This window comes from Perca fluviatilis, chromosome 1 (assembly GCF_010015445.1).
Source record: "Perca fluviatilis chromosome 1, GENO_Pfluv_1.0, whole genome shotgun sequence".
Taxonomy (NCBI): Eukaryota; Metazoa; Chordata; class Actinopteri; order Perciformes; family Percidae; genus Perca; species Perca fluviatilis.
In genome coordinates, this window is record NC_053112.1 from 39,176,692 (window position 1) to 39,248,780 (window position 72,089).

Sequence of the window (72,089 nt, forward strand, 5' to 3'; positions counted from 1 at the left end):
GACTAGGCTACCATGTGAGGCTTCAGTGCGTTCAGCCACTGTCATCACAACACAGTCACTTCATTTTACTCTACCTCTTTCTTATGTGCTCACTTTTTCTCCTCCGTCACAATCTTTCTGTCCTATTTCTACTCTCCTCAAGTGTTGCCTTGGACCTGTGCGTCCTGCTTTCTCACTCTCATTCTCTTTCCTTTACCCCAAATGTTCAGATGTGTGTGTACGACCAGGAGAACTTCCAGGGCCGCTGCATTGAGATCAACAGCGAGTGTATGAATGTGTGTGACATGGGAATGGACAAGGTGCGCTCCCTGCGCGTCACCTGCGGACCGTAAGTAGCCTGCGTGTGCACATACATACCGCTGCACGCGCACGTACACACCCACCTGCATGTAATCATACTGTACCCAACACCCACACTCCTCTGAGCACATCGCTGGTGATGTCGAAATTGTACCTCACCATTATGTGACATTATACACTTCACATTTTTAGGCATGTAGCGGAAGCTTTTATCCCTGAGTGATTTGCAGAGAGTGCAGCAGTTGGATGAACTTCAATACCTAAACTAATGACATGACAAAGCAACATACAGCGACGACTGAGAGGAAAGTAGTGCAGCGATCAGTCAATCAAGTATCAGTGTGACCAATAAATAATGAAATGACAATTAAGGAGATTAGGGCCGCAACTAACAATTGTTTTCATAATTCGATTCATCTGTTGATTATTTTCTCGATTAGTTGTTTGGTCCATAAAACTCAAAGAGATTCAGTTTACTGTCATAGAGGAGTGACGAAACTCGAAAATATTCACATTTAAGAAGCTAGAATCAGAGAATTTTGACCGCTTTATTTTCATAAAAAAAAAGACTCAAACCGATTAATCGATTATCAAAACAGTTGGTGATTCGTTTAATAGCTGACAACTAACCGATTAATCGATTAATCATTGCCGCTCTTAAGGAGATGAGTTTTTTCAGAGCAAATAAGCAAGTAGAAAGAAGACAGGACAAAAGGGACAACATAGTCCTCAAAGCATGAAGGGAACATCCAGAGTGAGATTATCAGGGTTATTTTGTCATTCTTTGGAAAACTCCTACAACTGAGCACTCCACTGAAATCAGTGGAGTGCTCCTTTTAAAGGCCACACAGTGATTGTCCATCATACTTGGAGCTCATCACCTTACTCCCCTCTTGTCCTTGTGACCTTTCCTCCCCTCCTCAGCTTCGTGGGCTACGAGCAGATGAACTTCTGTGGGGAGATGTTCATCCTGGAGAAGGGCGAGTACCCCCGCTGGGACTCCTGGAGCAACTGCCAGAAGAACGACTACCTGCTGTCCTTTAGGCCCGTCCGCATGGTAAACCCCCTGCTGTTTAGGAAACCAGTGGTCTGACTTCATCTTCTATCTCTGCTCATTTCAACTGCTTCCCCTTCTTTTTCTCCCCCACCATCTTCTAGGACCCCGAGAAGCACAAGATCTGCCTGTATGAGGTCGGAGAGTTCAAGGGCCGTAAGATGGAGATCATGGACGATGATGTCCCCAGCCTGTTTTCTTACGGTTTCACCGACAGAGTGGGCAGCATCATGGTCAGCTGTGGAACGTGAGTAGCGTGGCAACGTGTTACGGGCATTTTCTTGCCTTTTTTAAAAGGATAGTTTGCCTTTTTGCTTACTTGCTTCTCTGCCGAGACTTGGAAAAGAAGATCGATACTGCTGTAGCTTAGCTTAGCATTAAGACTGGAAACAGATAGCCTGGCTCTGTACAGAGTAAACCAACCAGAATTGAGCTTTAGAGGGGCTGGTAGGCAGAGTTTGCCAAACTGACAAATCCTGGTTTGTTGTTTCCAGTCTGCTAAGCTAAGCTTCATATTTAGCGTGCAGACCAAGCAGCAACCCCCATGGCTAACAAATGAAGCCAACGCGGAAGTGCCAAAACTGTAGTTGGTCGAATGGCCACTTGAGGCTGGCTCCAAAAGGGAGTCAATCTCCATAGACCCCCATGTCCCGTGTTAAAATGCCCAACTTTACAGCAGAAATAAACATGTTTACATCCTGGTACAAAAAAAAGTTTTATATAACTCACCCTTTCAAATTATATTCAGGCTTACAGATCTGCATAGTTAAGGGCGTGCTGCTTTGAGCGAGAGGGGGGAGCAATCACAGGGGGCGAGCATAGACTGTAGGATTCATTGAGCCCACCTCAGCTCCACCGTGCTCCACATAAACTCTTTGCCCATTTTTGGATCAGCCGGGAGTTAGGCGACGTCAGGCACTGCCAAGATGGCGACAGCCGGAGCCACTCACTTTGAGCTTCATTTTGGCTCTTCAGAAACCTATGGGTGACGTGACGGAGACTACGTCAGGGCTAGTCAAGACCAACTAAATAGAATCCAAGTCAAGTCGATTCCAAGTCTAGACCAAGACCAGAGCAAATCGAGTTTTGTTAAAGACTATAATAAGCAATAGTGCCTTTCCAATGCTAACATGGTGACTAAGTAGTTAAGATGGATCTATAAACAAGAAAGAGATCTGCTAACATCAAACTACTCAGTGCATAGAATTTATGCACTGTTCTGTACAACTGATCCCAATTCAGGAGCCAGGAACAACTTGACCAGTTCCCAGTTGCCGTGTCCAAGACAATTTTAGATCCAACAAGGCACGAGACCAAGACAATTGCAATACTTAACAAAAAGTGGACTCAAGACCGAGACCAGACTCGAGTACTACAGCCTTGGACTACGTCCACATTTTATACAGCCTATGGTACAGACTTGAGAATCTAACTCTCTATTGAGTTGTAGCTCAGCTATCTCAAATCCTTTCTCTATTTGTGGCTCCCAATTGTCAAATCATAATTTTTTTAATAATGCCCGCTACAAACATTGCGCCATGCTTTTGCAACAGCTGCATCAAAAAGTCAAGCTCCGTGTACTGCTGCATGTGTCAGGCAGTTTCCACAGTGTCGTCATTCTCAAACTAGCAGAAACTGCAGCGCATCATCAACTATCTGAGAGCTCTGGGAGGAAGTTCAGGAATAGAGGCTTTTTTTTTTCTTCCATCAGCACCTCACTGAGGGTGTCGTGGACGTCAGCAGCTCAGCGTTTCTGTGCTCTGAGAGGTGTGGCAGACAGCAGACACTGTTTCTTAAATGTTGTGATTACTTCACGTCTGAAACATCTGTGGCTCGGCATCTGACAGCATGACAAACAGATCGATGTCTTCATTTGTTTTGATGTTTATCCTCCCTCTACATCTGTGCTTCACATGTAACATATTTCTCTCCCTTTTCACTTGACCGGTTTACTCATCTTTCAACCATGTGTTTTCTTTTCTTGAATACATTTTCTCCTAATGTTCTCCTAAACACTTTTCCTCATCACTTTCCAGATTGTCATTTCTCCTTTTCCTCTGTCTCTCCCCAGCTGGGTGGGTTACCAGTTCCCCGGCTACCGTGGCAGCCAGTACCTGCTGGAGAAGGGCGAATTCAGGCATTTCAACGAGTACGGCGCCCGCTACCCCCAGATGCAGTCCATTAGGCGCATCCGCGACATGCAGTGGCACCCACACGGCTGCTACACCATGTCCACCAAGTGAAACCCAGCGAGGGCGAGAAAGAGAGGGATCGGAGGAGAGATGGAGGCTGAGGGCGGGCACAGAGATGGAGTGGGAGGCGGGGGAGGGAGGGCGAAGAAGGAGAGGAGGAGAGAGCGGGTGTAATATTTTCTCCTCTGTCCCAAAATCCCTTGGCGGATTGAATGCAGGATGGAGGTTATGCAGTAGGTTGTTATTTTTAGTTGTCGGAACATTGTAATCTAGCGAGCAATGAAAAGTTATTCAAAGTGAAGGAGCGGAGGAGATAATTACATGGACCGCCGAGACTAGATCTGATAATGAACGCTCTCTGCATTTCAGTTTCCCTCTCTGTTTGTCAGCTCCCTTCTCCCCACTTTCCTCTTTCTCCTCCCCTCCCTCCCTCTCTCCCCCTCATACACTTATCTTCCACACCTTACCAACGTCAGCCCTCAGTCAGCCTATTACAGCTTCACTGGGTGTGTGTGTGTGTGTGTGTGTGTGTGTGTGGGGGGGGGGGTGGGTGATATGTGTGTTTCTGTGGTGGGTGATCTGAAACAGAAAATAAACTGTTGCTTCATCAACCTTAAACCCCAATAAAGCATCTCACACCCTATTCCATTTGAAATGACATCTTATTTAACAGATATGGTTGTGATGTCCCAAAAGCATCAAGATATGATATTTCCCTCAGGAGTTGGAGGACTCACATTCATCAGGTGAACAGAAACAGTCTCGCTTTGCCAAACCATCCACATGCTGCGGAGTGAAGGAGGGTCTGGCTAGTCCACACAGCATTCCTGGATGGGAGAAAAACGTGCTCTGGCTTATTGCCATTTCTTTAAAACGATCACAATCGTCACGGGCGGCGCTAAGCCCCGCACGGAAAAACCACCCTTGCAACTTTTGGCCGGCGAGCCAGGAAGTATTGCATGATATCAGGTAACGAATTGCGTAATGGCACTGCACACATACAGGAACCGGCTAGCTATAACAACAAGGTAGCAATGGAGTTTTTCACACTATCGTCATGGGTGAGCGGGCAAAAAAGAAGTAGAGCGCTAGGAAAGCATTGTCAGAGGAACAGAGAAAGAGGAAACGGCAGACTGACCGAGCAAGTTTTTACACAGTGTTGCCAAATATCTATTCCGAAGCTGTAGGGGGAGCTCTATAGAGAAACCTGTAGGGGGAGCTCTATAGAGAAACCTGTAGGGGGAGCTCTATAGAGAAACCTGTAGGGGGGGCTCTATAGAGAAACCTGTAGGGGAGCTCTATAGAGAAACCTGTAGGGGAGCTCTATAGAGAAACCTGGGGGGGCTCTTCCAGAGAAACCTGTAGGGGGAGCTCTATAGAGAAACCTGTGGGGGAGCTCTATAGAGAAACCTGTAGGGGGAGCTCTATAGAGAAACCTGTAGGGGGCTCTATAGAGAAACCTGTAGGGGGAGCTCTATAGAGAAACCTGTAGGGGAGCTCTATAGAGAAACCTGTAGGGGGCTCTATAGAGAAACCTGTAGGGGGGCTCTATAGAGAAACCTGTAGGGGGAGCTCTATAGAGAAACCTGTAGGGGGCTCTATAGAGAAACCTGTAGGGGGAGCTCTATAGAGAAACCTGTAGGGGGGGCTCTATAGAGAAACCTGTAGGGGGAGCTCTATAGAGAAACCTGTAGGGGGGGCTCTATAGAGAAACCTGTAGGGGGGGCTCTATAGAGAAACCTGCGAGCAAAAAGCGAAAGCAAAACAGTGAAGAAATTGCCAAAACTGCATAGCGCCCCTTTAAAGCAGATAATTTGTCAAAGTAGCGTTTATGGCTTGTGTATGCTGCCCCCAAGTGGCCAAAAAAGGTGTTAATGGATAACGCTACCAATTTTACACAAACCAAGTGTTGGGGAGTACTTCTGCATATACAGAAAAGACTGATAAAATAATGTATTATCAAGCTGAAAACTACAAGTGTAAAAAACTTCAAAGCGGTGGAGTTAGAAGTGAGCTTACCAGACCTCTGTAGCCCACTTCTCATCGCTGCTTGAGGCTACATCCACGCTACTAGCAAAACACACCGGAATCTCAGACTGAACCTGCAGATGCTAGAATGTAGTTACCGAACGTAACTGGCATACTTTGAAAGCGTTAACACACAGGCGGTTATTTGAACCCTGACTGCAACAACACGATGTTGTAGTGAATATATAGGCCAACGCAGCAATAATCTACTTTATAATTCATTACACATGAAAACGTGACTCGCCTTCGTAGTAACAAGATGTAACCCTAACCATAACCTTTTTAACCCTTCATAGCTAGCTAGCTGCTAACTTAAGTGTTGATGCTTGCGCAGTGTGCCAGTTACGTTCGATTACGTGCGATTTCTGCTCATGTTCAAAACATTCTGCACATTCAAAACATATCCAGGATATCTGTGTTCTATTTTTCAGAACATTTTAAAAAATGCACCTGTATTGACTTAGCTACAGTACTTCAAACACACTTCACATGACTTGAAGAATCAATCAGCTCACTGGATTTGGTATTGTTGGAGCCCATCTAGAGATAATTTGAGATTTCTATCCCCAGTCCATGCACTCAACAAAATGCTTTCTGCAGAGACACAGATTTCATTTCTACTGAAGAAACAATTTGGACCAACATCGTTAATGTGTGAAAGAAGTAAGCACTCCATGTCCTCTACCATAGCACATTATGTTTTAAAGCTTTCTGTGATTTCATGCATTATTAATCTTTCTCAGCAAAGAGAATAGTGATGGTCTGCAAACGTCAGCACCAAAATGGACTTGACCACATTTTAGCACTCGCACTTTCTTTTTATAAAATGAGTTCAATCATGCAGTGCTTACTTCTTCCTCTAAGGCTGATCAAATATTCAAAAACACCAAACTACATCATTCAGAGTGTCATCTGCACATTCCCTCTGTGCCATGTGGTTGACAGCAGCAATGATTAGCCTTTTATATTTATAGAAAGTCTGAAAGATCTGAAAGCCCTTCAGATTGCTGAGAGTGCTTCAGATACAATGAGGCAAGTTTCAGTAAACTGCATCAGAGTATAATTCAGTTATTGTTGTCTCAGAAATGATGCGTACAGTACATCAATATGATTCACGATGTTCTTTCATTGCTTGTTTTCCTCCTTAGCTATCCTGCTGACCAATCCCCAAACGTTCTATTTAAATACAACAACACATGTCTAATGAGACCATAACATGTTTCTTCCCACTGTTTTAAATGTGTATCAGCGTGGCCGGGTTGGCTCATTCGTGGGTAGAGCAGGTGCACATATACTGAGAGGTTTATGCTTCGACGCAGAGGTCCAGGGTTCGAGACCGACCTGTGATGACTTCTTGCATGTCTTCCCCCTGTCTCTCTCCCTTACTGGATAGCTGTCCTATCGATTAAAAGGCGGAAAAGCCCAAAAAATTATCTTAAAAAAAACAAAACGTGTAGCTCTAAAAAGTGGGTTAAAGTTCCTTCATCGGGTCATTTTTCAGCACATCAAATATCCAGTGCTAATGCAGAAAGCAGTTTGATTCAGTTTATTTATCACAGTGATTTCTCAATAACTTAAGATACTAAAAGAGAAACGGCCTGATATCAAGTTTGGCAGTCTGGCAAAATACTATGTAAAGTCCTAAAATTATACAAAATACACTTTCATACAACACCGATGCAACCCAACACAAATCCTCTGCAAATATTTCCTTCCTGGTTGATTCTTCGTCTGACAGATGTTGCCAAATGCCAACCCGTTCTCACTCTGAACTCGTAAAATTCGGACGCTTGGACAGTGGCTGTCAGCGTCTGAAGCGACGAAAAAAGCGTGTTTGTATATATAACGTACCGGAGAGAGCAGCAGCTACACTGGACTTTCACTCAGGAGACGGAGGTTCGTCTCCCGGCCGGCACGTTTCCTAAAGTTGGTTTCTTTTTTAACCGTCCTGTTATTCCCGCGTGTCACGGAAACGTAAACCCACCCACAACCTTTTCCTTAACATAACTGCGTCAAAAGGGACGCCAATAGTCCCGACCAAATGCGTTTAGTTAAAGCGTGTTATATGACGCTAAAGGAGACTTTTAGCGTCAATAGCAACGACAAAGGCACCTGACCAAGCGTCCGTATTTCACAAGATGGGTGTGAGAATCTGTTGCAAATGTGCTTATGTCCCAAACTTGGCAGCATTGGCCAATTTGTTGTCTAAGATCAAGGTATCAAGGTGGGAAGATATTTTGGGCGTCAAGGATTCTGGAAGCAAACCTGTTTATTCATTTCTGCACAGACAGTGTTGGAGTTAGAGCAGTTGGAGCATTTCGAAGACTTGGATAAACGTAAGGGTTTCTTAGCTGAATCATCAGTATGGAATCTGAGCTATCGTGGAAAAACAAATCAGACTCATTGATTTAAGGTCAAAGTTAGAAGCGTAAGTCATGCAAACTGTAGGAGAGACAATTCCTAAGGAGCATTGCAGTGAAAAACATTCAATCAGCTTAAAATTCTGCTGCCTGCGCCTCTAATATCAGGTTGAAGCTTGTGTTGTCTTGTCTTGTGTGTTGTTTTGTAGTAATAATTCATAGATTATGATTCTGGGTCAGTGTTGGAAGGATCTTGAAGTGTTTCGTCCTAGTTGCAAAGGCTTATCCTACATAGCAATAGCCGCTGAGGCTTATGGTTAAAGTGCAATTTAAAGTAATTAGCCATACCAAACTGAAAAGAAGATGATATATAGCATCATCATAGCATTATCATATTAATACTTGCTGCAATGAGGATTCAAATGTGGCTCCACCCCGTCTGCTACCCTCCTGAGGCAGTTAATTGACTGACAGGCGTGGGTCATTCAATTACGAGAACCAAATGAAACTCTCAGTTATTATTACATGAATGAATATTGCATAACAAAAGGAGACCTCCCAGATATCTCCCATTCCAGTAGATGCAACTGAAGCATGCAGGCGTCACCACACTAAGGAGGAGAGAGAAACAGAAATAGAAAAAAACAATAAGGGGAGGTCTTCCAGCTGAGAAACATGTTAAACATGATGTATAGCCTCATTGCCTTCACCTGATGTTTCTATTTGTGTTACTTTTTTGTGCTCTTAAATTCCATTTACACCGGATATATCTCTTCATGACGTCATGTGAAAAAAATGTGGACCCAAATCCAAGCTACTTTAGCACTAGTTATTTTTGTAACCAGGGGAAAAGGCTGGAGTGGTTCATTTTAATATGTGATGATGCTCCATTTCGGCACTTTTCTCATCATTTTTGCATGCCTCCTTACTGAAATATTTCTGTATCTGGCTCTGAAGCTACGGTAAAAACCCTATCAGAACAGATTCCAGTGCAGTTCCACTGCAGAAATAAACTCGTTTTTTTAGTCACTTCACCTGTCACACTGGCACCCAGTTTAGTTAAGTCTATAAATACATTCAGATAAGACACCTACAAGGTGCTGAGCCTTCATAGCTATGCAGTTAAATATGGATCGGAGGAGTATTGACGTCAGACTGACACACACACACACGCACACATGCATATGCACGTAACATACACTACACACACACACACACACATATAAACTTTCATACCCGAGCTCAAGCTGGCACACATACACACACGCAAACAACGCAAACAACACACACACACACACACACACACACACACACACACACACACACACACACACACACACACACACACACACACACACACACACACACACACACACACACACACACACACAGGCATGCCTTATTTCCAGCCCTCTGATGTCATTCTGTGAATTGGGACTGTTTCAGCAGCAGGGCATTATGGGATAGCTTATAAGAGCTTAATGGCTCCTTAAGGTACAATGCTGCTAAATAATGGGTAGAGGGAGAGAGAGAGAGGGAAGGGGGGGGGGGATACACACATACACACACACACACACACACACACACATATCTGCCCAATCTGCACCTTCTCACTTCCAATTCCAGCGCTACACTTCTCACTCCATCTGGTGATTTAGCAGCTCTGCCCGCCTGATTGGCTCATCTCATGGTTGGTCATTCACCACCGGTGCTAAAGACATATCCCATTAATTAGAAGCTGTTGAAGACAACTGAGTGAGTGCTCGCACCTTCTTTAACTCATGTTTCCCATCACATTTCTTCTCCCAGAGGGTTAGGATCACTCAGAAACTGAATGGATTTTATGCAGGCTAACAACAACACTTTGATTTTCAATTTGCGTAGAAGAGAGGTTTTACAACAGCTCATTCACTGTGGAAGCCTGTTGGGACGGTAGTTTCATTAGAAAAACTTTAGCAGGATGTCTTCAATCTATCGGCTTGTAAAGTGGAATTTAATAAGATGATCAGCGAGGTACAGACCCATCTCATTCTCCTGAGAGCTGCTTTATGGAGGACCAAACCTGACTATTTAATAAATTAATATCATGAATATATAATAAATAAAGATTTAATATATATATATATAAGTAAAAGTATAGTTAATTTGATAAAAGGGAATGAAAAAAGCGATAAATAAACTATAAATACACTTTATATTTAGTGTACATTTCATTGTCATCTAAAGAGCACTTTGCTTCAACAATATTTTAACACTCCCATATTGGAAAGACATTTTTAAATCTAATATTCACTTTTATTGTCATCTCAATTATCTTCAACACAATTTTTACACCCTGTTAAATTACATATTGAAAGAAAAATTAAATTAATCATAAAAAAAAATCCCAGCACCTAGACTTCTAGAATTCTTTTTTTTTAGTCACTAAAATCACTCTAAACGACGAGTTTAGCTGATGGCTAAATTTAATAAAAATGTGGTTACTGTAATAAAAAAAAAATGCTAATAATAAAATTGTTACAACATTTGTAATAAATAGTTGTTTTGTGAATTCTTTGAGTGTTGTGTGGGTTTATTTATTCATTCATTGGTCTATTTTATATTATATATTTAAAAAATATTTGTCAAGTTTATTTTCATTCATTTTTTTTTACAATTTGTTGATGTATTATTATTATTTTGTATGTGTCATTTTATTTTTATATGCATTTATTTGTTTCTTTATTTTCATTTATTTGTTTGTCCGTTTATTTGGCCATTTTGTGTATTTATCATTTCATTAATTTCTTCCTTCATTAATAAGGCATGTTTGGTCCTCCGTACCTACTGTGGGCTGATGTCATTATCTTCCTTCCCACCAACAGCACTGTAACTGTTTCTCAGCAAGCTTAATGAGTTTAGTCAGAGTTACAGGCAGATCAAATGAAATCACTGAGCAGAGGATTCTCTGTGTTGTTCATTGCTGTCAAAGTCACTGATTTTTGTCGGCAATTGAATGTGTCATCAGTACTAATTTTAATGTGAAATTTGAATAACAGTCCTACGTGAAGGCCTATTAATCATTACAGTAATTTGGATGCTGCCATTGTTATGTGTAGGTATTGTGATGTATACGTTTGGAAACAGATTGCACACGTATGTTGGGTAGGAGTGGACTGACAATTTTAGTCTCATTGTCCAATTGTGAGTAATGTTAACTCATTATTGTAAGTTGGAGGGAAAAAGGGGAAGGTGTCAGACCATATGGAGAAAGAACTTTCTTTCTTTCCTCTGTAGTTCTGCTCCGCAGCCACACAAATAAACTATTCCCAAATTAATTTGCATATATTTGCACTTTCTTTTCACACACACCAGTGGTGGAATGTAACTAAGTACATTTACTCAAGTACTGTACTTAAGTTCAAATTTGAGGTACTTGTACTTTACTTGAGTCTTTTCTTTTCCTTCCACTTTCTACTTCTACTTCGCTACATTTCAGAAGGAAATATTGTACTTTTTACTCCACTACATTCATCTGACATCTTTTGCTACTAGTAACTTTACAAATTAAGATTTTCCACACAAAACACATATAGTTTATAACATACAATGTTTATTATAAATTAAACTACCCAACAATATACAGGCCTACAAGTTCAGCTGAAATGATTATACCATTAAACACTTAGTTGGTGGTCCTGCTCCGCGCCCTGCTATGCCCTGTTACACCCCGCCATGCTCTGCAGTGCCCTGCTACGTCCTGCTATGTCCTGTTACACCCTGCCATGCTCTGCTGTGCCCTGCTATGTCCTGTAACGCCCTGCAGTGCCCTGCTATGCCATGAACTGCTACAACTACTACTGGTCATTGTTCCATTATCTTTATTGTGACTATTATTGCCACTGTTCATCACACCCCCAACAGGCACCGTCAGACACCGTCTACCAAGAGCCTGGGTCTGGCCGAGGTTTCTTCCTAAAAGGAGTTTTTCCTTGCTACTGTGGCACTGAATGCTTGCTCTTGGGGGAATTACTGGAATTGTTGGGTCTTTGTAAATTATAGTGTGGTCTAGACCTACTCTATCTGTAAAGTGTCCTGAGATACAGTAACTCTTGTTATGATTTGATACTATAAATAAAATTGAATTGAATTGAATTAGTTGATTAGCAGAACTGTTTGTATCGTCTCCAGTTTCTAAAATGTGAGGACTTTTCGGCATTGAGTACTTTTACTTTTAATACTTTAATTACATTTTTATGATGATATTCACATACTTTTACTTAAGTAACATTTTCAATGCAGGACTTTCACTTGTAACAGAGTATTTTTACAGTGTGGTATTAGTACTTTTACTTTTTAAAGGATACTTCTCCCACCACTAACATATATGCAAACACACATGAGCGCATGAATACTTCAACCTGACAGTTGGTGTGCGTCATGCAGTGTTGATGCTCATTCAGTGCCTCTATGAAAAGTCTCAGGCTGACTGGTGAGTGATGTAAGATTGATATGCAACTCCTCTTCATTCTGCTCAGACAAACCAGTGGGTGTGTTGAGCTTTCAGTAAGATGGATGGGGTAGAGAGGGAGAGGGAAGAAGTGGGAATAATACAATGCTGATTATGATTTTAGGTTTTTTGACACGTTTAACACCACGGCAGGGGATTCAAAACGTTGCTGGCAGGTATTTCAGTGGCGTTTGACAGGTGACAAGTTTTAGGAAGGTTACTTTTTTTTTAACTCCAAGGCATGTGTAAAATCAGGAATGATAACATCACCACATATCCCTTGTCCTCAGCCTTTAACTCAGTCTTTCTCCCTAATTTTGTCCCTAACAAGCCCCCCCATGTCTGCCTATTTTCCTCTCTCATATCCGTCACTGTCTCTCTCTCTGTCTGCAGCCCAGGCCTTTTCACACTTTAGTTTGCTGTGTCTGCGTTGCGTGCCCATTTGCGTCAGGCATGAGGCATGCCTGAGGGTTAAAAATAAAAGATGAAAGGAAAACAGACGGATTCAAGGAGAGAGACACTGATGACTGGAGGTGAGGATATGGAGGGGAGAGGTGGGAGCACTGGCCTGCAGAAGAAAAGTAACAAATCCATCCATTAGCAGTTGTTTGTTCATGTATTTATTCTCCAGTCCATCACCTTTAAATGTGGTGCCACTGAATGCTTTTTGTCAGGCTGTGTCTGTGGCTGACATAATGAAAGTGTCTGAGTCCTGAGTGATGGGAGATAATGGGCAGCATCCACAATAACCATAAATGTCATGTTTTTCTATCTTTACCAGGGCCGAATGACGACATAGAACCTCCAAAACTAAAAACGTGTATCTCTCAAACTCACTTTTTCATTCTTCACACAATTTCTGTTGTGTGAAGACCTGGAGGGACTTCTAGAAGATTCTGTCTGAACATGTGTTGATTGATTACACTCTACAACACCCTACAGTAACTTTGGTTGTTTGGAGCATACACACACACTCTTCCCTTTGGACGTTATCAAAAAACACTTCATACACACATGGTAGGCTAAACCTGCGAGGGGCCCCCTGGTTAAAATAAATAAACTGCTTGGCCTTTACTGAAACAACTTTTTAACTGACCCCAGATTTGCTGTGGGTGTTTGGTAAAACACACATTAAATTATGAATATGCACAAGAACAAATCTGAAATAATGATGACTTGATGACTGCTTCTCACTATTTATCAAGCTATTTGATAATAGAATGTCTTAAAAATCTGTACATTTGGGAAAACATGATAGTTGCCAAGGAAAAAAGCATCCTGTATGTCAAAAAACGTCATAGTTTAGTATGTCGAAAAAAGTCATAGTATGGTATGAAGAAAAAGTCATAAAAAATGCATTGTATGGTATGTCAAAAACAGTATATATGTCAGTATGGATGTCAGAAAATGTGATAAAAAAAGCCATAGCATAGTATGTTGAAAAAAGTCATCGTATAGTGTGTCGAAAAAACTGACAAACAAGCCATAGTATAGTATGTTGAAAAAAGAGAAAAAAAGGCATAGTATAGTATGTCGAAAAAAGTGATGAAAAAGCCATAGTATAGTATGTCAAAAAGGTAATAAAAAAAAACATAATATAATATGTTGAAAAAAGAGAAAAAAGCCATAGTATAGTATGATGAAAAAAGTCATTGTATAGTGTGTTGAAAAAAGTGATAAAAAAGCCATGGTATAATATGTCAAAAAACTTATAAAAAATGTCATAATACAGTATGTCGAAAATAGTGATAAAAAAGTCATAGAATAGTATGTCGAAAAAAATGATAAAAAATGCCATAGTATAGTATGTAGAAAAAAGTCATAGTATAGTGTTAAAAAAAGTGAAAGAAAGTCATAGTATAGTATGTCGGAAAAGTGATTAAAAAAACCATAGTATAGTATGTCAGAAAAAATGAAAAAAATGCCATAATATGGTATGTCGAAAAAAGTGATGAAAAAGCCATAGTGTTGTATGTCGAAAAGGTAATAAAAAAAGCAATAGTATAGAATGTTAAAAAAAGAGAAAAAAAAGCCATAGTACAGTATGTTGAAAAAAGAGACAAAAAGCCATAGTATGATAAGTCAAAAAAATTGATGAAAAAGCCATAGTATAGTATGATAAAAAGGTAATAAAAAAGTCATAGTATAGTATGTCAAAAAAGTGAAAAAAGCCATAGTATAGCATGTCAAAAAAGTGAAAATAAACATAGTATAGTATGTCAAAAAGGTAATAAGAAAAGCCATAGTATAGTGTGTCAAAAAAAGAGATAAAAAGCGATAGTATGGTATGTCGAAAAAAGAGAAAAAAATCCATAGTATGTCGAAAAAGTGATTAGAAAAAGCCATAGCATGTCGAAAAAAAAGCCATAGTATAGTATGTCGAAAAAAGAGAACAAAAATAGTATAGTATGTCGAAAAAAGCCATAGTATAGGATGTCAAAAAAGTGAAAAAAGCCATAGTATAGTATGTCAAAAAGGTAATAAGAAAAGCCATAGTATAGTACGTCGAAAAAAGAGAAAAAAGCCATAGTATGGTATGTCGAAAAAAGTTATGAAAAAGCCATAGTATAGTATGTCAAAAAGGTAATTAAAAATGCCGTAGTACAGTATGTCGAAAAAAGAGAAAAAAGCCATAGCATAGTATGATGAAAAAAGTCATAGTATAGTACGTCAAAAAAGTTATAAAAAATGCCATATTTAGAAAAAAGAGAAAAAAGCAATAGTATGTCGAAAATAGTGATTAAAAAGCCATAGTATAGTATGTCGAAAGAAGCCACAGTATAGTATGTAGAAAAAAGTGAAAAAAGACATAGTATAGTATGTAGAAAAAAGTGAAAAAAGCCAAAGTAAGGTATGTCGAAAAAAGTGCTGAAAAAGCCATAGTATAGTATGTCAAAAAGGTAATAAAAAAAGCCATAGTATAATAAAAAAAAAAAGCCATAGTATAGTATGTCAAAAAGATGGTACTAAAAATGGGCTGTAGTACAGTATGTCGAAAAAAGAGAAAAAAGCCATAGCATAGTATGATGAAAAAAGTCATAGTATAGTACGTCAGAAAAGTTATAAAAAATGCCATATGTAGAAAAAAGAGAAAAATAGTATGATAAAAAAGTGAAAAAAGCAATAGTATGTTGAAAATAGTGATTAAAAAGCCAAAGTAAGGTATGTCAAAAAGGTAATAAAAAAAGCCATAGTATAGTATGTCAAAAAAGTTATAAAAAAAAGCCATAGTATAGTATGTCGAAAAAAGTCATAGTAATTATGTCAAAAAACTAATAAAAAAGTAGTATAGTAGTATATAATAGTATGTCGAAAAAAGAGAAAAATAGTTGTCATGTCTCGTTCCTGTGTCAAGTTTCTGTTTTTAGTTTGTTTCCTGTTTTCTGTTAGTTTTTTCCATTTCCTGTTTTACTTTGTAGATTCTCTGTTCTCCCCATGTGTTGTCTTGATTTACTTCCTGTCTTCTACTCTCCCGCATGTGTGATTACATGACCCCGGCCTAATGTGTTGCACCTGTGTCTCATTGTCTCCACTGGTTTGTGTATTTCAGTCCTGTCTTCCCCTTACCCCAGTGCGAGATCGCCTATGTCAATAAAGTGATAAAAAAGCCATAGTATAGTATGTCGAAAAAAGCCATTATAGTATGTTGGAAAAAGTCATAGTATAATATGTCAAAAAACTCATAAAAAATGCCATAGTATGTTGAAAAAAGAAAAAGAAAATACCATAGTATAGTATGCTGAAAAAACAGAAAAAAAGCCATAGTATAGTATGTCGAAAAAAGTAATAGTATAATATGTAAATAAACTTTAAAAAAATGCCATAGTATAGTATGTCGAAAAAAGAGAAAAAAAGCCATAGTATATTGTGTTGAAAAAACTGATTATCAAGATATAGTATAGTATGACGAAAAAAGTGAAAGAAAGTCATAGCATAGTATGTCGAAAAAAGAGAAAAAAGCCATAGTATAGTATGTCGAAAAAAGCCATAGTTTAGTATCTCAAAAAAGTTATTAATAATGGCATAGTATAGTATGTCGAAAAAAGAGAAAAAAAGCCATAGTGTGGTATGATGAAAACAGTCATGTATAAAAAAGTCATAGTATAGTATGTCAATAAAGTGATAAAAAAAGCCACAGTATAGTATGTCGAAATAAGTGATAGTATAGTGTGTTGAAAAAAACCTGATAAACAAGATATAGTATAGTGTGTCAAAAAAAGTGAAAGAAAGCCATAGTATAGTATGTCAAAAAAGTCATAGTATAGTATGTCGAAAAAAGTGATGAAAAAGCCATAGTATGGTATGTTGAAAAAAGTGATAAAAAAAGCCATAGTATGTCAAAAAGGTTATAATATAAGCCATAGTATAGTATGTTGAAAAAAGAGAAAAAAGCCATAGCATAGTATGATGAAAAAAGTCATCGTATTGTGTGTTGAAAAAAGGGATACAAAAGCCATGATATAATATGTCAAAAAAGTCATAGTATAGTATGTTGAAAAAAGTGATAAAAAAAGCAATAGTATAGTATGTCGGAAAATTCATTAAAAAGTCTTAGTATAGTATGTCAAAAACAGTCATAAAAAAATCATGGTATAGTATGTTGAAAAACTGATAAAAAGTCATAGGATGGTATGTTGAAAAAAGTCAAACTATAGCTTGTCGAAAACATTAATAAAAAGGTCATAGTAAAGTATGTTGTAAAAAGTTATAAAAAGACATTTTATAGTTTGTTGAAACAGTCATAAAAACTCATAGTATAGTAGGGCTGTGTATTGGCAAGAATCTGGCGATAACGATACGTATCACGATACATGGGTCATGATTCAATATATTGCAATATATTTTGATACTGTGTGTAAAGCGATATATTGTTTTTTTTTTAAAGCATAATTTTAGAAAAACTAATATTTAAAAAAAGACATGATGCGCATAAAAGTCAAAGAAGTTTACTTTAGGTAAACAATTCAGTACACAGAAAACCAAACCAGCCAGTTTGGGATTGTGGTTCACAGGTTCTTAGTGAGCTAAGTTTGATATGCTAAAGTAGGCCAAAGTTCAGCCATAGCTACCTACCTGTTAGCTTCTAGCAAAAAGTCAGGCACTGCTAGGCACTGTTAGGCAGAGACACTGGTGGTGCGTTTCAGCATAGCCACCTAGTGGTAGGGGGTTTAAACACAACATAAACGTGAACCTTATATATTAGATATGTTTTTTATTGCATACTGTATATTCAGTTTATAGCAATTATGACCTATTTTATACCAAAACATTGCAGTAGTATGTTTACATGAATATTTTTGAACGTAAACTTAAAAAAAAATTGTAAAAAATAAAATAATAATAATAATTAAATAAAGAAAATCGATATTGTGTTTTTGAAAATCGATACAGTATTGCAAAATAAAATATTGCGATACTTTTTCTTACACCCCTATGGTATAGTATGTCGAAAAAAGCCATAGAAAAATCATATAGTATGTTAAAAAAGTCATACTAAAGCTTGTCGAAACACTCGTAGTACTGTATGTCGAAAAAGTCATTAAAAAGTCATAGTACAGTATGTCATAAAAAGTCATAAAAAGTCATAGTATAGCATGTCGAAATAAGTAATAGAAAAGTCATCTGGTATGTTAAGAAAATCATACTATAATAGTATTGTTTTGTATGTAAAAACTGCTATAGTATGTCAACAAAAGTCATAGTATAGTAGGTCAAAAAAGTTATAGTATGTCGAAAACATCATAATATTGTATGTTGAAAAAGTCAAGAAAAAATTATAGTATAGTATGTTGTAAAAAGTCATGGTATAGTATGTTGAAAAAGTCATAAAAAAGTCATAGTATAGTATGTCAAAAAAGCAAACAAAAAGTCACATTATAGTATGTCATCAAAATGTCACAGTATAGTATGTCGAAAAAGCCATAAAAAAGTTATAGTATAGTATGTCATAAAAAGTCATAGTATAATATGTCAAAAAAGTCATAAAAAAGTCATAGTATATGTTGAAAAAAGTCAGAATAAGTAGTCGCTTACGGTCTCAAGGCAGGAAGACTACCTTTAGACTACCAGTCCCATGCATGCTTTCAGCTTTTCTCTTTGTCTATTTTAATTCTTCATTCCTGGAAAGTAGGTCTAAAAAGTCATTGTACCCATAAGTTTCGAACACACCAATCTTCTGTTTTCCAATGATGCTCTTTTCACCCTAAGCTATCTGACTGACAAAGGCTATTTTTCTTGGCATGTTTGTCTTTTTGACTTGATATATTGGACTTCAAAAGAGTTTGCATAACATAACACACATCCTTTCAAATAATTCACCTATTATTACGTTACATATCATTTAGCTGATGCTTTTTCTCCAAAGCGACTTAAAATAGCTGGAGCAACTATGTGTGTCTTGCTCAGGGACACATTGGTTGATGTATCAAAGTGGAAATTGAACCCAGATCTCTCACACCAAAGACATGTGTCATACCCACTGCGCCATCACCACCTGACTCTCAGTCTAAGCTATCTGATCTGACACACACTCCTTCAGCATCCTTGCACATTTTACGTAACACTGACTGATGACTGTGTCCAAAAAAAAGTCATAGAATATTATGTTGAAAAATTCGTACTATGGTAAGTTGAAAAATTCATAAAAAAGTCATACTATAGTATGTAGAAAAAGTTATAGTATAGCATGTTGAAAAAAGTCTCAGTATTTTATGTCAAAAAAGTCATAAAAAGTAAGTCAACTAAACGTATAGTATAGTATGTTGAAAACAGTCATAAAAAAGTCATAAAAAAATCGAGAATGTTAAAAACATGAAAAAGTCATACAGTATTTTTAAATAAATTAGTATGTCGATAAAAGTCATAAGAGCCATAAAGAAGTCATAATATCTGACAAAACAAGTCAATATAGGTCGTAATTGCTGCTTGAGCAAACAACCTCTTGGAGCTTTTCTCTGGGGATGACAGTCTCTTTAACATTAATCATAATGGTAGTTTAATGAATAATACATTCACAATTTGAATTCTGAAGTTGCAATCAATGTTGAATATTTGTAAGTTGAAATTGTCTCATGCTAATGAAATTGAAATGACCCCTCTCAGAAGAAACTTCACCTTCATCAACCTGCAGAGAAACGAGAAAGTTTTTCTTTTCCTTCTGTTGCCCCTTAAAACCTCTTAAATGTGCAGATAATCCATTAAAAACCCTTAAACACTTGCCAAGACATAAGTGATAATCAATCAAAACCCTTTAATATATTGTAATACATTTATCTATCCATTACATAACCTGAAACCTGCTTCACAGATGTGAAGAGACAACGTGAAGTTGAACCTTCATTGAAAAATTTAGATGACTTTCCAGAGCCCTGAGAGCCCAGCTGTAGAGAAACTGTGCCACAGTCTGAAAGGATGTGAGTTCAAATCCCTATTCTGTTTCATTTACATCATAAGTTATCTAAGAATCTCTTTTATATCCAAGAAAAATTGGCATTGTAACTGAAATTTCCCTGACGTACTTGATATAGAATAGATTGGAAATGTAATTGAATTGGGGGGCCTTGTGAAATCATTGGTGAAACCCAGCCCTATTGAAATGTTTTTACCTTGTCAATATTGCAATAATATCCTTTTATATATAGAGTGCATGTAACTGTCTGAATTAGTTTTCTCAATATTTGATTGATGTGATGTCCTGTTTTTTTTTTTTTTTTTTTAGTATTTTAAAGGAATATTTCACCGCTGGAAAGCTGAATATATCTTTAAATTGGGTCACTTATGTAGTAGAAATGTGAAAAAAAAAATTGAAATTGGTGCCTTCTAGGCCGAGAAAAGCCAGAAAATGTGTTTTGGTCTTATATGGATGAAAAACACCAAATCCCAGAATGCACCTGCTTCGTTACTTTGAGTCCACTCCCAAGCCCTACCCGCTTGACAGACCGACAGAGGCATTCAACTCAACTCAAAGCGTGTTTTATTGTCATTTCAACCATATACCAAAAAACAACATACGAAACAGGCTACATTTAGTACACACACTTTATAGGCTCAGTAAAGTTCAGCTAACATACTAGCATTAGCGCTTGGTGGGCTGTAAACACCGAGCATAAACACAGCCGTGAAGATAGTGTGTAATGTAGAATGGTCGGCATTTAACAGTCACAGACTCCACCAGCAGTTAGCAGTTAAATGGATACAAATCACCACATTTCTGCGCCACATTCGGTGTTAACACCGCCCACCTCTTTTACCTGGCGACAGAGCATCTCTAGCTTCGGAGGGCTAGCAGGCCTGGTAGCTGGACAGTCCGGTCACTATTCAGGCAGGTTTCCACAACAACAAAAACACGGCAGTCTCTGAACTCACGTTGGGGGAGTGTCGTTGAAGTTGGATGTAGTCCAGTTTGTGGTCTAAATGAGCGGACACTTGCAAGCAGGATCCGTAAAGTTCAGCTACACATACTAGCATTGGTGTAGCTAAACACAGAGTATAAACACAGCCGTGAATTAGCGTGGAATGTCGAATGGTCGGCATTTAACAGTCACAAGCTCCACCAGCAGTTAGCAGTAGCTAGTTGGATTTTATTTCTACACCAGTCCGTTAACACAGCCCACCTCCACGGGCCGGGCGAGCAGCCTGGTAGCTGGATAGTCCCGGTTCCGGTACACTGTTGTTCAGGCATGTTTCCACAACAACAAAAAGACAGCAGTCACTGAACTCACGTTGGGATTTTCGTTGAAGGAGGATGTAGTCCAGCTTGTTGTTTAATGAGCAGACACTTGCAAGCAGGATGGCTGGGACAGGTGGACAGCTAGCGTTAGCTTTCCACCTAGCCGATGAGGATGTCCCCTAGCCGGCTAGCGGCATTGAGCCACACCGCTGGTCTCCGTGCAGGCGAAGCTCACGTAGTGTGCCGAGTATTGTGTCTGTAATAACGTTTCCTCCATATTCTCCGATCTGTACCGATGTATCCCGGTGGTACACACGTCCGGTAGTTTGAATGCAGATAATTGTTGTAAATGTTTTCTGCTGAAAACTGAAAGCCTGTTTAGCGAAGATTCAAGATGGCTGACAGTCGTTTTCATTCGGAATACCTCGGCCAGACTCGGCAGTCCAACCCCCTGTGGGCGTGTTGAAAACATACGGAAGTAGATCCTACTACTGGCTGTAGTCCTTTGCCTCTGGCCCAAAAATCTTCCAATGACGCAAAAATCGTCATTTTACGTCATCGGAAGATTTTTTCCAGGCCCCAAATGCAGAAATCTCTCGTCTCAGGGGGACATGAGGGAGGGAGGCACGGTCATTCAGAAATACTATCGGGTTTCTACTGATACAAAGCTGAATGCTAAATCGGTGAAGTATCCCTTTAACCTCCGTGCAATGGTTGTTGGGACCTGAGTTGAGGGATTCTAGTTTTCTGACGGCCTACACCATGTGGCTCCATGTACACCACCTGCTCCTCACATGTGGATTGAAGTTAATATATGCTCTGTTATATGATCGGTTATTCTATCCTCTTACTCTTCTCTTCTCACTCTCTATTTTATTGCATTATCCAGGCACCGACTGCCTTCACCCAGGTCTTCATTTCTTCCCTTTCAAAAGCCTGTTAGATATCATTTTCCTACATACTCTTGTGCTGTTTGCTCTGTGCGTTTGCTCTTGATGAGCAGCCGGTGCATAATTGATTTGGCAACATCATTACAGAACACTCATGCTAAAAGGTGGTTTAATTAAATGTAATTGAAAGAGCATCCTAAAGTAGGACAAAGATCATTTTCACAAGACCAAAAACCAGACCTTACACCTGGAGTGAAGTGAAAATATATGTGCAAACATACAGTAGACACATACACACACAACAAGCACTGATAATATTAGGGAGGGAAATATAAGAGAAGCAGTAGGGGAAAAAATGTAAGTTGATCCACTTACAGTGTGCATACGTCATGCCAAATCATGCCAATAAAGCTTTAGAAAACTGAATCGAACAGATGGAGAGACAGATTGAGATGTAGAGGATGGTGAAGCAAATCAAACACTCTAACAGATCAGAGGAAAGAAAAACTCAATTGCTACTTAATTTAATAAAAAAAAATATGACCTGGCTGATTCTGATCCTTCTATAATGATCAAACACAGGATTAGTGATCACCATCTCCCTGTCTTAAAAGCATAATTTAAAACCACAAGGCTACCAAGAAGGGGGTGTGCATTTGGTCTCTGCATATGGAGAAGAGCACCATCTCCTCTGCTGTGACAAATATTTCTCTCCATGGGAAACGTTCAAAGATAATATCAAGAAGGCATTGGTAGAATTTCCTTTCTGATTGCTGCCAAATATGATGTCCTCATACAACGTTAGGGTTTCTGTGTATTCTTATTTGATGTTATATATGTTTTATATGTTTTTTGAGTGATACACATATATATATATATTTTATATATATATATATATATATATATATATATATATATACACATATATATATGACATATATTGTTATAGAGTAGTACAGTATATTACATGTTGTGAACAAAACAGCATGTCATGCCAAGTAAATTGATCCCTTCAGTGGGAGCATAAAAGTTGCAAGTCTAGAACAGCAGATTAAAATGTGTAGTGTGAGGTAACACAGCATACAAGATCAATAAAGACACAGTGTCTGTCTGCCAAGCGTAAGAGAAAAGGCACCCTGTGGAGATTTCTCCACAAACTAAATTATGTTTTCATTCAGTGTTACTCAATGAAGTCCGTCGTGCCATTAAGACCTGACAATCATGTTGACAGAGATACAGGGGACAGATGGAAAGAGTGATACGTCATGCAACAAAGGTCCATGGCTGGATTGTCAATGCTACTACAGTTATGGAGCAACACCTACATCATCAGCACTGCACCAGAGAGTGGTGGGTAGTAAATGATTACATGTAATTGTTTACGTAATCAAATTAACAAAAACAAGTAACTATAATCAACTCAGATTACAATTGAAAGAAATGTGATATAGATTATAGTGACATTGTCACGGGTTACTTAATTACATGTTTGGTCTTTAAAATATGGCAATTTTAAAAACAAACTTTTTCATGATACCAATTCTGAATGCTGAATAGTTTCTACTACTGTATATCAAAGTACAGTAAATTAATCCTGGCAGGTTGCCAGTTATGTTAACTAATATTTGTTTTTTTTATTGATGATTCATGGATAGTTATTTTTTATTCCTTTTTAATTACATTGAAAATGGAAGATGAACATTTTGAATAAGTGCTATTGGAAATAGTAAAAGAAAGAAAAAAAAGAACATTTGTGGAACTTATTTTTTTGTGGCTGCATCCATGTTTTAGTATAACGTGCAATATTTTCAATGTTTGATTTTGAAGTCCAAAAGTATTCAGATTAGAATACATAATTTATTAAATATTACATTACTAATTCAAAATAAAAATGCCATTGAATTTGTATTCAGTAACTGACTACATTTGAAAGCCATCCTACCCAACTTTGGCATCGACATCCAACGCATGATGTCCCTCCCCTCTCGCTGCCTTCGCTTGCTTAGCACCGCCCAGGACAGATGTGATTAGTTTAAAGAAATACAAACAAGCCAGAGTGTTTTTGCGACTATCCCAGAATAGATAAGTGGCGTAGCAGGACCATACTCCATCGCTGAGGAGGTCTGGCAATGTGAGACTCTACTGTCCACATTCACTCGTAAAAACTGTATCAAGCAATAAGTGTGGAAAGGCTGAATTTACAACACAGTAACGCCAATAACAATGCTGACAAAAATCAAATCAAGACTTATGTCTGTAGATCCTTTACCCCAGTCCATGCTGGGAAGCATGCACGCCTGCACGCCTATTTCTATGTACTGTACAGCACATGGGCTTGTCACTTGTACAATTAAGTGCCTGACGTGGGTCGTTACACCCAAACATGGTTATTTACAGTATTTCTGAATTGCTAAAACACTAAAATCCATTTGCAAAACCAAAGTTGCAAGTGTACCAACCACTTTATTGATTGAATCACACACAGTTTGCAGAACTTTAAACACTTCTCATGTGGTTAGACACAACTAGCAAATCGGAATCACTCTTTGTGCAAAACTGTAAACACATTGTCATTCACAAAGCACATGTAGCACTGTGGTGCACTTCAATTCAAAATGACACAACACAGCCCCCAAAAGTGAAACACAAGCAACACACTGTCGCCATCGGTAACACACAAGCACTCAAAATTGAACACACCTGTTTCAAATCAGTAATGTGTTGCACCTAATCAGGATATAAAGCCATGAGAAAATACAAATGGCATGTGTGATTTTCACAATGCATTAGGCCTGTCTGTACAATTCTAACAAGAGGTTTTATTTGCTAGAATTGAAAGACTGCCACATGCCAGTGGAAGGAGAGGTAGGTTCTCACAACAGCAGGAGACCATTACAGTTTTTTCCAACTGCTTACACACAAAATCTTTTCATGTTACACGATTTTTGAAACCTCTCACTCAAAGTGCAAAACTACACAGCAAACCTCCAAAACCATAAACTATTTCTCAGCCTTTCACTCAGCTTTCAATTGCATAAAACACTTTTTTCAAAACATTAAACACAATTCTCTACCTAAGACACAAAAATCTAACAGGAAGTGACTTGCTTTCCTTTTCTAAACACAACCAATCAAAATGCTACACTTATTTACCAGGGCACACACACACTCCTCACATTTGCAAACACATTATGTCATAACTGAACACTAACCAATCATTGCTTTAGTATAGGCCTATACAAAGGTCAAATGTCAGATTACCTGTTTGGAACAATGGATGCCAACAATAGACAGAGAGTAAGGGGAGTAGGAGGGAGAGACAGGGGACAACAACGAGGAGGAGGAGGAGGAGGAGGAGGAGGGAAGACGAGTAAGAAGGAGAGCCATCTCTGATGAGATCAGGGCCACACTTATTCATCATGTGATCAACCACGGATTGACCAATGAGAGAAGCCCATCTTGAGTAGCTTTACAGTGGCGTCCATACTGCAACTATCTAATGACTATTTCAGCATTAAAAATCAATCAGACTTTGTTTTGCACAGAGTGCATACAATTCTGTCCCCCCCCCAACACACACACCCCCGCCCTGACACTCAAGCACGCACAAACACTCTCAACACACACACACACACACACACATATTCTTTATTCTAAAAATGATACCTTTGGTTTACATATGTTTATACTTTAGTTTTCTTGTGTCATGCTACTGTATACAACACTGTGCTACTCTTACAAGCGTGATGTTTTGCCCAATCAATATTTTCTGTTTCATTGTAACATTACATTGTTTTTTACAGTGCACTTTTCAACCCCTCTCAGCAGATGACTTTACCTCTAGAACATTGTAAATGTAGATATAGCCTATGAACGACAAAAGAGCTTTAGATTTAGAACAACAGTGTGTACATGGTATATCCAAAAATTTACTATTATGAAAAAAGTGTTTGCCATTTGATGCAAATGCTTCATTTTGAGATGTGTTTATGGTATTTTGAATGCAGTGTTTCATTTTGAAGGAGATATGAGGCATTTAGCATTTTGTGTGTGCAGTTTTAGGAATTGTGTGTAGAGTTTTGAAAAAAGGAGACATAGTTTTGAAAACGTGTGTAAGCAGTTGGAAAAAACTGTATTGTTACAGTTTTTCTCGATTGCTAAGACACATTTCTTGAAAGCGGCTCTCCTTTTCTCTAAACTGTGAACACAAAACCCAATTTTCAAGCTACATTCACAAAACCTCAGACTCTTCTTGCAAAACCAAACTTTCACCTCAAAACAGTTCAATCTGTGCTCAAAACTGAACTATGTTGTCAAATCGTGCCAAATCAATCAAAATTACAGTTTTTGCCCGTTGCTTTAACACATTTTGCAAAACTTCGCTCATTGTGCCAAAACTCTACACACAAGTAAACATGACACAACACTGGGAAATATACGATTCACATCTGTGTCAAATTGAAACTCTACTATCAAAACCTAAACTCTGCTATCAAACTAACATTCCTTTGTCAAAATGTAACTCTGATGACAAAATGACACATACTTGCATCATATGCATACACTTTCAGATCAGGGGGAACACACTAGTCTACTTTATATAAAACACTGCAATCTTTGATTTTCAGTGTTTATTCAGAAGGCATATTTTCAGGAAGCACATTTCCAAACAACCAAAAAAGCAAATAGGCCTACTCAATATTGTACATTGCAGCACTGTACATTGCAGTAACATGAATTCAGATAAAGCAACAAAAAAAAAATATAAATAGAAAAAAACACTATACTGTAAACACAGAAAATCATGGCAATTGTGCATACGTGGGCTCATGGATCCCGCCGTCTGTTGGGGTCTGGCCACAGGACCTCATCGACATCGCAAGCAATGTCTTCTCCCGCTAGACACCGGGGAAAATATCCCCTTGCATGTCGAAACCATCCATGGATTGCTGTCACCTGAATGTCGCCGCAGGCCTGTTCCATTGCCTGCAGAAGAGGCATGTGGGCTTGTGGTTGGCGGTCATATACACGCCATCTCCAAGCCGAAAATAATCCCTCTATAGGGTTTAAAAATGGTGAGTAAGGGGGCAAGTTTACCACTTCAAATTGATTGTGGTTGGTGAACCAAGCCTGGACCAGAGCAGACGGATGGAAACTGACGTTATCCCATACCACCACAATCCTGGGCTGATCTGGTCTGTTCTGTACAACTATATTATGGAGAGCATCTAGAAATGTGAGTATATGTTGGCTATTGTATGGACCTAGTTTTGCATGATGATGCAGAAGCCCTCGAAGGCTTATGGCGGCACACAACGTGATATTACCCTCGCGCTGCCCCGGGACGTGCACAATCGTCTTGTTTTGCTCAGGTCGAATCCAGCTTCATCGATGAAAATGAATTCATGGGGCTGTGCAGCTCCATCCATGGCCAAGATTCTCTGTAACAAAAAAAAAAAAAAAAAAAAAAAAATAGTACTGTACAACAGTGCTACACATACAGAACCCTCACCCCATCACACAGGTACCTGTGTAGCTCTCCGAATGGATCCATGTGGTACTGATATGGTACATATTCAGCTGCTACTGGATTTCACCAATACTGTATTGTAAATGTAAGAGACAGTCACACTTACCCGTACATCTTCAGCTCAAAGTCCTTTGACCCGGACACTGTTCCTCTCAAATGGGACCCTGTAGAGCTGCTTCATGGTGATGTGTTTTCCCAAGATGCATCTGATGGTGGTGATGCTCACATGGTTTATGTTGTTGAACACTTGCCTGTCTGCAAGTATTTTCTGTCGTAGCTGGTGGAGGCGGATGGCATTGTCTGCCTTCACTAGGTCCACAACGGCAAGTTCCTGCTGTTGTGTGAACAGGCGTTGGTGTCCTCCCCCAGAAGGTCTTCTAGTCATTCTAGAGTAATACAACCACAAATTGTCATCGGTTTGCTTCTTTTTCTTACAGTACTTTACTGTATATACTGCATCATCCACTGTACTGAAACATCTCAATATAAGTAATCATGGTATGTTTCACAAAAACTACCACTTTGGCTGCAAAAGGAGCATTAGCACCCTGCAATACCCTGTACACGTGATGTGGTAATGTGATACCGAGCTTCCCTCATAGTCAGGCCATAGTCCACCAAAGTTGCTCTTATATCATCAGAAATAGGGGTCCGTACATGGCCTCTTCGACCTTTTAGTCGTCCTCTTGCTCTCCCTCCATGCTTGCAAAGTTCTTGAAATGGCTAAACTGAGGGCTTTTTGTAGCTGGCTGATTGGTGTTCAGTTTTGCAAGTAAGTGCCTTCAGGTGTGTATTTGAGTGGTTGCAATTACCCGATTGTATTTTGGATACATGAGTTTTCCAAATGGCACCCTGAGATTTCATTTTTGAACAAAGTGTCTTCTGTATAAAATAGAGTGTAGTATGCAGTACCAAGTGTGTTGCATAAAGGAGTAAGTGTGTTGCAGAATTGCAACTAGAGTGCAAAGCAGCGCTTTTGTTTAAGGTATGGGTATATGTGTTTGAGGTATGGTAACAAAAGCTTCAAGTTGTTACTTTAGTCTAAGCATGGGTCTAGATTGTTCAAGCAACGGCAAAAACTGTAAAAATACTGAACAGTCACTAAAAACTATATAGAAAAATACAAAACACAATGCTTAGGACATGAAGCTGGAGAAATAAATGTTTGTTCACTGTAGGCTAAATGCATGTTGCAAAAAAATAAAATAAAACTGCATTTAGCACTTGTACAAAAAGACAAAACAGAAATCTTGAGGATTTACACCTAGCACTTGTAAAAACAAACAGAAATCTTATGAGTTTGCCACTTGTGTACAGTAAGCCCATGTAAAAATAAAGTACAAAAATATACAAATAAGTGCATTAGCCACAGAATCATGTCTCCGTACTGGGTCAGGCCACAGGACTTCATCCACATCACAGGCCACATTTTGTCTGGCCAGGCAACGGGGGAAAAAATAAAAATACAAAAAAAAATAAAAAACCCTGGCATGCTGTATCCAGGCTTGGCATGCCTCCACACCTATGTCACCACAGGCAAGTCCCACGGCTTGCAGGAGATTTACCCTGGTGTAAGGTTGGCGTTCATATACCTTCCACCGCCATGAGGAGAAGAATTCCTCAATGGGGTTTAGGAAAGCGGAGTACAGTGGAAGGCAAAGATTGATACAACCTTGGTTCATATTGAACCACTCTCTAACCTGGAGGCATCTGTGAAAACTCACATTGTCCCAAACAACAACATAGATGGGATGCTCATCCTGCTGCCCTAACAGAGCATCTGGCATGTGATTGAGGAAAATGAGGAGCTGGAGAGTGTTGTAGGTCCCCAGGTTGGCATGATGGTGGACAACCCCATGATTGCTGATGGCAGCACATAATGTGACATTGCCACCACGCTGCCCAGGAACACCAACAATGGCCAATCACATTATGGCCTCTCCTTCTCTTGGTGAGATTAAACCCAGTTTCATCCATGTAGATTTATTCATGGGGTCTTTCCATTGCATCCAGTTGAAAAACCCTCTGTAGAAAAAGATAGTTTTGTAAGTGATACGGAAAAAGGGATTTAGGCCACTACAGTAAATCACTACTTAGAGTAATCAACATTGAATGTACATACTGGAATCTTTGCTCTTTGACTCGGTCTGAGTTGCAATCAAAGGGCACTCTGTATAGCGGTTTCATGCGCAGTCTGTTGCGCTTGACACGATCAACAGTAGAGAGGCTGACACTGTTGATACCCTCAAAATTTACATGGTCCTCAATGATCTTCTGCTGAATTTCACTCCGTTTAATAGCATTGTTCTCACAGACCATAACAATTAGGGTCTCTTGGTGTGGGGAGAACATACCTGTCCTCCCACCCCCATGTGGCAGTTTTTCAATTCTACAAAACGAGAACATGGAATTACAAAAAATATACATGGAATACTAGGCCTACAAATAGTTAGACCAACCCTCCATTACAATACTACAGTACATTGGTACAGTGATGTACTGAAACATATATTTACTTACAGTATACTGTGGTACAATATATAGTATGTCATACAGTAATTGTTGTCAACATTTACATACTGTACTATAATGTCAAAAAAGGTAATTACCTGTTCTCTTCTCTAAATCTTCGGATTATGGTGGACACAGTGAATCTACTGATGTTTGGTTGTACCCTTTGTCCAGCCTCCCTCATGCTCATACCATGGACAAGAACATGGTCAATCACAGTAGCTCTGATTTCATCAGATATTACCGTTCTTTGTCTTCACTGACCACCTCACACACAAACTCTTCCTCTCAGATTTCTATCCATTGTAGGGCCTCCCAAACCAGTGCTCGCTGAACTGGCTTATATGTTCCCTCACATCATTAGCCACAAGTGTGATCAATTTTGAGTTGTTGTGTTCAAGTGGTGACACCTGTGCTTTAATTGTGTTTGACTTTTGTCACCTGTGCTCACCATTATGCAGCACAGGTGCATCACAATGAAAATGTGTTGGCAAGTTGTGTCTAAACAGGTGACAAGTGCTTATGGTTTTGCCAAAAGAGTGATTGATTCAATCAGTGGGTTCAGGCAACTGAGCATTTGGTTCAGACAATAGGGCTAAACCCTATTGTTTTAGCAATTGAGAAAAACTGTTTTTTTCTGCATGGAGGTGGAAGGTCTATGACAGAAATCCTTATGCACAGGAAAATCTCATTCAGTCAATGGATGCAGCATGTGACAACATTGGAGTGGAAGCGATTCAAGGTTGGATTCGGCATGCTAAAGGATTCTTTCCCTGTTGTTTAGCAAGGGACAAGATTGCCTGTGACGTTGATGAGGTCCTGTGGCCTGACCATGCCCAGAGGCATGATGCTGAGGCAGAATGATTCCAAGACATTGCTTGCTATCGATCTGCTGCATATTTTGTTTGTGACTGCATTTATATGTGTGCAGGATTGTGCAAGTACTTCATAATAAATATAATTTTTCCCCTGCTCTGCCCTGAGTGCAGTGTTTTGCATTTATCTCTGTAGTGTGTAATGACTGCTTTGTAGTGTTTATGCATTAGCTGGATGTGTGTGTTATCTGAAAACAGTATTTGGTTTTGGGTAAAGATAATATAGTTCTGAAGCAATTTTTGATATAGCAGGACAAGTCAAAGGGTTTGACAGCGTAGCTTAAGTTTGCTGATTTGTGTTTAAGGTTTTGCGAAAGCGAGAGAAACATTCAAAAAATTTGTTTTAGCAATTCAGAATTACTGTAATGAATAAAGAATTTATTCTGCTTTGCACTTGTCTGTATATGGGTGTGCACAGATATTACTGTTTATTTCCCAATGTTTTACAGTCAAATTCAGTTGTATGTAGTACACCTTGTAAAGCATACAATAGAGAGTGAGAGAAATAGACAGAACGAGAGTGTGAAGAAAAAGCTTTCACGTTTCTGATGATTTTGCGAATGAGAGGACACTGAACAAAAGCTGTAAAGAGAAATGGAGCGAGCGAGTGAGTGAGTGAGGGAGGGAGGGATGGAGGAGGAGGGAGCGTGCACAATATTGATCTGAACACATGCAAACACATATGGCTGAGTGTTATACAATTGTTCTGCTGGTGATGAAAAAGGAGGACAGGAAGTTGCATTGACCAAAGAAAGCAGAGAATATATCACTTTATAAAGTCAGTGCATGCCTCCCAGTAAAAAGGATGCTATGGAGTACAGGATTTATTAGGTTCATCATAGTGACTCAGTATTCTTCTGTACTGTACTGTCTGGGCATTGTTTGGTTATAAAACTGTCTGTATTAATATACAACAGGCTGTTCTTATGAACCATTCGTACATATCGCTACTAAAAGTAATGCACTGTATGTATTCTACATATTTATTGCTATATGCACCACAGTGACAGCTGCTGGAAACGTGTGTTCCGGTCTTTTTCTAATCTTTATTTCATTCACTTAATTTTGGTGCCTAAACTTTTTTGTCGTCGCTGCGTGAAGGTAACTTTTTGTTGGCTAAACTCAACTGCATCAGCCTCTGAAATGACCGGCATCTCACGATGACCGGTACCTGGCGCCGGCTAAATGTAACTGTAAAGACCGCTAAACTTAACTGTCATGTGACCGGCCGTCACATGGCTTATTTCGTAGGAAATCATACGAATTGTTGTGCATAACTTTTCGTACCATATCATACGAACCTGTTCACTGGAATGCGTTGCATACAAATATATCTTAACTTCAATAAAAAAAAGAATTACACTATTTGTAATCTGATGTACAGAATAATACACATGTGAGTACTCTGAGTACTTAGTAGGCAATTTGTTAATTTCTAGCGGGGTGTTTAATTCACCCGTGACTAGTGAACTACCCCATCAACAACTCTTTTTGTTCTGTATTTTTCAGCTATATAGTTTAGAGAATATTACACATTCTAGACAGAATCTGACAGAAAGGCGAGAGAGAGCCCAAGAAAAAGTTGCAATTAGTAATCTTTCTGCTACTTCAGCACCATGGACAGCACCATGGATTTATCAATACACAGGCTGATATTTCAGAGCCGTGGTCGGGGCCACAGATTCTAATTTGCACAAACCTTTATCAAGTCAGATAAAGGATCAATGAGTCAGACAGACTAGACTAACTTATTCAACTAAACAACCCCTCTGCCCCTGCACTCTCTCTGCTACGAGGGGATGGAGAGGCAGGATGGTCATTTTGCTAACAAGGGGGTGTTCCATGCTATTCTGCTGATTGACAGTTGGTGGACTACAACTTAGCAAAACTCTAACTACAGTCTGCACAGCAGCAGTTCATGTGGACCAAACTCTAGTTATTTTCATTTCTTGAACACAGTTTTCAAAACTCTACACACCTATCCCATGACTTTAACCACAACGTGCACAACACTGTAGATTTACAGCACTTTGTTCAAATGCTAACACACTGCTGTCAAAACTGTTAACCACACATTCAAAACTGAATAGATTTTAGTCTGGTGCCTATCAAACACTGCTGATTTAGCTGAAAGCCTAAGCAAGTGTCTTATTTTAGAAGAGTTAGTGAATATATATGGTATTTATACAGAGAAAGCTCAGAAAGCCTTTTTTTTTATACAAACACCAAATAAGAATGAAACTATTATACACTGTACCGTTTGAGAGAAACAGGTAAAAGAGCAAAGATGCTAATATGTCCAGGTAAGATGTCTGAGGTTATGTACACAGCTATAAAAAAAGGAAAAACACTATATCTTTACAATAGTAAAACTGCATTCTTACTGTTTTTCAGAAAGTAATGGAGTTGAAAGCCATGGAAAGAACACATTCATTAGTATTTAGAGACAATATCCAATGTGATGAAGAAAACTTGCCACATGATGCTGGAGAGAGGCAGGATTAGTCACAATTGTCTTTGGTACTGTTACCTATGCACCTTTAGTTTTTTGTCCCAGTAATTCAATAAATTACTAGAGACAAAATACTATATTGAGGCAAACTGCTGATTTTCATTCCTTCTTCTTTACCTTACGTAAAAATTGGTATTACACAATCTATATCTTTTCCTAAAATAAACTATTGAGTAGTGTAAAGTCACTCAAATTGTTCAAACTGTAAAGATGAAAAAGTTTGTAATTTCTGTATTGGTGTTTGATGCTAGTGTTTTTACTCTCTGTGTGTTCTGAGTGACAGTGTGTGTTATCTCAGTGAGGATTGTTCTGAGTTTTTGGCTGCACTGAGCCTGTTTTGAGACGTGTGAAGAGTGGTGTTGTTTGGAATGAGTTTTGCAGGTGATGTGAACTGTTTAGTTCAGGTGACTGTTGGTAATGCAGACTGTAGTTTGAGTTTTGCACATGGGACTCCAGTTGTGCCCACTGTCGTTTAGCAATTGAAAAAAATTGTAAAGCCTTGTTTTGTCGACGGGCAAATTATATATTTTTTACAACAAGTAACCCTTGTTGAAATAGGGTTACATGGTACATATTTCTAAAACCGTATGGGTATCATATCAAACTGTGTCAGTTAGTATGTTGAAATTTGATTATACACATAAAGTCCAGAGAGGGGTAGTATTCCAGCATATATGAATTATATATAACGATTACATATAACAGACTATAACGAAGCTGCCATGATTAGTCTACTTTCCGATTAACCCCTGATGACATCATCTCCCTCCAGAGCCACAGAAGATAGAACCTCGCCCCCAGGAACATGCATCAGGTGATGCCGTGATGCCATGGGGGCCAAAAAGACTTTTTTCTATAGACTTACATGATAAAAGAGACGTCTGTAAATCATTGGAAACATGTTCTTGAGCGTCACAACCCCTTGCGAAATGACTCGTTTCACCGTCAGAATTTGATTTGTCCAATAACCTTTGGAACGTTTAGAAGAGCTGCGTGACTAAGTTGAATTTCAATTCAAGTCAATTCAATTTTATTTATAGTATCAAATCATAACACGAGTTATCTCGAGACACTTTACAGATAGAGTAGGTCTAGACCACACTCTATAATTTACAAAGTCATTTATTCCCTATTTGAGTTAGTGGAGTGCTAAACCAATCATCCAGGTAATTTCATATGCAGAAGCTGAACTTTTTTGGCTCCATGTTCCACTGAGCAACTCTCATAGGAATGAATGGGTCTCCGCCTAGAACACTGTATCCAGTTCTTATTAGACATCTCTGGACAGTACCGAGTAGTGTTCCTCATACTGAGTTAACTAAGCTTCCTGTGTAAAATTGGCAGTACAGGCACAATGCACAAAAGGGAGAAGAACAGGGCTGTCTGAAGGTGCCCACAGATCATGCAGCCCTGCACAGTACTCTTTTAGGAAACACCAAAAACAAAACTACTTACTAATAACATGTATTTTTATGTACTTATGTTAATGATGTTGTTCCTCTAGAATGAAGAGAAATCAACATGATTTCAAAGAACCTGATATTTAAGTACAACTTAAACATTATTAAAATAATAACACAAAAGTGACGACATTCTCCCTAAATGGCTGTCTGGCACTTTAGAAACTCAATCACTTGCACTTCACTCCAGTAACCATTGTGCAGCAGACTGTGGGAAAAAGCAAGCAGCAGTATATGGTTAAGCGGAAGTGGTGACGCCAAGGGACAGAACAAATGAAAGACACTGGCAATAAAAGGGAGGGAGCATTGGAAGACAAAGAGAAATGTGATGAAGGAGAGGGGCTGTGAGCAAGATGCTGAAGAATAGCACGAGTGTCTTTGTCTGTGACAATTGCACGGACTCTGAAAGATGCTGCTGCCTCTGTGAAGGCATGCGTGAGAGATAGACGGACCGTGCCAATAAGAAATGTGTTAGAAAGTGTCCTACAAAACAATATGACATGTTGAGTCATGTTCCAGAAGTACAGTACAGTCCTGGTTTTCTTTGACTCACTGCTTAGGTGCGTGACACTCCGCTGTCTTGTGCCGTGTATTTCAGAGTGTGTGTTTCAATCAATGTCTGCATTGGTCTTTCACTGCATGAACATAGCACTGTCTGTTATATCCATGTGTGCTCATCTCCTTCCTCGTACCTCCTCATTAGTGTCCCCCGATGGGACGCAAAATACACTGAGTGTACAACAAACACAATCTTTTGTGTTCACTAATGAGATGAACCATGTAAAAAAACATCCTGGCTCAAAAAGTGTCCTCATTAAACCGATAGCACTCCAGGATGGTATTAAAGAGAAGCAAATGTTTTGAATCCAATGTAAATTGTACAAAAGGGGGCTGCAGTTCAATAACAGAAAGATATTACCTTTTTTTTTTAACACTTCATCACAGGCCAGAGAAAAAGAGGGATGTGTGTGGTTACCTTGGCAACAGACACACCTCTACTACAGTATCCCATCACCTTTACTAACATCCTCTCCGACCTGCAGTGTTGACGTCATGCAGGACAGAATTACACCTGTAGCAATGAATCCAGGAGGCTTATTTGGATCAGCTGGTTCAAAATGCAATCAGTTTGTTTCAGGGTTTTTCCACAGCACTCAGAGAAAGATAACAGCGCCCTGCTGGTCGGTGCAGTGACGCACTCCTCAGTTGGTAACTAACAGTGGATCAAAGCCGGGCACGGAGTGAATAGATAGAGATACAACAGGATGCAGACGGATAGAGACAGACGTGCAGATGGATGGAGAGACGGGCTGGCAGATGTGCAGGAGAGGAGTGGCTGCGGGTTGGGGAAGCCTCGGTTTGTTTCTGTGTGGGGATTACACAAACATTCGGTAGCGATCAGCACACTCATTGAGGAGATTTGCCTACACAGTAGCGCAAACTGGCTGTGTGGGTGACTGGCACAACACTGATTGACTGAAACTCCGCGGTGGCATTTAGACTAAGTTGTGCCTCAGCAGGCAGCCGTGCAAACACACATGCACAGACAAACACTGACACACACACACACTTGCACAGCTGGTACTGTGGGTGTGTGTGTGAAGGGGAGGCCTGTGTGAGGTGTTGGTCCCGGACGGCCAGTGGGCACCAAAGCTCGTCCACAAGTCCAGATAAGGACAAAGCATGACGTGTGAGGGAACAGCAACACACACCGAGTAATGGATCCCCTCAATTACTCATTTGTTTATGATGCCTGTGGCTCAGTTGGCTTTGCGCAGATTGAAGCACGTTGAGCCGCCTGTGTGTTACTATGAATGGGTTCGCTTCTGTTGTCTACCTCCTCATGACTTTCGGTATGAGCAGTAATCTCCATTCATCTTTTTATTTCCAATGTCAGACATACAAAAGGCTGGCATTAGTCTCCAAGGTCGACTCTAACCTGTTCTAGTGCTGCAGGCATGGCTGGAACGCTTGGAATGAATGAAGGTTATTTTCATATAATTTCTAAGTGTTACATAGTTTTTTAAGAGCATTAACACTAATAAAATGCTCTTAGGAAATATTATTATACAGCCCTTCATAGCATTTCATAAAGGACTTTAGAGATAGAGCCTACACGACCAAACTAATCAATTATTAAAGCAAAGGTGAGTCATACAGTAAGCAGAAGGAAACAGGAGAGCAAACCAGTGCAAAACAAAGAGCACTATTTTGGACCTTAAAAGCTGATCTCATTTGAAAGCCTGCATAAGACTCTTGAACTAATTAGGTCTCAGAGCGTGTTTTGTGCTTTTCCATCCTACTCTTTATAATGTAGCTGCACTTTTTCATAATATGTTGATCCTTTGCATTGCTACACTTTAATCTCCGGGTGCAGCTTCTTATGATGTTTCAAAATTGGATAAAATGGCAAAAAAAGTGAGTGTTCTTTGGTATTTATGTAGAGCAGTGGTTCCTAAACGATTTCACTTCAAGACCCCTAAACTGGTACAAATTAGACCACGGACCCCCATCTGATTGGATTTTTGCTTTTGGATGTTTTTTATTACAGAATATGTATGAAATCAATGACTTAAATAGTCATACATTGTATCATTGTGTTACTTATGGATGGAATTATAATAAACATGAATTACAGTGCCTTGCGAAAGTATTCGGCCCCCTTGAACGTTTCGACCTTTTGCCACATTTCAGGCCTCAAACATAAAGATATAAAACTGTAATTTTTTGTGAAGAATCAACAACAAGTGGGTCCCAATTATGAAGTGGAACGAAATTCATTGGCTATTTCAAACTTTTTGAACAAATAAAAAACTGAAAAAGTGGGCGTGCAAAATTATTCAGCCCCTTTACTTTCAGTGCAGCAAACTCTCTCCAGAAGTTCAGTGAGGATCTCTGAATGATCCAATGTTGACCTAAATGACTAATGATGATAAATAGAATCCAGCTGTGTGTAATCAAGTCTCCGTATAAATGCACCTGCTCTGTGATAGTCTCAGAGGTCCGTGTAAAGCGCAGAGAGCATCATGAAGAACAAGGAACACACCAGGCAGGTCCGAGATACTGTTGTGGAGAAGTTTAAAGCCGGATTTGGATACAAAAAGATTTCCCAAGCTTTAAACATCCCAAGGAGCACTGTGCAAGCGATAATATTGAAATGGAAGGAGTATCAGACCACTACAAATCTACGAAGACCCGGCCGTCCCTCTAAACTTTCAGCTCATACAATGAGAAGACTGATCAGAGATGCAGCCAAGAGGCCCATGATCACTCTGGATGAACTGCAGAGATCTACAGCTGAGGTGGGAGACTCTGTCCATAGGACAACAATCAGTCGTATACTGCACAAATCTGGCCTTTATGGAAGAGTGGCAAGAAGAAAGCCATTTCTTAAAGATATCCATTAAATGTGTCGTTTAAAGTTTGCCAAAAGCCACCTGGGAGACACACCAAACATGTGGAAGAAGGTGCTGTGGTCAGATGAAACCAAAATCGAACTTTTTGGCAACAATGCAAAACGTTATGTTTGGCGTAAAAGCAACACAGCTCATCACCCTGAACACACCATCCCCACTGTCAAACATGGTGGTGGCAGCATCATGGTTTGGGCCTGCTTTTCTTCAGCAGGGACAGGGAAGATGGTTAAAATTGATGGGAAGATGGATGGAGCCAAATACAGGACCATTCTGGAAGATAACCTGATGGAGTCTGCAAAAGACCTGAGACTGGGACGGAGATTTGTCTTCCAACAAGACAATGATCCAAAACATAAAGCAAAATCTACAATGGAATGGTTCACAAATAAACATATCCAGGTGTTAGAATGGCCAAGTCAAAGTCCAGACCTGAATCCAATCGAGAATCTGTGGAAAGAACTGAAAACTGCTGTTCACAAACGCTCTCCATCCAACCTCACTGAGCTCGAGCTGTTTTGCAAGGAGGAATGGGCAAAAATGTCAGTCTCTCGATGTGCAAAACTGATAGAGACATACCCCAAGCGACTTACAGCTGTAATCTCAGCAAAAGGTGGTGCTACAAAGTATTAACTTAAGGGGGCTGAATAATTTTGCACGCCCAATATTTCAGTTTTTTATTTGTTTAAAAGGTTTGAAATATCCAATAAATTTCGTTCCACTTCATGATTGTGTCCCACTTGTTGTTGATTCTTCACAAAAAATTACAGTTTTATATCTTTATGTTTGAGGGCTGAAATGTGGCAAAAGGTCGAAAAGTTCAAGGGGGCCGAATATTTTCGCAAGGCACTGTATTCCCCTTTTTGCTGGGGCATCCCTGGAACCCCCTCAAGGACCCCACTGTGAAAACCACTGATGTAGAGCAATGCTGACTACTGGTCATGGATGTATTGGAAGAATGGAAGTAGTCAGACCAAAGTACTAATACTGCACTGTAAACATACTCTGTTACAGTAAAGGTCCTGCATCGAAAATGTTACTTAAGTTAAAGTATGAACGTACAATTAGGAAAATGTGCTCAAAAGTACTCAATTTACTATTTATTTTTATCAATCAATATTATTAAAATAATTATCAGAAAAAGTAGCAAATCCTCCTATCAGCTGCATTGTTTCAGCTGAACTTGTACATTTTCATATGTTTTGTATTTTGTAAAGTAACTAAACTTATCAAATAATTGTGGTGGAGTAAAAAGTACAAATTTCCTTCGGAAGTGTAGTAGAGTAAAAAGTGGCATGAGATTAAAATAAAGTAAAGTAGAAGTATCTACATTTTTTTTACTTAAGTTCAGTACTTGAGTCAAGGTACTTAGTTATATTCCACCACTGACTGGATGATAGAACAATAATACTCTGTATGTGAGCTGCGTGTCTGATATTTTGCTGCTGCAACACCATTATTTCCCATTTTTTTGGGATCAATAAAAATCTATCTATCTATCTATCTATCTATCTATCTATCTATCTATCTATCTATCTATCTATCTATCTATCTATCTATCTATCTATCTATCTATCTATCTATCTATCTATCTATCTATCTAAGCACAGTGGCCAGAAACATAGAAACACCTTCAACGTAATGCAATACAAAACAAACTTAGTTGTTGGTTTATTGACTCAATTTGAGGCTTTATAGTGTTCTTATATTGGACCAAAGTGTTTCTAATATTTTGTCCACCCTACACCTTACATTGATGGAGGAACAAACCTTCAGAAATACCTAATACAAGCTCCATGCAACAAAGCAAGCCTCAAATTAAATTAATATGTTTTAGTGTCAACACAATTAAAAGTGTCACAACGGTATACAGGGCTGCTGTATGGGTTTACAATACAATGTACTGTAGCTCCACTCAGTCCATTAAAGTAGTAAACTAGATTGTTAAATAACATTCAATCAATCCATCTTTATTAATCCCACTGTATCATGGTCACAATGGATGCTATCTTGCTGTCTTACAGCAAGTGTAAGTTTGACACAAGCAACAACAGCTTGAGGCACAGACACACAGCAAAACAGACTTGAAGTGGTGTGGATATTGAGGCATCTGTTGTGTTTTGCTGTCTTTCTGCTTGTTGGCTTAATTACTAGTCCAATTCCCCCATTTATAAACCTAATTAATAATATTTCAAATTGTGCAATAAAAAACCGAGAAATAAGCCTGAAAGGAAATATATTTGACAAGTCCCATTCATTTTTACATATTCCAAACGACCTTAAATAGTAAAAAAAAAAAAGAATACTTCTATCTGACCACTTGTCTTGCCACTTATCTCCATCTTAAAATGATTTATCTCAGGAGCTATAATTGTACAAACAGAATGACTGGAGCATTTCATATTTAGCCTCCACAACAAATACTACTCGGTCATGGTTGTTTTGTGTGATTCTTTTCTGGCACCGAATTCTCCCTTGCGTTTGAATCATAAATCGGGGGCATCCTCCTTTTTCTAAGGCAGAACCATCTAAGCCCTTATCTGTAGCTTTCTGTCTGGCTGCAGCGCGCCGGAAGCAGCCCATAACGGTCTCTGAGAGAGCCAGCCAGGAAACGAGCTGTGCGCTCTTCTCCTACCCGTTCTCCGCTCCTCCACAGAGCCCAGTCATCATTACCGGGCACCGTGCCGTGCCCCCCCCAGCCCCCCCCACACACACTTTCACTCTCTCGCACTCCCTCCCTCTTTCTTTCTATGTGCGTCGAGAAAGTCTCCTCCTCTCAGAGTCTGAGCGCACGTCTCCAACCAGTCTTTACGCGCATACAAACTCTCCAAGAGAATCCCCTACGGTCGGCCCCTCCCCTTTCCGTTTCTTGCCGCCCTCACTCATTCATGACCCCGTATCGGTGACGTAGGAGATTCCTGGGTGCCCACTGCCGTAGGCAATAACGGGATGCTTGAGTATATATGGGACACTGGTAGCCATCAACCGGCACACTCTCAGTCGCTCCGACTCGGGAACCAGGGCATCAGCGGAGATAGCAGGCTTTACTTCGCCCTCTTAGGCTAACTCGCTTTGGGCTTTGGTTCAGGATGGACACCTCTTCGATTACTCGGAGCCGACGATGCTCCATCATGCGCAACTGCAAAAGTAAGTTTGTCTCTGTCTTCTTTGGTTTGGGATACATGGACACTACAAACATAGAGCTAATGCTGCTTTTCACTTCTTTTTCAACCATTTCTAAGTTTTTATTCTAAGACAGCTTGCGGTAGCCTACTTTTTATATGAAATGTAACATGGCTATGGATATGGATATATGATTGGATGATTGGATACAAATTCAAAAGGAAACTCAGAAAATGACTTATTTTATGACTTATAAAATATATAATAGATATATACAGAGAGAGAGAGATTGCAGAATGTGAAGTGGAATATATGAAGAACTTTGAATTAACGCTAAGAAAGCTATGTTTTGACATTTTTGTGATCAGGCTGTGCGTAATGGTTGGTGCAAGTTTAGTGATGAGGCGTAAACTTAATTTATCGTAGAAACATAAAGCTGTAAAGTGTAGATAGTCTAAATGTTATTCCAACTAAAATGCCAATGCAATAAGTAAGTAATGAATGTGCACCGATTTGGACTCAGTGTGCTGTTGTGATGTATAATACCGGATATCAGCACCACGGACAGCTCCCGCTCACTTCCTTCTCTCCCTGCTCTCCTCCAGGCGGTCTCTCCCTCTGGCTGGTGGTGTGGCTGGTCCTCGGCAAGCCTAGTCCGGCGTCGGCGTGTCCGCACCTGTGCGTGTGCTACCCGACGCCCATGACTGTGAGCTGCCAGGCGCAGAACTTCACCGCCGTCCCGGTCGGAGTGCCCAATGAGTCGCAGCGTGTATTCCTCCAGAACAACCGCATCACGGAGCTTAGAGTTGGCTCTTTTGGCTTCGGGACTCAGGTAAGATTCTGAGAGTTTGGACAATTTGGAGGCTGGGAAGGAGAAGTGTGAAGCTATGTTTTATTTTTTGAGGCACAGAAAATTTGTATTTCAGCATTGCTGTTCATATTTTTCACATTTAAAGTGAAATAATATCCACGGAGAATAATAAACACCGTTCAATGCATGTATTTTCTTGCCTCAGGTCCTGTGGTTGTATTCCAACAACATCACGTGGATTGAGGCAGGGTCCTTCAGTGAGCTGAGGGACTTGGAGGAGTTGGACCTCGGGGACAACCCCAACCTCCACAGACTGGAGGGGGGAGCCTTCCGCGGCCTAGAGAAGCTCCAGAGCCTCCACATGCATCGCTGCCGGCTCACTGCCCTGCCCCATGACATCTTCCACAAGCTTTACAGCCTGCAGTTCCTCTATCTGCAGGTAGGGGCGCCGAAGAGACATACAAATGCATACAGATGACTGACACACAGACACACAGTTTGACAAGGACACATACACATGCAGCCACCCACACATACACAGCATCACAAAAATACAAATTACAAATATTATCATCTCAGTGTGTCTGTTCTTTTAATGCTAAATCCCTTCTCCTCTTTTATTTTCTTCCTCAGGAGAATAATCTTCACTTCCTGCAGGACGACATCTTTTCTGACCTTATCAACCTGAGCCAGCTATTCCTGCATGGCAACCGTATCCGCACCCTCTCAGAGAACGTGTTCCGCGGCCTGGTCAACCTCGACCGCCTTCTCCTCCACGACAACCGCATCAGGCAGGTGAACCGCCGCGCCTTTCGCGACCTCGGCCGCCTGACCATGCTCTTTCTCTTCAACAACTCCTTGGCCGAGATGCCCAGCCAGGCCCTGAGGGACACGCAGGGCATCGAGTTCCTCCGCCTCAATGCCAACCCCTGGTCCTGCGGCTGCGAGGCCCGCGCCCTGTGGGAGTGGTTTCGCGAGGCCCGCGTCTCTTCATCTGAGGTGATCTGCGCCTCCCCTTCCAACCGACGCAACCAGGACCTCCGCTTCCTCCGCGAGATGGACTTCGCCCTCTGCCCCCTGCCCGACCCTGGCTCCATCGCTGGCTCCACCACCACCACCTTCAGCACCAAAACCCGCTGGTGGTTTCACAAGAACAAGCCCCAGTCATCCACAAAAGGCCTTTTTGAGAAATCCTCCGAGACTGTCAAAGCTGGTTTGTACGGCAAAGGCCCATCCACAACCACCTCGGTAGTCAAGTACGAGTTAGGGGAGGAAGAGCTGGCGCTGCCCAAACTCGACGCAGAAGAGTACTGGGCAAACTACGGCAACGAGGACTCAGGTGTCACCCTGCGATGCTTCGAGCTCGACTGCCCACCTGAGTTTGACCTGCCTCCATCTTCCTCCTCTCCCTCGTCCTCATCGCCCTCTTTCCTCTCACTACTAGCCCTTTCTGTTTTCAGCCTATGCCTCAACCTCCACCTGCTGTTCGGCTGAATTTGACTCTTAGTCCCACACCCCTACCCACTTCCAGCCTGTTTTAAAGGCTGCGAGGTTACCTGTTACCTGTACTGTACTCTACACCCCCTTTGCCCGCTTTGCTGTTAGCCATTTCTCAAGGCACAGCGAGGGAGATAGGGGGACGGTTAGATTCTGAATCTACCACCTACAGGGCTTAACACTTTCCAGGGCTGATAAGAGTTCTTCAGCTAAGTTCATATACATCTACAATACTCTACAGGTATGGCTTTCTGTGTCTCACCTGTATGGTGTCACGTTTATGATTCCCTGCAATCAGGGCTACGAGGGCTGAGTCCATCACTAATATCAGTGCAATTTGATAGCAGCTGTGAATGATGTTGTCAATGTTGTCACCTCAACTTAGTTACAGTATAACTACTATTGCTTATTAGTGCATCCGATTAACTGGCTGCTACCAATACTGCAATTACTGTTAGAATCAGTAATGACTTAAAGTCACTTAAAGTGTCATGTAAATAGGTATGTATTTTTGTGATATCTGATTTCTGTGGTCCAGCTCAATCATTTTCATCTTCATCCGGGAGAGAAGGCTAGTGCTTCGACAGGACCGAGCACAGTGAGGCCGAGCGAGAGAGAGAGAGAGAGAGAGAGAGAGAGAGATAGACACAGATAGATAGAGAGAGAGAGAGAGGAATGCAGGGACATAGATGGAGAAGGAAGGTTGGCAAGGAAAATGACAGCGAGAGGAAGGGAGGGTTGTTTCCAACGAAAGAGGATTAGAAAGAGGAAGAGAGAAAAAGGGAGGGAGGAGGGGGACAGTGTTCGTACAGCAAAAAGAAAAGAGACAGCGAGAAAACAGTTTGACACTGTGAAGGACAGTGCTGGCGGCAGAAGCAGCAGGAGCAAAGTAATAAACCCACTCATCAGTAGTTGTTCCATCCATCCAGCTCACACCACCATCACACCATTTTCTGTAAACGTGGTGTCATTTGAGACAACCACAAGGCGAGAATTCTTCCTGTCAGGAAGCCAGAGATTTCAGTTTTTGGATGTCTTTCTGTGACATATTGATATACTGTGTAAAGATTGTTGACTTGGATGCAGAAGATCTTGATAAAAAAATTACACCGAATATTTCCTGAATCATGCTTTTCTTTGGGGCAGTATTTGCAGAACTTACTTAAAAAAAAAGGATTTTGTGTTGGAAGCAAAAGCAAATAACAAATGTGTGACAAAACAACTAAAAACTAACTAACTAAAAAAGTAGCAGATTGCAGCTGTGTAACTAAAACGTGACTAAAAGGGGACTGAAAGTTGCCGAGCACATAGATCTGATGTCAGAGACAGAGACACTAGAGACACTCTGAATAGCTCTGGCTGTGATGGACATCTGTCTGTGAGTGTCTGGATAAATGAGGATGAATGGATCCACAAGCTGGCGGCTCCTCTTCAAAAGGCAAATACGTCAGCAGGTTTGTCACTGCACTGACTCATCGGTGGGCGGTGCCAGATGGATAGACAAGGTGCAAATTGACTAGTTTGTAAATACACTAAGAGAGCAATGGGTGACTGTTAGAGTGGCAGAGAGCAGGAGACACCTTAGGACTGACACACTGACACGCAGACAGACTGATGATGGGAAGCGATAGAGGAGAGGGAGCTTAACAGTCAAACAATGCTGAGATTGCAAAAATAAGAATAAAAGGTTTGGAGCGAGCAGCAGAAGTAGTGCGAAAAAAAGGGAGAAGGAGGAAGTTACCAAATATAGAGATGCACTCTCTCATTCAGCAGCCAACCTTTATCAATCCCTCCCACATTGCAAGATACTGTATGTGTGCTTTTCCCCCAATTACTTTTATTTGCACACCGTTTTCCTTTAGCATCCACCGTCTCTCAAGGCCAAAGATAGGATAGAAGTAGAGGGCCCCCAGCTCCAATAGAGGAGACGAGGGCAAGGCCAAGATGTAGTAGGAGTGAAAGAGTGGGAGGTTTTCTTAGAGAGAGGTACCCACACACACATGTACACATGTACGCACACACGCACGCATGTACGCACACGCACACGCACATGCGCCTACGCACGCACACACACACACACACACACACACACACACACACACACACACACACACACACACACACACACACACACACACACACACACACACACACACACACACACACAAAGCCAGTCAGCCTTGCTTCGATGGAAACAATCTCACACAATCAAACGACTGCCTCTTTGAGATTTTCTGTCAATGGAGTTCTTGATTAAGAATGATTATGGGAAATATTCGGTGTGATCTCGCTGTTCAGTCTCTTATTGAGTCTCGTGGAGGAGGGTCAAACTGAGCCACGGTGCTCTTCATTGGCCATGACAGTGGGGTCACTGTCAGTCGACCAAAGTGCCAGTTATACCATTTGTTTCCCTGTTCAGTCTGTCAATGTGCATCTTCTCTGAGTATTATTTGTTATTGATTTTTACTGTGATAGAAAAAGAAGTGTGTTATTGAAAGATGCAGCATAAAGAATGAATATATTCATACTTGTTTAAACAAAATGTGCTTGTGTGGGCGTTTCTTTCTATGTCTTGGTGAGTGTCCAGTCAAACACCCAAAGCAATAAAAGCACGCACGCACGCACGCACGCACGTACGCACGCACGCACGCTGTGTAAGTCCTCCAGGCAGCTTTCTCAACTGTGCAACTATTATACTGAGAAAAACGGAGAACAGGAAACGTGGAGATGAAAACAGAGCACGAGCAGTGTAAACTTCATTCCTATTCACAGACAGTTCAAGCACAGTGAAAGGTACAATGCTCCAAAAACATAAATGACACCTGCTTTTGCAATATGCTGACTTCATGTAATAAGAAGAAAAGACAACACCAACTATGATGGTAATTAAATAATAATGATTATTAGCAACGTTGAGCATCACATGTAGATATAAGATTTTTTAGATTTTATATTAAACCTTTATTTATACAGGTTATCTCATTGAGACACAGGGTCTCATTCTCAAGAGAGACCTGTTTGGGACATTACACATCATCAATTACAGACAGACAAACACGTATTAACGTATTAACAACAGTATTAACAAGATTTACCAAACAGAAAATACAATATTTGAACGAAAGTCCCAAGTAGACTTAAAACACTAGTACTAGTACTAAAAACAGAGAACAAGATTCCAAAGATTCCAGTGCCCTTAAAATGAGTTTAGAATCCCCTTGCGGGATCAAGCTGGACAATTATAGGTCCTGCTGCAGTGCATTCCAGGTTGAGTGGGCAGAAAAAGAGAAAGCCTTTTTGCCAAGCTTTGTATGAACTGATGGGACGTGGAAGGTAATAAAGGCCTGGGAGCGTAGGCTGTGACTGCAGTGCTTGCGTGACACGTAACTGGATAAATATGTGGGCAGCAATCCAAGGATGGATTTGTAGATGAAGTTATACCAGCGCAAAAGTCTACGTATGGATAATGATGACCAAATTAAGCAGAGAGTACATAGGGCAATGATGGGTGAGTGGTTCACAACCAGTAATTAATCTTAATACAATTTCTTTTAAAACACAGTTAGTTTGATCCAAACATACTATACCCCCAAACTGTTGTGGACATGTGATAATTTCTGCCTAAAAGAGATACTAGGGTTAGGGTTAGGGTTAGCGGCTCCATTCATAAACATGAACTTGAATCCCAGTGTGTCAGCTCAAAGTGCTTTACAAAGAAAACATTCTTCCATTACATTATTACACACACATTCATACATTGAGTTATGCACATGGAACCACCATTACTGTAAACGTCAGGTTCATTCTCATGGATTACTCACATGTAGGTTGTTGGTTGCTTTAATCATTCATCCTGATCATACTGGCAGTCAAGTAATCTCTTTTTTTATCACCAATTAATCAGTTCTAATCAAAACCCACTCTTCTCATTCTGTACGAAAATGCATAACACAATTTGGCTGAAGATATTATGAGGATTTAGATAGTCAAGTGAAAGGATATTTTCCAAAGTGAGTCTAGTCTTTTTAGTTTGAAATTCTCTCTTTGTTTCCCCGGACAAAGTCTCATTCAACTGCAGCGGAAGAATAGTAATGGAAAGTCTACCAAACTTCTGAGATTTCTGCTGTCAAAATGGAGGCAGATAGAATTTCATTTGTTCTCTTTAAAGGTGCTCTAAGTGATTTTGGGTGACGTTACTTCTTGTTGACGTTCAAAGTGTTTTCAAACAAAACGAAGACTAGCTCGCTCCTCCCTCCTCCTCATCCCGTTCCCTCCCTTCTGTGCTTCAGCGCACTAACCAAAAAATGTCAGCCTTTATTTTGGTAGGACAGCTCTCAGCAAGTTCAGGGCTTCCCCCTCAGCCAATGACAAAGCGCCTTTTAGTCACGTGTTTCACTCGTCAGTTCAGGGCTTCACCCTCAGCCAATGACAAATCGCTTTTTAGTCACGTTTCACTTGTCAAGCGAGCTCGGTAGTTCGGAAATAAACCAAATGGATATTGATGAAAACCCAGTTACTAGTGACGAGAATCAGCCAACCACTCAGTCTCAAACCGAACTCGTTCCGAAAAAAGGCTCGGTGGTGTGGAAGTATTTTGGATTCAAGCAAGACGACGAGGGTCAGTCTGATGTGATTTGCAAGGCATGCTTTGCCCTCGTTTCAGCACCTCAAGGTAACAACACAAATCTTTACCAGCACCTTAAACGTGTGCAATATGATGGTCCGAAAGATGTTTCAATTAGCCTATTTAGAGCTATGTTCACGGCCATATTCAACGCGTTAAACTTCTACTTTTGGTAACCTACTTGAATGGCCAGTTGAATGTTAATTCTATAAAAGGCAAGCAGTTAAAGAGTGTGCTAATAAATCATTCTGTTTTTGATACTGTACTTAAATTGGCAATTGACAAACTCCATTTCTCTAGAGACTGAAGCTGTAGCTGCAGCATGTTGATTGAGATGTGTTTATTATGTAAAGACATGTTCAAGGAGTTCAGATAGAGCCTGTATCAGGGCCATATTTAGTTCAATGTGTTATATGTCACTATTTGTGGTTGCCTACTGTGCTTAAATTGCCAGTATGTACTTTATTTTCTTTATTTATTGAAGCCTCTATGTTTACAGGCTTGTGGTGATGCGCAATGTGCTATAGATGCCAAAAAATATCCATGTTTGGTACTGCCAATTCTTTCTGTTTTGTCATTTTTGAGATTCCTAAGATCCAGGACACACATCTAAGGTTTGAGTTTGCGCTCAGAGGATTACGACTGCTAAAAGAACCAGACGAAATCATGCCTCCGAAGAAGCAACCGGCGATAGAGGAAATTGATGACATTAAGAGGTCGCTTGACTTTCTCGCTGAAGAGATTACTGCTGTCAGGCTGCAGCAAAAAGCAATTTTAGAGCTGGTTGCGGAAGTAAAGGCTCTTCAGCTTCAAAATGAAGAGAAAAACAACAGACTCGCCTTCCTGGAGAACAGGGTGGCAGATCTAGAGCAGTACATGAGAATGAATGATGTTATTGTAACGGAGCTCAAAATAAAACCTTGGTTGTACGCACAGGCAGTGACAGTGACCACTGACCATGATTGTGAGCCTGGCGAGTCGGTTTCTGACTCTGTGGAGCAACAAGTGGCAGCCTTTCTACAGTCCAAAGGGATCAAATTGGACTGTAATGCCATTGAGGCTTGTCACCCTCTGCCCCGGAGAAATAACAGTGACAAGCAAGCCATTATAATGAGGTTTGTTAACTGAAAACGCAAAATTGCACTACTGAAACAAGGATGGAAGTTGAAGGGAACAGACATCTACATGAATGAACATCTCACCAAACGAAATGCTGATATCACCTGGAAAGCACGATTCCTGAATAAGCAGAAGAAAATACAATCTACAAGGTCCACAAACTGCAAAATCTTCATAAAACTAAACGGAACACCTGAGGAGGCGAAAGTAATGGTGATCAAAGACATCGCGGATTTGGACAAGTTTCAATGAGGAGCAAAGTGGATTAAACACAAGTAAACAAACTCACCTCAAACATGACACACTCTGAAAATAATCATTCATCTAGGCCTACATCCGGAGATAGTACACCGTTACCTATAACCCAACTGCTTGCTGATTGTGATAAGCTGGAACTAAAAACATTTGAATACACTGAACATAATTCATAAGACATTAAGCACGATATCGACCCAAAAAAATAACTTTGTCTTTAACATCAATGACCACTGCAGCTATTACGCCGATGTTCAGTACAACAAGACCATCAACACAGATCGGAAACTATCAAATTAACAATTGAAATCTGCATTGAAAAGAAAAATAATTTAATTGTTAGCTGTATTTATAGAGCACCAGGTTCCAATATTGAACTATTCAAGGGGTGGATGGAAGACATGTTCACAATGTCAAATCAAAAGGTCATGTTCATCTGTGGGGATTTTAATATAGATCTGCTTAATCCAAATAACCACAAACCAACTGAAGACTTTATGAACACTTTGTATATCTTAAGCCTATGTCCAAAAATGACTAGACCCAGCAGGATTACATCTCACTGTGCCACTTTGATTGACAACATATTTATGAATATTACAGAAAATAATAAAATAAGTGGATTACTGATCAATGACATCAGTGACCATCTACCAGTCTTTACAGTTTTTGATAATGACTATAAGAAGTAAAAGCAGGAGATTAAATTTGAGTACAGACGAGTACGGGCAGATGTGGCATTAAACGCTTTAAAAAATGAATTATTAAATCAAAATTGGGAAAAGGTATATAATGAAGAAAACATTGATAAAGCATATGACATATTCTTAAGGGTATTTAAATTGTTGTATGATAAAAACTGTCCATTTAAATGAATCAATAGAAAACATAAATATTCAGATAGACCATGGTTAACAAAGGGATTACAAAATGCCTGTAAAAAATTCACTATTTAAATAATTCATAAAAAATAGAACCAAAGAGGTAGAAACAAAGTATAAGAAATATAAAAACAAGATAACTAGTATTATGAGAAATTGTAGGAAAGAATATTAGATATTATTAGATATTAATGAAAACAATATTAAAGGTTTATGGAATATATTAAATAGTGTTATTGGTAATGGTTCTAAACAAGGGAATTATCACCATCACTTTATTAATAATAATATGATTATTAATAATATGGATGATGTAGCAAATGGCTTCAATAGTTATTTTGTAAATCCAATCCAATCGAATCTACTTTATTTATATAGCACAATTTAAGCAAACAACAAGGTTACCAAAGTGCTTTACAGAGATAAAAATATAAAACAAAACAAAAAAAACACATCAACAATGACAGCGACAACAAAGACCACAGTAGCTCTTATGGTGAATCAAAAGCCAGGGAGTAAAAATATGTTTTTAAACGAGATTTAAAGGTGTGGAGGGTGGGCGCAACTTTAATGTGCGGTCGTAAATCATTCCATAATTTGGGAGCAACTGCTTAAAAAGAGCGGTCGCCTTTTGTAAATGTTGGACCAAAATTGGCAGAAAAAATCCCTTGTTCTCCTGACAAGAAGAATGTTGATTTCATTGAAAATAATCCTTACTCAATGTTTCTTTCAGCAGTGGAAGAGAGGGAAATTATAGAGATTGTTCATAAATGTAAAAACTAAAATTCAACTGACTCTAATGATATTGACATGAGAATAGTTGAAAAGCGACTTTTAGTTCATGAAAAGCACTATATAAATTCAATTTATTATTATTATTATAAAAAAATTAATTGAGGGAATTGCAAAATCACTAATGTTTATCTGCAATTTATCATTTCAAACTGGTAAATTCCCAAGTAAAATGAAAATTGCAAAAGTCATACCGCTGTACAAAACTGGAGACAAACACCACTTCACAAATTACAGGCCTGTTTCCTTGCTTCCTCAATTTTCCAAAATCTTAGAAAAACTTTGTTGGCAGGCTTAAAAAAATTCATCAATAAACACAACATACTAAATGAGTCAATACTGATTCAGACCCAACAGATTTACATCTTTAGCCATTATTGAGCTAATTGAAGAAATTACAAATGCCAAAAAAAATATGCAGCTGGGATATTTATTGATCCCAAGAAGGCATTCAATACAATAAATCATGACAGATTAATCAGTAAACTTGAACGGTATGGTATCAGGGGGGTTGTTCTGAACTGGTTGAGAAGCTTTCTACATAACAGGCAACAGTTTGTTAAGATGGGTGAAAACATGTCGTCTTGTTTGTACATTACTTTCGGTGTCCCCCATGGGTCACTGTTGGGGCCAATTCTTTTTATTCTCTACATAAATGATTTATGTAAAACATCAGAATTTCTAAACTTATTTGTCTCTTATTCTTATTTGCAGATTACACAAATATTTGTTGTACTGGTGAGGATTTGCAGGAGCTTCTGGAGTTAATCACATCTGAAATGAGCAAATTAAAAAGATGGTTTGACAGTAATACATTGTCATTAAATTTGAGTAAAACCAATATTATGTTGTTTGGAAATTGTAAGTCAAATAATCAAGTGCATGTTAAGATAGATAGTGTGACTATTGAAAGAGTGTATGTAAATAGATTTCTCGGTGTGATTATAGATCACAAGCTCTGCTGGAAACCTCATTAAAACAAGTTAAATCTAAAGTGTCACGAAGTATCTCAGTCCTGTGTAAGGCAAAGCACGTATTTGATCACAAATCACTGCATATTCTATATTGTTCACTGGTTTTACCTTATTTAAAATTACTGTGTAGAGGTCTGGGGGAACACCTATAAAAGCACACTGCAACCACTGATCACACTACAAAAAAGAGCCATAAGAACAGTTCATAAAGCAGAATATTATGATGAATTTCAAGTAGGACAAAGTATGTATAAATCAAAAAACAGACTACTAACAGGTAATATTCAGAAGTTCTTTTTTGATAGAGAGGGGGGATATAATTTAAGGGATAAGTTTAAATTCAAGGTTCCAGCCGTTCGCACGACTATAAAAAGTGCATTACAATCAGTGGTGTGAAATTGTGGAATGGTCTGTGCACAGAACTACTCCTTTTCTAAGTTGGCCAATGTTATTTATTGTTTATTGAATGTTTTGCTTATTTAACTTATTAGTATATTTCTTTGATACTTTGTTTGGTTTATTTTTGATATGTCTGAAATAAATTTCTTCATTCATTCATTCATTCATGGTTCATGTGTGCAATAAACATTACACTTTGTGAGAAAAAAATCGTGGCAGAGAATTGTGATATCAATTCTAAGCTAAAGAATCGTGATTCATATTTTTCCCCGAATCGTGCAGGCATATCTGGCACCACCTACAGCCTGTAGTAGCTCCCTGTTCAGATGCAACAATCAGGGACAGGGGGGGTGTCTAACTGCTTGTCAATCACTGCTCATGCACACACTTCATTCTCCCTTGTGGGCTTAAGAGACCATTTTGGGCTTTAGCAGAAAGGGGGGAGGGACATTTAAAAAGCTGGAATCAGAGAATTTTTCTTGACTCAAATCACTCAAAATATTTGCCGATTAATTTAATAGTTGAAAAGTAATCGATTAATCTTTGCAGCTCTACAGATTAGTAGGGGAGGCATACATCTTCAATACAACCTTGTCCAACAATCTGTACTAGACTGAGCAAACATACAACAAAGCTGTTACAGTACATACAAAAGACTCACACTGCAAACACACACACACACACACACACACACACACACACACACACACACACACACACACACACACACACACACACACACACACACACACACACACACACACACACACACACACACACACACACACAGATCACACTATGTTGCACGGAAGTGGAATCACAGCTTGTCATGCCTATATAAGGATGAAACCAGTACATCAGACAGCTCATTCTTCTCATTCCAATTGGTCTCCAAGCTTTTGTGCGGCAGAATCATTCCATGACGCACCTTCTTTGTCGAGTACATGTAAACTGTGCGGATTCCATTGGAAGACGCTTGTGTCACTCATCCGTCAGACACAGTCGGGGGCGGGGATGTGAACATATCTGTGGAAGCTACAGTATGTTGAATAGATGAATAATAATGATTCCCAGTTTATTCATGAGAAGAGAGGGAGCACAGCAGAGATTGGGAGGGGGCTGGTTGCTGCCAAGCTTGTTTGAGTGCGTCACTACTTTGTCACACAACTTGCCTCCACCTGCTGGGCCCCCATCCCTCTCTCTTTCTTTCTTTCTCTCCCACGCACGCACGCATGCACGCATGTACACACGCACACACGCACGCACGCTCGCACACACACACACACACACACACACACACAGATATTCATAACCATACTTCTCACTGTCTCATGCACGTACGCAATTTACATGTTGTTGTTGTCACCCCTTTATGTGTTCAGGAGTTGAATTCATGCATCCCCTCAGAATCTGACATCTTTTTTTTGTTACCAGGCCTCTGTGTTCTTGCTTTCACACATACCCTTTCTCGAAAGCGCCCTTGACGTCACGTACTCTGCTCTTCACCTTTCTAACATTTAACCTCCAACATGAGCTGACAAGCTCCTCTAATTCATACATTTTCTCTCACTCATTCATAGAGCTAGCTAAAAAATGTGTCTAAGTATTCACATCGCACTTTCTTCAAAAGAAATAGACCTCAGTACACACATCTTTTTCATTTTTATCCTTTTGTTCATCTTCACAGCCCGTAGGAATCGAAATCTTTTCCATATCAAAGAGAAGACAACAGAGGTTGGTTGCTGCAACAAGCCAACACGAGAGAAAGTCTTTTGATCTGGTGTGCAGCCAAGAAGCTGTCGTTGTCGTTGGTGCAATGCTTGCATGTTATTTCAAAGTTATGCAGATGAATGCATACATATGGACACATTTGAAAGCTTTGGATGCATTAAAAGCACCACCTGTACAATAAAATACAACAAACTGAACCTAAATGAAGCTTATACTGTTGCTACACTTTATCACTATGGTAATATCAGACACAATACTGTGTGTGATGGTTATTATGACACCCACTACAGATACACATGCACGATCATGTCAAATAATGTATAAGAGACCTCCTGTAGTGAACACAGACTGGCACTCAGTATGTGTGTGTGTGGTGTGTGTGATTGTGAAAGAGAGAAGGACAGAAAAAGGTGAAAAGTTACTGACGCCAATATGGACTGGAAAACGGAAAAGCTTGCTGTTGACAGAATGAGCTGAAAATAAAAATGTTATGTGTAAATGAGAGGGAGACAGAAAGATAGCAACAGAAGAGGTGTGACGTTTGAGTCATGTACTTGGATCTCTTCGCAGCCAAGAACATTTGGAAGGCTTAAATGCGCACACATACTCACACACACACACACACACACGTGCAAGCGCACCCTAAATGGCAGCTGGTACGCCTGAGAGAGGCCCACTGGGAGACAGACGTTCCTAATCACGTCACACAAGCGGGATCAACGCACATGCATGTCTATGCACACACGCACACACACACAGACACACACACACACGCACACACGCACACACACACACACACACACACACACACACACACACACACACACACACACACACACACACACACACACACACACACACACCCCTACAAAAATGCAAACAACATATACACTCCTATGTGCATAAGACTCGGCACATTTTATTAACCAGGTGGCCCAAATATATCTGCATGTTTTTCAAGACATTTGCATTTCAGTGTGTATTTTTGTATTTCTGAGGAGATGAGTATGTCATAAACTCTACTGTGATCCTGTTCCCCCTACAAATACCCTTTAATACACTTTTTTACAGCAGTATAAATGCATGCAAGAAAAACACTGCACACAGAGGGCTGAGTGCACCAAACAAACATGTGCCCGCACAAACACACAGCAGACAGATGGACACATCTGCATACAGATGTCTCAGATGCATTCTGACGTAATTTAAAATGAGGTGATAATAGAGAGAATAAGAGGAAGACGGGGAGAGAACGACAGTAATTGGGTGAAGCGGAATAAAAAAAAGCATTTAAAATGGGCAGGGCAGGAAGGGGAACAAAGACAAACTGAAGGGTAGCAAGGGCAGAGTGAGAAGAACAGACAGTAGAAACAAAAAGAACAAACACCGCTGTTATTGTGGGTCAACACACAGCATGACCATGAGTGATAGTTTAGTCATTTTACGCAGCAGAATGTACCCCAAGTTGTTGTGCAGATCACAGCTGTCTTTTGGGACAAATCCATGTCTGGTCACAAGTCTTCATTAGCAAATTGCAAGCTAATTTAAAGCCCTACTTGTGTTTTAGCACTCTGACCTTCGCTGACCATTAAAGTGACACGACATTGGAACATTTTTTATTTCAATGCTGTGTTTCAAAGCAAAGCTTTGTGTTGGAGATTTGTAATGCACTAAACCAAACACAATTTAGACCCAGAACCGACTTTTATAAGGAGATAAATACAGTACAGGCCAAAAGTTTGGACACACCTTCTCATTCAATGTGTTTCTTTATTTTCATGACTATTTACATTGTAGATTCTCACTGAAGGCATCAAAACTATGAATGAACACATATGGAATGATGTACTTAACAAAAAAGTGTGAAATAACTGAAAACATGTCTTATATTTTAGATTCCTCAAAGTAGCCACCCTTTGCTTTTGCTTTTTTGTCTCAAACCCTTGGTGTTCTCTCAATGAGCTTCATGAGGTAGTCACCTGAAATGGTTTTACCTTCACAGGTGTGCTTTGTCAGGGTTAATTAGTGGAATTTTGTCCCTTATTAATAAAAAAGCAAAGGGTGGCTACTTTGAAGAATCTAAAATATAAGACATGTTTTCAGTTATTTCACACTTTTTTGTTAAGTACATAATTCCATATGTGTTCATTCATAGTTTTGATGCCTTCAGTGAGAATCTACAATGTAAATGATGAGAAGGTGTGTCCAAACTTTTGGCCTGTACTGTATAACACAGTTCAATCAGTTTAAACAGAAATTAATCTGTTTTGAAATAATTAGAGCTAAAACCTTTTCTATAATAATTCCTCTTTTATTCGGGAAGTGACCCTCTTCTTGTGTGGCCTAATGACGCTGTTTTATTCTTTATTGCTGTCTTATTTTTTTTTTATTGTTCTGGGATTTTCCCAGGCCGTTACTTTGGATTTGAATGTTTTGGGGAGTCTCAAGTAAGTGTAGTCTTACAACAATGAATTCAAAGTGTAAGTATACGGTGCAGATAAACCAGGGCGTGAGACAAAGTGCTGCTTAGATATTTTCAGGAATGGGGATGAGCTTTGGCACTGAGTTGGTGAGGAAGAGGCAGCTGTGTGGAAACTGATAGAAGAGTTTTATCAGGATGGGTTTCCGCACTCTTTAGATGAGCTCAGCAATCTGGCAGAAGCTTTGGGTGCTGGCAATTTTTTCATTCACTTTGTTATATGAATTACGGTGGGATGGGTGGTCCGCCTCGCTGTGTTTACAGTGTTTCATTCACTGAGATAGAGAGCGGCGATTGATATGAGCAGAAGGTTTGCAGTAGAGGTGTTTAGATGCGTGTTACTGAAAAGGAGAAGATAACTGAGCTTTTTTTTTTTTTTTTAAACTTGCTTCATGTTGTCTTCACTCTCAATCTCCACCGGTATGAGAAACCTATAGAAGAAAACCTAAGCTTACTAACGATCAGAGTTAAAGTGAAAAAGTCAAAAAACAACAACATCCCAACAGTATTATTTATTAAGGAGCGACATGGTGGTGCAGTGGTTAGCACTGTCGACTCACAGCACGAGTTTGCATGTTCTCCCTGTGTTAGCGTAGGTTTTATCCGGGTTTCTCCAGCCTCTTCCCACAGTCCAAAGACATGCAGGCTATTGTTGACTCTATTATAAATTGCCTGTAGGTGTAAATGGGAGCATAAAAGCTTGTCTGTCTCTATGTGTCAGCCCAGGGATTGTCTGGCGGCCGGTCCAGGGTGTACCCCGCCTCTCGCCCAATGTCAGCTGAGCTCCGCTCCAGTCCCTCTGCAACCCTGAATAGGACTGAACAGGGATAAGCGGTTACAGATAATAGATGGACGGATGGATCATTTATTAAGGGTTAACACTCACAAACTGGTTTGATTTGATCAGATTTGATTTACAATGGCCTGATAGCATACAGTAAACAAACAACCTAAGGACTTCATATTTGGATTCAAATGTTGCTACATCCTGATTGGTGCATGAAAGTACATGACAATGCCATTTTCCTCCCAAGCCCTGCCCTACTTCAAACCAGTGAGAAGAGTGCAGACGAAGACACTCAAACAAAAAGTGTTAAACTTTAAAATTTTCACTTAGAACCCTGATGGGAAAATCAGTTTCAGGCAGGGCCTTTAAGGTATTCCATACCTCCCAGCTGGCCTGGGCACACCTCAGGGTTGACCAGGACAAAGATGTAAGTTGCTGCAAAAGGACAAGAATGAGACAGGAATTGACAAGTTATTGCGAAAGACAAATATTCACCACTTCCTTCCAAAGTTGATACTTTGGAACTGAACTCACATATATGACTGTTTTCTGATTTTGAGGAAGCGGTGGTTTGTCCCACAGTAAATTCTTTTGACTAGTTTCAATAACAACCCCAGGCTAAAAAGCTCAGGGAAAATATTTCAGGAAACTAAGGGGGTGGGCATGTCTGATCTCTCTATCTCATATAATCATGATACAGCACCAATACATTTTCCTCCCACCCTCCGTTCCCACTCCTCTGTGTCCTAATTTCCCTCTGTGCCTCACTAATTAAAACTGTCACAGACCAACTGCATCACTTGCTTTAACCAAAACAACACACCAAAGATCACTGCCCCCTTCTTTCTCTCTGGCTTCAGGTCCACGTTTTTCAGAACTCATGTGGACCCTCTCCACCTGTTTCACTCCTCTCTCTTGTCTCCTGCAGAACAGAATGAAACTGTGTACATCTTCCCACCTCTTTGTCTCTCTCTCTCTCTCTCTCTTCAAGTCGCTCCTTTCTCACCCTGTTCTTCTCCTCCGCCTCCTCTGTCACCCTCGGGTACGTTCTGCTCTGCTCTGTTCTGCCGTTGATGACTGGCCGTGTCACTGAGGCGTCACCTCAGTCATTTCTAATCATCTCAGTAGACAGACACTGTTGTGTCTTCATTTGTTCTCTTCTACTGAATAAACATTGGTTGATTTTATAACAAGAAATCTACAAAATGGCTGAACTATTTAGATCAGAAGTGTCAACCTCAATGCTAAGGGCCACACTGGAAAATGAGAATCACGTCAAGGGCCAGGCATGTAAAGTTTATTGACATGCTTTTATTTAAACGAAAAAGTAAAATATCTTTGGCTGTATTTGTGCATGTCTCATATAGTCTTCTAACTTTATTGTTTTGCATTTCCATTACTTAGGGACCTATAATTATTCCATATTTTCTGTCATATATATATACTATATATATAGTCTATAGTGTTGTATAGTGTCAGATGTTCATATCAAATGTAGCCAAAGTTTCAAATAATGAGGTAAACGTATGTAAAAGTAATCCATGTGAGCAACAACCTCAGATTTCAGACCGTCCTGAAATCAGCGATTCTAACTCTAGGCCTACGTTTTCCTACTCTCTGCTCGAGGGTGACGCCAACCCGTGCTGGGTTTCTCTACACGGTCATCGCCCCCAGGCCCGTTACTGCAGTGTTTACATTACATAAACTGCTACATGTTGCGCTGTCATCTTGGTTGTTAATTTCTCACATTCTTGCTGGAACATTTTCAATAGTGAAATTGTTGATTTACTGTATAAGCTTTTATTTATGATGATGTGAAAACTTTGTAGACCTGAAAACGCTGACTAATCAGAGCTTTTTCGAAATGGGGGCTCAAAGAGCGTCTCAGACAGAGACGCTGCAGCAGCTATGGGCAGTATGAGAAAGATCAAGTGTTTTTTGAGTATGCTGGCTCAGTATAGCATGTAAACATGTTCTAGTACAGGGATCTTAAACAGGGGGTCCTCAGAGTCAATGCAGGGGGGCCTCCAAATTAGTCTTAATTTTTTTATTTAAAAAATTTAAAGTCTTAACATGAATCTAACATATTATTACAAAACATAAATCCCCACCGATGATAGGCTTACTGGCCTATAGGTAAGGTAGACCCTAAGCTAACTATCCACAGATACAATTTATCCTAAGGATTCACTGTGCATGTAGCCTATGTTTTAATATTAAAACATGATTTATAAAACCATGGCAACAATTATTAGGCTATTTTAATAGGCCGTATGTATAAAGGCTTACAAGTTAATGTAGGCCCAGTTTAATGTAGTAGGGGGTCCCTGCTTGGTCTCTCTTTCAGCTAAGGCTTAAAAAAAACGTAGAAGTATGAACCTGAAAAGGGAGCATAAAAGGTTGCCTTTAAAGTATTTCAAATGGCATTGTTTAGAAAAGATTAAGAGAGGAACACAGTTTACATCTCGATACAAAAGCAACACAGACAGGGACTGTGTCTAAAAGTAGAGTCTTTAGTGACAGAACACTAACAGAGCTACAGCTATCCAGCTTGGATATCCTTTTCAAGGGAGGAGAGTGGGGTCCTTTCTTTGGCTGCCGGCAAACATCTCCATCAACCGGCCAGGAGTGGGAAGCACAGGTAGTGGTCTCCACCTGCTGTTATAATGCTCTCTCTCTCTCTCTCTCTCTCTCTCTCTCTCTCTCTCTCTCTCTCTCTCTCTCTCTCTCTACTTCTGCTTCTGGGTCCTCTTGACAAGGTTGTTTAATGAAACAAGGCATTTTCATATCACTGTTAGCATACCAAAGCAAGCTGAATACTACTGTTTTCCCTTTTGCAAAACAGTTCAAGAGCCATGTATAATACATGGAATAGTTTCTAAAATCAGAGTGGTTGCTAATGTTGAAGAAGTCCTCCTTTTTAAAAGTTTACTGTTCTATAATGTTTTTGGTACACTGGTGTGCAGTGAGTTTAAACAGAGAGTGTGTCTGAGAAAGTCAGCCAATCAAGAACAATGGCAGGAAAGCACATTTATACAGTGGTCCAAAAGGCTGTGATCAATGGGTAGAGCAGTTTTGCACACAGTTTACAGTGACAAAGTGAGTGATGAAACCAAGGGGTTGAAACTAGAGATGCACGGATTACAACTTTCTAGGCCGATTCTGATTTCCAATTTTCTTTGAGTGAGGCCAGCCAATACCGATTTTAGCCGATTCCGATTTAATTTTTTCTAACCACTTTACAGCACACACACAAATATTTATTTTACACAGAACATAGAACATGTTTTGAACAGATAATGGATCACTATAAAATAGAACTATATAAATTACTCCTGTCCTATCTAAAGTGCAATGTTAGAACCATTTCCTTCTTGTCACATCCAATATCCAACAAAAAAATGTGATTTGGGTTTTTGTTGTCGTCCCTCCACGCTCTACTTTTTCCTTGCAGGTGTTGCATATTGCAAACTTGTTATCTTCTGCACACACGCTTTTCACAAGAATTTCCAAACAGCTGACATATTGCAGGTTAATTCACGAGGTTCCCTACATGTGCGAGAATAGCGCGGACACGCGCTTCAAACCGTGAGCAGGTACGCGCCACACAGGGCGGAAAAGTTGAGAGAAAGGAAAAAGAGACTGTGCTGTCGCGTCCGTCTGTGAGTGCGTTCCTTGAGAACTGTAACTCGTATAACTTATGTTGTCAGTTAATTGTAGCGTTGACCGGCATGAAATCGGCATATGTCAGACTGACCTGCCGGTCGCCGGTCATGGCCGAGCACGTGAAAACCGGCCAATTCCGGTCACTGGCCGGTCCATCGGTGCGTCTCTAGTTGAAACCGGAAGCATTTTTTTCTAGGAACTTACGCCGCCGACCCTCGTCAAGGCTTATGATGCAATCATGTGCTGGGAAGTGATCATGATTTACCAGGGGGATCACCAGATATGGATGATTTACAGTAAGTCGTAATGTGGAAACAGTATTTATTTGTGACAACGAAGAGCAAAGGAAAAGGATCAGGTGAGCAATGAAATATGATCGGGAACAAATTTTTCCGATTATTCCGACACCAAATGAAGGCAGCACAAATGCCCTTTCTTCCAATGTGCAATGTGTGATTCCCCCCCTCGTGATTCGGATCTGCTCAGAAATGTAATGGGGTCTTTATTGGCTCATGCTACATCCTTTTAACCAAGTCTCATGAAAATCGGGGCAAGCAGTTTTTCCATAATCCTGCTGAAAAACAAATAAACAAATAAAAAACAAACACACAAACTGAGCCAATAAGCCAAAACCATAACCTCCTCTGCGGAGCTAATAAGGCCGGGTCAAGCAGCCAAATATATAGTATGCTCTTTGCTTAGGCTGAGGGCAGCATTTAAAAGCAATGTATAAAAAGAGCTGTAGTTCTCTGACTGGACACATTCTTTACTGTTAAAGAAACCACTTTAACCTTATTAATATTGTTTGACTTCTAATCCAATGTGCTGGGGTTAAAACTATAAAAACACATCACTGTGTATTACTTTGAGGGTGACTAATTCTTACTAGAGAGCATGAGAAGCAGCAGCAACAAAAACAACTTTACCAGAGGCATGGTGGGGGAACAGGAAAATGACGGACCAGGACAGAGGCCCCCACACTGTAGCCCACTCCGCACAAAGCTGAACAGCCTGGGCCACCCTGAGACTTGACTCAGTGCAGCACTCGCTAACAAACACAACAAGGACAGTTGTTTCCCTGCAGTGGAAGTGAGAGAACCGTCTCTACTCTGAAGAGTTTATGTTCCTGGCTCTCGTCCAGTTCTCTCTTCTGCTTTCCAGTCAGAGCCGAGAAATTAGCATAAATGACTGAAGTCTTACATGGCTGCAGAGTTCACTGGCTCCTGAATCGCCTGGGGATACGGCTTTGTTTAAATAATTTGGTTTTGGAGTTTGATCAGACAGACACTTTAACGGAGGTTAGATTTTCTTTCTCCATGTCTGTATTGCTTCAGCAGTATGGTCCCTGCTGAAAAAAACTGGATGGCCAAACACAGGCCCTGTGAATAGTCAGCAGGACCTAGGGCTGCATGATATATATATAAAATCAACTGGCGCAATAAACACATTGCAAAAGGCTGTGACATATCACGAAAGACACTCAAATATGTTTTGGTGTTATTTGAAAAATAAATATCAGTAGAAAACTGCACATTAAAACTGTCACTTTTTTTTAGTGGTGCCTTTTATATTCAATTTTAAATTCAACAAGCAATTTGTTGTATCTTAGCTAATACTGAAAGCAGCAGAAATGCAGAACTGAGTGCACTTTAATATCAGTTTATTTAGCGCGCGTTACTGCATATCGCATATTTTCCTCATGCTGTGCAGGACCCTGCACCTATTTTTGAGTTTTGAGAAACTGTTCTGAAGAGGTCGGTTTTCTTTCAAAAGTGTGGGTTGCATAGTCAGATTTTGTCCTTATAAATGACGGTGTATTCACATGCTCTGGGGGAAGGCTTTATGGATGGCAGTGCACAGTTTGCATGCTTCACATTTGAATTTGTAAAGAAAATGTTCTGTCGTATAATGCCTTTAGCTGTGGGTGCCTTTTGAGTTTACTGAGTCACCAGCTAAATTAGGTGAAAAACAAGCTATCACCGCAACACTAGGATAAATAAATAAAAAAAATATATCCTAACGTGTGTTGGGGGATCACCAGATATGGATGATTAAAGTGTGGCAAATCAGTCAGTGGCTTATATGACATCACGAGAAATCTTCAGTCAGTCTGACCTTGGAATGAAGAGAAGATGAAAAGCAGTAAATATTTTCTCTGGCAAGGACCAAAAGATGACTGACAGGAAACTCTCTCTCTGAATCCACTGAGACTGAGATATTGTGGCTGCATCATGACAACAACCTGCTGCTGTATGCCCAGCTATAAAACCTTTCAGTGTGGTTTCAAAGGAATCAGCTGACATTCTGGACAATGTGCGCATTTACTTTCTTGCTAAGAGTTGCGTGAGAAGATTGATACAACTTTTATATCTGTGGGGTACATTTGAAGCTAGAGCCAGCAGCCTGTTAGCTTAGCTTAGCACAAGACTGGAAAACAGGTAGAAATACATACATTCTCTTCCATAGCAATACATTTAAACTTATTTTTAATGGTTTGTGTATTTGTACGGTTTTTGCTGTTGTATAGAACAATAGGGTTAATAACAGTGATAGAGGTGATACTAATCATATCATAGAAAAAGTGAGTGTTAGTGAGTGGGAGGCAGTATGTGCTCATTGTACTAATATATATGGCAAAAGGGAATGAGAGAGAGATTGAGAATGAGGAGAATGTGTGTAGGTGTATTTCTTGTCCGGTGTTATTGAACATTTTAAAAGCTATTTAAGGTTTGCCTCATTAGTAAGTTTTAGTTTGACCGAGAGATGTAGCTTCAAATTTGTTTTTTTTGCTTTTTTTTTATTGTTGTATAATTATGTTAGGAAAGTTATATAGGAAAGTTAACATGCACTAATAAAGTCAGTCCAAACAGAAAGTGCCGTTACTCATTTGCATGTAAAGGTGACAGCAAAGTGCTTTTGAACTTTTTGGTGAAGAGCCTGTCAGAGCTCCGTCTGTCAGATCACACTGAGAGAGTTACGGGTAATGATCCCTGAGAAGTGCTCCGGTTATCAAAGGTTTGACGGTCCTCCGGGTTTCGTCTCCAACTCTTGTTTTAGCGCTCCATTCCTGCTTTCCTCAACTCCAACATTTGTGTCATTATCAGTTCACATGCATCACAACCAAAAGGCGTCATCGCAGGTTAAATATAGCATCCATCTGATCCCACACTCATGTCCCGTTTGGCATGCTCCGTCTTGTCTGTTGTACTCTTGATTCTTTCTGATCTCAACAAACCTTTTGAGAGTTCTTGGACTAGAAGTGAGTCACTCCCCGCTAGTTTCCCTGCCTCCTTCCCAGGCCCTCGTCTTCTGCCGTCACTGCCGCGGCCTAATTATATTCTGTAGAAAGCATAATAACGTGACTGCATTATATTACTGTAGCTACATCCCTTTGTAATGCTCATTGATAAACTGATAATCTTTTGTAGCTCATACTTAAGCCTCGAGCCAACATAGAAACGTTGGTTAATTGGGCACGTTCTTTATTGTACTTATTCCAAGCTGGCTTCTATCATTTGCCAGTGTCATTCTTTAAGACACAGTTTATTGGTGGACTGGAATTTCGCTGAAACCGTTGAGGTTCAGGTGGGATAATGATGGCTTTTGCTTACCAAATATGATGTGCAGCCCTTTTAAGTCTGCATATAAAAGGTGGCTCATGATCATTGACAGAATATGAGACAATGGGCCCCTGGGCACAGACATGTAAGAGCCCCCCCTTCATGTCTACATAGAAACAAGACAGCCAAACTCAAGAGTCTCAAAGTCAACTTTTAGGCATTTTCCACCCCTCTGTAGTCATTTAGCATGTTTTGAGTCATCTTGTGTCTTTGTGATTGTTATCTATTTTTGGTCAGTTTGCATTTCCTTGTAGCAGATCTTTAATAGTAAGGGCGGGGGCTTAGTTTTTCAAATACCCCTCCCTAGGTAGAATAAAACAAGACCATGTTTTTCTTTTTCTCCCTTCATCGTATTAATATGTCCCCTTCATGAAATAGATAAAAATAATTGAATAAAATTTCATACAGCAAAAAGTGCTGAAATGTATCAATATATTGACCCAAACGGTGAAAAAGTGCAGAATAAAACCACTCATGTCACTTTTGCTTGGATTTAGTTCTAATTTGCACTAACAGTGCCCTGATAACTGCCCTACTCCTCAAAGCAAATAGAGAATCAAAATATGTATTCAATAAAAAAACTAGAGCCCAGAGGCTTATACAAAGTTGTCAACACTTTTTACTTTTACTTATATGATGGTATGTTGGCACAATCCAGGGCATCACATTAATTAAGAACATTTGCACAGAAACAAAGGTGGTGCAATAAAGCAAAATGTATAAACTGCATTTTTTATGTTAATATGTTACAAAGTATGCAAACATAAACAGTGGTTACTCTTGTACATTTGGAGGTATATCAAAAATAAAAATTTGAACTCCATTAAACCTTACGGAGCTCTAAATTTCAAAATGTATCTCCACTTACAATGTTTAAACTAGACACTCAAGGCTCCGCTATAATGGATACCGTTTCCACTCCTTAATGCAGATTTTTGAAATTCTTTAGTTTTTTTGTTATTCTTGTTCACATTATAGTCTCAATTCATTCTAGACAATCAGTAATCAGCTACAACTTGTAAGATTTAAACATCATTTCAACTGCAATACCTTCAAAATCACGCACACACACACACACACACACACACACACACACACACACACACACACACACACACACACACACACACACACACACACACACACACCACCTGTTCCTGTTTTAAGATTTCTTTGGCTATCAGTCTTCTGTAATTAGGGGGGTTTCTGCTGGGCTGCTGTCTGTATGTGGGTGAGTGAGTGAGTGAGTGAGTGTGTGTGTGTGGGGGGAGTTGTTTTGTGTCTCTTTGTTGTTTTGCATGATTTGAATAGTCTTGTTGCATCTATTTTTAGCCTTTTAAAATATCAATGACGTAACACACGTGGTACGGCCAGAGATACTGCTTTACGGCAAGCTCTAAGTCACTTCCTTTTTCTCTCTCGAGGCATCGACAATACAGCTAACAGGTTAGGTTCTCCCTGTCAATACACATGCTAGAAAGAGGTTTGCTGATGTTTTAAAGACCACGCCAAAATATTCACTCTGACATTCCGGTTCCGCCTCGGATGCCATCAAGTGGGATCTCCGACTGTAATCAGTCCTTCACTGACCAATCAGCATTCATAGCAGAATGCTAGTGTGTTATGGGCAACAAGGACTTTGATCTAGCTCCATAGAGTCCCATTCATTTTGCACTTGCCTACGATCACCCCCAGTGGAACTCTGGTAGAACTTCAACCAAATTCAGTACAATGGGGCTAAATAGGGAGTGAAATGGCTTTCCGTAGACCGGCTCTGGTCGCACGGAGGCCACTTGGAGAGCAGAGGGAAAGTGGGCGGGGTAGGATTGACCGGCAGTTGTAGGCTTAACGCTACTGCATCAAGGGCGTTCAGTAGTGGAGTGGCAATCGGGAGAGGCCTGACTTTTCCCGGTGGGCCGGTAGTGTTTAGAGGCCGCGAGGACCGGTCTGATAATAGTTATATATTGCAAGTTCTTAGCAACACCATCCGGCGGCCTGGTGTGGGGACGCTGCAGCCTCTTATTTCAATACAAACACAGACTAATCAGAAAGCACTAACGAAGTGCAGGTCACAACCATGTCTAGGATTTTCAGAAATACAGGGGGCTCAGTGAGCGGCCCCTCCCCAAATGGCATAGCCCTGGTTGGCCTATGACGTAAAGCCATCGAACCCCTAATTTATTCCACGTCACGTTTGGTAGTCTATCGGTAACGTTAAAGGTCCCATGGCATGAAAATTTTACTTTGAGGTTTTTTAACATTAACATGAGTTCCCAGCCTGCCTACGGTCCCCCAGTGGCTAGAAATGGCGAAAAACCGAGCCTGATTATCCTGCTCTGCCTTTGAGAAAATGAAAGCTCAGATGGGCCAATCTGGAATCTTCCCTGTATGACATCATAAGAGGAAAGGTTACCTCTCCTTTCTCTGCTTTGCCCACCCAGAGAATTTGGTCCGCCCATGAGAAAGAGAAAGACATCATACGCACAAGTGGCGCAACATCATAGAATGTCTCTGAACAGATTCACGCGCACCTTTAGGGGAAAACAATCGTTTCGTCTGCGTTCCCCATAGACGACAACAGCGTAATGACAGAGGAAATGTAAATCGCTCCAAACTTTTACTTTAAACAAACAGTTTTGAATTAATAACTATGCAGAAAGGTTGCTGAGTAGTTTGCTGCACCAATAATAAATCCAAAAACCCTGGTCTTCGATTTGTCCTCTTGCCATGTCCTAAAATAGATCCTGATAGATGGGCTTTGGCTTCAGGCTATAGACCAGACCGGTATCGCCGAGGCTCCCTATGAGAGGGAAGAATTGCGCTGTCACATGAGGAGAGAAACAGCTGTTGTGTAACGGGTTAATCAAGACTTTCACACTGATATATGAGGCTCATAAGAAACGTGAATATTGTCAGTCAGTGTGGTAAATTATGCTGGTGACAGTTACTACTGATGGATAGCTAACGTTAGCTTTATTGGGAAGCTGCTAACAGTTTAGCTGTCGTCTCCAACTAAATCTCAGCTCATAGATCGAACAGTTGGTTATTAATAACAGGTTGATTAATTACAGACGACACTCAGACTAACAATAGTGATTTAATCAGATATGTATTTCTACATTTAGCAGTATGCGGCCACCGTGTTGGGTCATTGATCTACTGATACAGAGGAAGACAGGGGACATGACGGCAATCAACCGTAGTTTATTAATGTATCGTGAATGTTCAGGTTCAGGCAAGGTTATACAATAAACATTAGACATGTGTATAAAACAAACCATCTGTTTAACAAGAAAAAAAATCCACACACATTTGTCAAAACTATGATCCAAACACACGTCCAATTGCATTGACTTCTATGGGACTGTTTTCTATCCCCTAAAAGGGGGCGCGGCCATGAGTTTTAGCGAAGTACCTGTATGTACCGGTTGTGCGTATGGCTTGCAAACAAGTGAAGCATGGCAGTTGTTCAAGGCCACACCCCCCCTCCACCTTGCACACCTCTCTCCTCCTCAATAGCATTTAAAGCTACAGACACAGAAATAGCACATCCCAAGGAAAGCTCATTGTGGCACTGGCTGTTAGTGGCTGTAATTCAGCACCAATTTCGGGAAAAGCACTTCAGATACCTGTATTATGGGACCACAGAGGTCTATATAAAAGCATCCAAAAAGCAGCATGTCATGGGACCTTTAACAGACAGTGGGAAAGATAAGTCACTGAGGAGGTGTGACCTGCTAGACCTGCTCTACCCGGAAACATGTCATTAAAACATGTTATAGTTTGTTAGTTTTGGTCAAATCTGTAGCTGTGTGTACCCTACTATCTTGAGCAACTAAAGCTAGAAGTACACATTGGGTTATGAAAACATTATACCTAATTTAAAACTCAGACCCTCCACTCGCCTTGTCTGGAACCTGTAAGGTAGGTCAGTGGCTTTCCTTTTCTCAATTTGGCCAGCTGTGGCTATGTCATGCAATTTCCTTATTGTACAGTAGGTCTATTTCTTGTATGAAAGACGTCATACAAATATTTATAAAAAAAGTATTATTACTGCTTTTTAATAAAGTTTTCAATGATGACAGCACAATGGAGATGCTTTGTGAATCAGCCAATTAGAGTGCAGTCTGAGGTTAGGGGAAGGGGGGGATTGGGTCAGGTGCAGCTCTTTTAAACAGAGATGGAAATACAGTACAACATGTACCTAAATACATAAATACCTGAAGAGAAATTTTAATGAGGCTTGTAATCAGCTGCATGAGTTTCTGGTTTAGAAAGTTTGTGATCTGTATCCTACGGAAGCATATTGCATTAACAATAGAAAAAAAAAATGTAGACACCTTATCTCGTAATTACGAGATCCTAATCTCGTAATTTTGAGATCATTTTAAACACCTGGAAGGCGGCATATCTAGGAAAACGCTTAACGTGAAAAAGCTTAACGTGGTTTAATGTGTTTCAACAACGATCAATCATCACCAGATTTATCATGGTCATATCTTGTCATGAACACTTAAGCCTGTCAAAAAAACTAAACCTAAATCCAACGATTATAGAAGTTATCTCACATTAATGTTTTGTTCATCATTGGCCCTATGGCGAGGAAAAAGCTTAACGTAGTTTAATGTACCTAAACAATGATCAACGATTACCTAATTTCTCTCTCATATTGCTCCTCATAACCACTGAAAACTGTCAAAAACTTGAACCCAAAGTCCAATTATTATGGACATTATCTGCTTCACAGCAGGGCAGCGGAGCGGCTGGGGGTTGAATCTCCACTGTTCTCATTGGCTTTATAAGTCCTAATGTGAAAAAGCTTAACGTAGTTTAATGTACCTAAACAACGATCAATCATCTCCAAAACCCTCTCCTATATTGCTCATCATAACCACGTAAAACTGTCAAAAAAATCGAACCCAAAGTCCAAATATTATGGCCGAAAAAATATTAATTACGAGATCAGGATCTCGTAATTATGAGATATTTTTAAACACCTGGAAGGCTGCATATCTAGGGGACACTCTAAAAAAAAGAAGAAAAAAAAATTTAGACACCTTATCTCGTAATTACGAGAAAATATCTCATAATTACGAGATAAGGTGTCTACATTTTTTTTTTATATGGTGAATGCAATACTCTTCCATAGTATCCTGATTTCTCATATAAATGCTTATATCTCACAAAAACAGAATTTCTTCCATACATTTACAGATAATGTTGAAAATAAAGAAATCCTACATACAACTATGTAGTAAATAAAAAGTATGAAGTAAATTTTGACAGTTATGTTTCATGTTTCAGTAAAATAACAAGCTAACAATGAAGAAACTAAAAAGCCAAAATGTATTCATTTAATTTATTCATCTTCTCATTCTTTCATGGTCAGCAACGGTGTTTTTTTAGCGGTTGTACATCACATTGGATTTTCATGCACCAAATTCATAACTGCAATGCATTGCGGGTGATATCCACCCCTGGAGTGACCATCGTTGTTCACTCACAATCTCACCAAGTTCACTTCAGTCGTTCAGACGATTGGAACGACACTTGAGATGGGGGCGGGAATTCCCCCGAGGGCAAGGGCTTAGGGGAAGTGAACAAGGGCATGTTGAACCACTAATTAAACGCAGCTAGACTTTGATGTGGAAAATCAGTGGAGTTCCTCTTAAACAAATTGACTGGCCCCAGCTTTGTCTCACTTTAACTAGTTTATATCCACGGCATTCCACTTCCAGGATCGCTCCACCGGAAATTCTGCTAGATGTTCGTTACCTTCCGCTTTCTTTGTGTTGGAATTTCAAACTCCGGTGGATTTATGAGGACTATGGTTAACTGCTCCTCAGATCTCTGCAGGGTAAATCCAGACAGCTTCACTCGTACCAATCTGAGTTTTCTGTTGCACGACTAAAACAACTTTTGAACGTGCTACCAAAACAAGTTCCACCAAAACTAGTTCCTTCCCAAGGCTATTTTGCAGAGGCGCTGTGACTCAGCTGGGCGCTTAGCGCCGCCCAAGACAATTGTGATTGGTTTAAAGAAATGCCAATAAACTAGAGCACTTTTTTATCCCATCCAGGAATGCTGTGTGGACTGGCCAGACCCTTCTCCGCAGCGCTGTGGAGGAAGGTCTGGCTACCCTTTCACTAAGAACTACATATCTTTTCAAATATAGGAGCTGATAAGAAGGGTGTGAGTTGCCCGGTGGTTTTGACAATGGTGTCTGTAAGGGGCCCATAGTGACAAACTCATGCACAACACACAGCACAAACAAGCATTAATACTGAAAGTATTTTTCAGCTATTGGACCTGAGCAACAAGCACCTGCATCCTCTGCATCCTCATCACACTTGACATGAAGGAAAAAACACAGAGAAATGGACTCCAAACTGTTGTTGTGCGTGAGTTTGAGGCGGCAGACAAACCGGAGATACAGCGGATCTTTTATGAAGGGCTGATGGAAATGGTAGCAGACACAGCCTTCAGAGGCTTGAGACATCATCCTGAGAGTCTCCTGATCTATACCGCTATGACAGGTAATCAAATATTTTTGCGATTGCTTCTGCAGTTTAGAAAAAACATATGCCAGGTGGTAATTGATGATTACAGTAAGACTGTATTTTCTTTACGCATCTTAAAAAGGTTTTTAAAGACCCATCTTTCCATAAAAGTCCCTTGATTGCTGCAAAAACAGGCATTTCTTTCTTTTTGTTTGTATGTTGCTGTAATTTATAATATAATGTTCAAATCAGTTTTACATTGTTGTTGTTTTTTGCTTTCTGTTGTTATGTCTTGTGCTTGTACTTTGTGATTTGAAGCCACAGAGAAAGTTAAGCGCTACAACTTCATATTTTCTTCACATTCATACATATGGTCCATATCTTTCCTCTGGCAGCTGCATGTTTTGCCATCACCATGTGTTGGTGGGTGATAGGACTCCTCCCTATAATTGTGCTGTGTGGACGCTACTTCTGCAGCAGACGTGTGATCCATGGTTATCTGGAGCAGGCCATGAGCAGAGACATGGGAGACATGGAAGGGTTTTACAA

General features: G+C 40.0%; 3 protein-coding genes and 1 long non-coding RNA gene across 4 annotated transcripts in view; 3 read left to right on the forward strand and 1 right to left on the reverse strand.

Moving 5' to 3' along the window:
- Nucleotides 1–4,088, forward strand: part of crybb1l2 (crystallin, beta B1, like 2) — a 5,318-nt gene extending 1,230 nt beyond the window's left edge. The window contains exons 3-6 of the mRNA XM_039816163.1: nt 210–328; nt 1,225–1,357; nt 1,459–1,601; nt 3,426–4,088. Coding sequence (XP_039672097.1) covers nt 210–328; nt 1,225–1,357; nt 1,459–1,601; nt 3,426–3,597 — 567 coding nt within the window. The 3' untranslated portion in view covers nt 3,598–4,088. The remainder of the gene's footprint in view (nt 1–209; nt 329–1,224; nt 1,358–1,458; nt 1,602–3,425) is intronic.
- A 22,385-nt stretch (nt 4,089–26,473) lies between these two features.
- On the reverse strand, nt 26,474–42,069 carry LOC120569112. Its single transcript, XR_005640837.1, has 3 exons — nt 41,952–42,069; nt 27,618–27,897; nt 26,474–27,422 (listed from the first exon to the last, which is right to left on the reverse strand). It is a non-coding gene; the product is annotated as an uncharacterized LOC120569112 (long non-coding RNA).
- Nucleotides 41,216–44,827, forward strand: rtn4rl2a (reticulon 4 receptor-like 2 a). Its single transcript, XM_039816981.1, has 4 exons — nt 41,216–41,429; nt 42,011–42,237; nt 42,422–42,655; nt 42,850–44,827. The coding sequence occupies exons 1-4, from the start codon at nt 41,372–41,374 to the stop codon at nt 43,708–43,710; spliced, it is 1,380 nt and encodes a 459-aa protein (XP_039672915.1). The 5' UTR covers nt 41,216–41,371; the 3' UTR covers nt 43,711–44,827.
- Nucleotides 44,828–68,821: 23,994 nt separating this feature from the next.
- LOC120561726 (N-acetylaspartate synthetase-like) overlaps nt 68,822–72,089 on the forward strand; it is a 5,357-nt gene continuing 2,089 nt past the window's right edge. Inside the window, exons 1-3 of the mRNA XM_039804945.1 lie at nt 68,822–68,968; nt 71,341–71,576; nt 71,936–72,089. The exon at nt 71,936–72,089 is cut by the window's right edge and continues 11 nt beyond it. Coding sequence (XP_039660879.1) covers nt 71,396–71,576; nt 71,936–72,089 — 335 coding nt within the window. The 5' untranslated portion in view covers nt 68,822–68,968; nt 71,341–71,395. The remainder of the gene's footprint in view (nt 68,969–71,340; nt 71,577–71,935) is intronic.

What these genes read in the sequence shown, in the direction of transcription:
- rtn4rl2a (XM_039816981.1), top strand. Translation starts at nt 41,372, where the DNA reads ATGGACACCTCTTCGATTACTCGGAGCCGACGATGCTCCATCATGCGC. An exon ending in CATCATGCGCAACTGCAAAA is followed by an intron (nt 41,430 to 42,010) that starts GTAAGTTTGTCT and finishes GCTCTCCTCCAG; the next exon opens with GCGGTCTCTCCCTCTGGCTG. An exon ending in CTTTTGGCTTCGGGACTCAG is followed by an intron (nt 42,238 to 42,421) that starts GTAAGATTCTGA and finishes TTCTTGCCTCAG; the next exon opens with GTCCTGTGGTTGTATTCCAA.